Source organism: Ornithorhynchus anatinus, chromosome 9 (genome assembly GCF_004115215.2).
Source record: "Ornithorhynchus anatinus isolate Pmale09 chromosome 9, mOrnAna1.pri.v4, whole genome shotgun sequence".
In the NCBI taxonomy this organism is placed as follows: Eukaryota; Metazoa; Chordata; class Mammalia; order Monotremata; family Ornithorhynchidae; genus Ornithorhynchus; species Ornithorhynchus anatinus.
This window is the reverse complement of record NC_041736.1, coordinates 54,231,057-54,303,145: the sequence shown is the minus strand read 5'-3', so window position 1 is coordinate 54,303,145 and position 72,089 is coordinate 54,231,057. Positions and strand designations below refer to the sequence as shown.

Genomic DNA, 72,089 nt, shown 5'->3' with positions numbered 1-72,089 from the left:
AGTGGGAAGAGGAAAGAGAAAAAAATGAACAACCTCTAAGGAGGGGGCAGAGTGCCTCAAACTTACTGCATAAAGTAAGTGCTCGATAAATACCACTGACTGAATACCAAAATTATCGTTATTTTATCATTTGATCAATATGTGATCATCATTATTGAGTGCTTACTGCATGCAGAGCACTGGTACTAAGCGTTTGGGAAAGTACAATACAACAGAGTTAGATGTGTGACATATGTATTGCCTATGCATCAGGCTATTTTGTAAGTAAGCTCAGGGGGCAAATCAGTTAAGTGAGTGTTCTGAACGATGCTCAGCACGTGGGCAACAATACTCTCCTACCAGACGGAGACTCAGGCTGGCAACAAGCTACAAGCTGCATGGATTCAAGGGCCCAGGCAGGAAATCAGGACTTTAAGGGTGAAATTGAGCCCTTCTCAGCTGATCATCTTGTGAAAATAGCCAAACATGAAAGAAACCCTTATTTACTTTGGCTCTTAGATATAAAGACAATGTTGTCTATTAGGAGACCAACTCCTGGGACATCACTTTTTATTTCTCCACAAGAGAACACAACAAAAGATGAAGGATCAGGAGTTAAGGAGGGGCTTTTCTCAGTGCTGTCTCCCTACTACCAAGTTTTTGCCCTTCAAATCTCCTTTCCTGAGTCTCCTCTGTATCCACATCAGAGATCTTAGCTCTTCAGGAACCGATGTACTCCTCTTCCTCCTGCAGCCCTAAGAATCTGGCAGAACCAGCTCCCTCCGCTGCAGGATTCCCCTCTGGAAGGATAGATATCTTGCCAAGGTTGGAAGCCCTTCACTATCTCTTTCTGGATCTGTATCCAGATCAATCCTTCAGGGCCAGAAACTGCCCATCTTCACATGGGATTAGCTGCCATGCTGGGCCCGACCCTGTTGTGGACAGGGAATGTCTCTGTTTATTGCTATATTGTACTCTCCCAAGCACCTAGTATAGTGCTTGGCCCCCAGTAAGTGCTCAATAAATACAATAGACCACATGAAAGATGAGTTCCCCCATTTTCTAGGCCTGAAGCCCTCTGGGGCCCCCATAGGCTGAATGGAGAGACGGATCTCAACTATGCAAAAAAGTGAAGCCACCCAACGGTTTCTCTTCCCATCGATGCAAAGAAGTGAAGCTACTCAACAGTTTCTCCTCCGCTTCATTTTCCATGGGCAGAGCCCACCCCGACCGCATCCCGATTAAGAGGTGTGATAGTGTGACCCCCCAAAGTGGCCAAGGCTAGTGGTGCCAGCAGATGCTATCAAATCCAAGCTCAGGCCCATGGTAACCCTGGCTCTTCACTTCTGGGGAAGTTTGGGATGCACAATGATTACCATTTTGGGAGCCTGCTAAAAAAGGCTGCATGAATGCGGTGCATAGGTGAAGAGGGAAAGGGAGAAAATGAGGGCAAAGGGCTGAGCTGAACAATGTAAGCTTGTCGTGGGAAGGAAATGTGTCTGCTAACTCTCTTATACTGTGTTCTCCCAAACATTTAGTACAGTAATCTGTATATAGTAAGTGCTCAATAAATACCATTGAATGATTGATTTCTTCCTCTCTGACTGCTCCTTCCAACATCCCCATGCTGGGCTCTTTGCCTTCCCTCCCCCTTTAACTGTGGGGATTTAGCAAGGCTCTGGTTAAGATCCTCTTCTGTCCTCACTCTACAGTTATTCTCTGAGGGAGCTCATCCCCTCAGCTGATTTCAGTTACTACCTTGATGTGGATGACTCCTAAATCTATATTTCCAGCCCTGTGTTCACACCTGCTCTGCATCTCCTCCTGATGAACCACCAACACCTTCAATTCCATTCAGTGTAAAGCAAACTAATCTTCCCTCCTGAAATATCTCCTAAACCTGATTTTCCCTCACTTCTGACAACAGCTCCATCCTGCTAATAATAATGGTATTCACTAAGCCTTCTATCCCCAAACCTCCCAATCTTGTGTCACCTTTAAGAAGCAGCATGGTCTAATGGATAGAACATGGGCCTGGGTGTCAGAAGGACCTGGGTTCTAAACCTGGCTCCGCCCCTTTTCTGCTGTGTGACCTTGGGCAAGCCACTTCTCTGTACCTCAGTTACCTCATCTGTAAAATGGAGTTTCACACTGTGAGCCCCACAGGAGACACAGACTCTGACCAACCTGATTTCCCCCCCACCCCCCACAAGTTCTCTCCTGTTCAGTCTATCCTCCAAACAGTTGCAAAAATCATATTCTTAAAATGCTGTTCTGCATGGATCACCTGCTCTTCTTAAACTCCCACTTCTATTCATTTCTTCTGGCATAAATAAAGTCCCAACCAGTGGCTTCAAGGCTCTCCACCCATTCTCTCTTTCTTTCCTATTTATGCCCTTCTCCTGCTAACTTCAGCTGACATTCATTACTCCTCCCAAGTTACCCTCCCAACTTCACCTGTTTCGTGACTTTCCTGTCTCTGCTTCTGCTCCTCCCCCTGTATGGAGCTCCCTCCCTGCCTGAATCCACCAAACCACATCCTGCCCCACCATCATCTAAAATGCCACCTCTGCCAAGAGGCATTTTGCACATGAATCACCTTCCTTCCTGGATAGGCCTCCAACTGTCCTCTTAAGCATTTGTATGTATATCTGTTTATTATTTAGTTTCTTTTTTTCATCAGTATACATGCTTTTATCCTTTTACCTACTGAATATTTGGCAAATTACGGCTGCTTGACTTCTCCCACATTAGGGCCTATTATTCCTCTTATATATTCCAAAGAGCCTAGTACAAGGCTTAGCATACAGTGGATCCTCAATAAATGCTATTGGTGATTGATGATAGGGATTCACCATGTTCTATATCGAAGCCTTGTTCTCAAAACCCAAGAGACCCTAAAAGACACTCTAGTTTGGAAATGTGAAGAGTTTCTGAGTTTCCTAGACTCGGAAACTTGTTTTGTGCTGTTTATCAGGGTAAATGCCAGAAACTTTCTAAATTTCTAGTTTAAGACCATACAAGTAAACTCATTCTATTTCCTATTCCCCTAACCTTTCAAATTAGCATCCACTTGGCTTTTATAGAGAGGTTTTCTTCTCAGACAAATCAACAGAAAAATAATGAGCCCTAAAATACATGAACAACTAAACCAGAATTTTTTTTCAGAATCAAACTATGTGCTTAAACTTTCTGCATCATATTTTATCCAACAAAGACTACATTTTTTTTTCCACATCAGTGCTGCCTCACTGCAATGTAACCATTGCACTAACTCAGAAAATATTTTGGTTCCTCCCTTATTAAGCATTTCATTTAGTTTGGATCCTGGTGCCTAATTTCCCTAATATTATAATTGCTTCATTTGCCCTTAACATGTTTATACAGAACCTATACCAAGGAGTTGGACACTTCATGCGAAGGAGAAACATTTGGTTCCTGCCCTAGTTCCATCATTCCTAATTTTTCCAGTTCATTTAACTCCTTTTCTACTGTTTTATGCATATTGAACACCAATCTCATCTCAGATGTGCCACCCCCTATTAAGGATGTCTGCCTTGATGTGCATGTTTCAAACTTAAAGTCTATTATTTACCTAGCTCTTCCCTACAGGTTTGGAATTTTAGCCAGACTGTTCTATTCTCAAAGAATGAGCATTGTTCTCTCTTATTGATCTCTGGTCCCCAAATTTAGAAATATACTTTATCTCGACACCCCTCTGCTGCAAAATCATTCCATTGTCCCCAAGGATTTTGACAAATTCTCCTTCTAGTGCTAATTTTTGCTGCTGCTGCTACACTACAATCTGTCTTTTGACAGCTCTTAAATCCTTCCATTTCAGTGGAGGTACTGTGGATGTGATTATCATTACATAAGGTTTGGTGGTAAGAAATACATTTTGTCTAAAACATGGATTCTAAATGCATCTTTGATCACAGCCAATTCAAATCTGCTGCTAGATCTCGCTAACTTTAGTAACCGATTCTGCTTCTTCTGGCAGAGTGTGACAGATGTCACATATGTGTCTGTCAGTGCAGCCTTCTCAATAACTGGTTTTCTTTTGGATGTTCATACACTTAATCTATCCTAAGGACTAATTGTGTCTCCCTTCTAGAACATCTTAAGATATTTTTAATGTCACCCACTGTATGAACAGTCATACATGGATTACTATTTTATGATTAGAAGAAAAGCTTCTCCAAACTTTAAATACGCTGCTGAAAATGGTTAGGTCGGGAATTATATCTTCACCTCTTCCTTAAGAAAGCCTTTCTCTTGAATCTCCAATCCATAACAGGAATACAAATTTAAATCCATCCCACCAAGATGGCCTTGAATTTACCTTTCACACCTCAGAAACATCACTCTCTGACATGATAGCTGCAGCATGTCTTTTTTTTAATGATACTTGCTAAGGGGCTTACTCTGACCAGGCACTGTATTCTGCGCTGGGTTAGATACAAGCTAATCAGGTTAGATACAGTTCTTGTTCCACATGGGACTCACAGTCTAAATTGGAGGAAGGAGCATTTAATCCCCACTTTACAGATGAGGGAATTGAGGCACAGAGAAGTTAAGTGACTTGACCAGGGTCACACAGCAAACAATTGGCAGAGATGGGACTGGAACCCAGGCCCTCTGACTCCCAGGCCTGTGCTCTTTCTACTAGACCACACTGCTTCCCATTCTTTGCTTCCACTCAGTCCTTCTTGAGGCTTCCTTGGAGGTAGAGTTAAAAAGTAAAGGCTACAGTAGGCAGACTCTTCTCAGGCATAAAGCCCTTTACTCAATCAATACTATTTACTGAGCACTTTCTGTATGCAGATCACTATCCAAAGTGTTTAGGAAAGTCTAGTAGAATTACTAGACTTGATCCCTGCCCTCGAGGAGTTTATAATCTATGTTAAGTAATAGAACAGCTGATTTGAGCTAATCCTCAAATCAGCATCTACTAGACTATATTGGGGCACTCCTTTTATAGAGACAACTCTGCACAACCATATGAGGAGAAGCAGCATGGCATAGTGGAAAATGCACAGACCTGAGAGTCAGAGGACCTGGGTTCTAGCTCCAACTCGGCCAATGGCTTGCTGTGGGACCTTAAGCAAGATACTTAACGTCTCTGGGCCTCAGGTACATCATCTGAAAAATGGGGATTTAATCCTCCTCCCTCCAGTTTAGACCATGAGCTCCTTGAGTGAGAGTGGCTGTGTCCAACCTGATCAATTTGTATCTACTATCTATCCCAGCACTTAGCACTGTGCTTGACACATAGTAAGTACTTAACAAATATCACCGGAAAAAAAACCCAAAAACCCACCACCCTGAATCTCAGAAAAATATCACCTTCCTAGGATGATGGAGAAAAGAAAGAGGTCAGAGAAATATATTCCACTCAGACTGCCTATTCCGTGTTTTCTTTTCTTTCCTGACCTCAGGAATGGGGTGGACACTGAGCCTGGTATTCCCAGTGGAATTTTTGAAACTGATGGGTGTTCCAGATTGTTCTAAGGAGAGGCTGCTGGGTTTCAAGCTTTGGTCCTTGGCACGAATGTGGAACCCCTGGTAACATTACCACAAGCCAGCAACAACAGGACCAGCCTCACCTTGACTGCGGTAAAAGTGACTCAACCCGGATGAGTTGAGAACCCTTCTGACATCAAGGACAGGTTTTCAAGCTTAGAGCCCCCAGAAATCTCACTCCTACCACTGACCCACAGGCACCTTTTAAAGCAACAGGTATTCTCAGGAAATGGATTCCTTCTCTTTCAGATGCATTCATGCTCCCCTCAAAGAATGGACTGATGCCCCAGAAATACTGATTTCTCCCCGTCTTTAAATTGAACTTTTTCTTAGAAATGATCAAGAAGTGGGGAGGAGATGGCCCTAATTGACATCAGTAAATAAATTCAGGTCACCAAACTCAAGCCAAAGAGGGGTGGGAAGATTTGGAATTGCTTCAACTGTGACCAAAAACAATCTCTCATTCCTGCCTCTAAATATAATTCCGATGAAGACACAGGAATAAAGCATTAGGTGGGGGGCAGTATGGGGGAGACAGAAAACTTTATTCTCTCAATGTTGACCTATTTTGTTCAGGTCTAACAACTCAAAAGCTGCAGATTCATTGAAACACGGATTGTAAAACTATAACACTCCTCAATTACTTCTTGTTGGCCAGACAAGCAAACCTATTATTTGACAATGCATCACGATCCAAGATAGTAAACTTTATCATACAAGGGTCATGAGAAAATGGCCACAGGTACAGTTTGCTAACCTTCGCAAGATAATTTTTCACAGTTATCATCCTAGCCCTGTAAAAGCACAAAGATATGTTATCTTTGTGTTCAGTTTATTATAACGTGTAGGTGAAACTCCCTATAAAACCACTTACTAGGTAACTGTTGCGTGTTCTCCTGCACAGAAAGTCAAATCAGTAAAACATTTTTTGACAGTTTATTTTTTTTTAAGTCAGAAATAAAGGGACAGCTCTCAAAGGAGAGGCAGGACTATTTATTGTTCCTCCCTCTTTTCATATACAAGCCGCTACACCCACACCTAAAAATTCCAAAGAGCTTCTTCACTGCTTTTTCATTTCTTTATTCCTTGGGTAATTCATAGCAGAATTGTCCCCAAACAGACCTCTAGATAGAATAACCTCAAGGTACTGAATGCTTTCGAGATAATAAGTGCTCTTGATGGTACTTTCTTGGGAGATAACATATGGAGTAGAAACCAGGAGCAAAAAGAAAAAGAAAGACGATAATGGATACACCTGCAAAACACTCTCGAGAGCCGGGGATTTTAGTAGCGGCGCCTGCGCGATACTGAAGCCGTTTAAACCCTCATTTCCCGAGAGAGTACTAAACAGTTTATTTTTACCTAGGAACCTTCACCACAGCTGGGATAGCCCAGAGGGTCTCACAGTCCTTACATCTGAATTCAAATAGTAGTAAGTAGTAGTAGTGCTAGAAATAATACTATTTTTTGAGTGCCCACTGTACTAGGTGTTTAGAAAGTACAAAACAAGCAAGGGACACATCCCCTCCCCATAACGGAGCCTACGTAACGGGGGAGCCACTGATAAAAGTATTTACAAAAACAGTAATGAAAATAAATAATCGAATGCACAATGGAAATACTCAAGTGCTGAGGGTGGGTGTAAGTGAGTAGAGGGTTTGAGCATCAACCAGTGAAAGATGGTTTGCTCGTTAGGGCCCCTCTCCCTCCAGTGGACCTGCTGGGATGACTGGTCATGGGGCTGAGGCCCAGCCAAGTAGGCTGGTGGGCTCTCTAAGTCAATCCTTCTCCAAATCAGAGTCCAGGCCCTTTTGGGGAATTGAGGGCTAAGGGTAAAATTGGCCCTTAAAAAGCTTCTAAGCTTGTACCCAGGTAGCCCAATTCCTCCAGCTGAAAGAGTGTACTAAGTACTATCAAGTACTCATATTTATGGAACGCCTGCTAAGTGTTGGGAGAGTACACTATAACAGAGTTGGTAGACTCAGCATGGCTTAGTGGCATGAGCTCGGGCTTGGGAGTCAGAGGGTGTGGGTTATAATCCCGGCTCCACCACTTCTCTGCCATGAGACCTTGGGCGAGTCGCTTAATTTTTCTGTGTCTCAGTTACCTCATCTGAAAAATAGGGATTAAGACCGTGAGCCCCATGTGTCCAATGTGGGACAGAGACTGTGTCCAATGTGATTACCTTGTATCTACCCTAGGGCTTAGAACAGTGCTTGGCACATAGTAAACACTTAACAAGTGCCATAATCATTATTATTATTAGACACATTCCTTGACCACAGTGAGCTTACAGCCTAGAGCAAGGAGACTGACTTAATATGAATAAATAAATTACAGATTTCTACATAACTGCTGTGGGGTTGAAGGAGGGGTGCAAGGGTGACGTAGAAGAGTGTGGGCAAAGTACTCAGGAAAATGCTCTGCACACAGTAAGCCCTCAGTAAACACCACTGATTGATTGACGGAAGAATGTAGGGCTCTGAAGGCAGAGGCACAGGGGAAGGTGAAAAACATGGTGTACGGCCACAACCCCCAGGGGAAGTAGGGTTCTTCCCTCCCAGAAGGTAACTTTGACCAAAGCCCCCTGCTTTAGGGGCTAGAGACAGAAAATTAAACAGAACAACGGCCAAGGTGGAAACGAGGTTCTTTATCCAAGCCTTTCCTTCCATCCCCAGGCAAGATCTCAATAATAATAATAATAATGATAGCTATTATTATTATTATTATAACTGTGGTATTTGTTAAGCCCTTGCTACATGCCAAGCACTGTTCTAAACACTGTGGTAGATACAAAGTAATCAGGTTGGACACAATCCCTGTCTCACATGGGGCGCACAGTCTTAATCCCCATTTTACAGATGAGGTAACTGAGGCACAGAGAAGTGAAGTGACTCACCTGAGGTGACACAGCAGACATGTGGTGGTGCCGGGATTAGAACCCACGTCTTCTGACACTCAAGCCTGTGCTCTTTCCACTAGGCCACCCTGCTTCTGAGATCCTGGAGGCTAGTTGCCGAATTCAGCTATAGCCAAGACCTCTAGGACACCAATCCCTGTGACTGTATGGGCTTGCAGTTTGTTTGTTTTTTTTCCTTTAAATTATCTGTACTGATTAAAGTCATATTAGTGCAGTATGATGTCCTAATGTGACATTCTAAATGGAGAGCCTCTAATAGACTTTGGTGAGTTATACAGCTAAGAGGAAATACAGCCTCCCCACTGCCTTCTAATAGACAAACAAAACTCTTGTAGAGTTTATTCTCAGGCCCCAAGGGACCAGCTAGCTTTTCTCTGAGAGACAAAATTAGCACAATAAGTTTCAGTGCCACAAAAATGAAATTAGGAAGTTGCCAGTGAAATATTCTGGGGACCGTACTGAGTTTTCCAGCAAACCCCTCGGTATTGGTAGCTGTCCCTTCTCAACGAAATGCATATTACACCACTACAGCAGCTACGCCCAACAAAAGATTTTCTACTTTTTGCAAAACCAAGATACAAACAATACCAGGCTTGGTGGTAGCAATTTCAAAGTCTATTCCCACCTGGGTTCACTCTCCGGGCCCCAGTTTAAAGCTGTTTCTAATACTCTTCACCTCTCACTGTAAAGCTTGAGATTTAAGAAAATTAAAACCTCACTTGTGTTTTTTCCTCTTAGGCAGCACTCAGCATCCTTATTAATCATCTCCTCGTCTCCAAGGTTTCATGGCACCTCAGGATCCTGCACAGCTGGGGGTAGCAGTGTAGTTTGCTAATGGAATTTTTTTTTTGAGGTTTTTGGACTGATGGCTTTTCCAAAGGTTGCAGGAGGACAGAATTTCACCTGCTAGAAAATACACTGAGGCCAACTCAACCCATTTCACTTTGACAACATAAACAATTACTACTAATGACATCATTCCAACATTATTGCCTATAATTCGAGATGGAAAGTATCCTTCTATATATTCCATATTGACCACCATGCCCCCAAAAAGCAAGTTTGAGAGCAAAATGGGTTTTTTTCGGGAGAGAGGCATAGGGGTGGGGGTGGGGGATGTCAAGGAGGAGTACAAGGTGGTTCCTTCCTTCCTCTAGAAGCTCGTAAACTAGTTATAGGCAGGGAGCGTGTCAGCTGATTCTGTTGTATGCTCACAAGTGCTTAGTACAGTGCTCTGCACATAGTAAGCACTCAAATGCCACTGATGGATGGATTCTTTCCAAAAACAATTCCCACAACTACCACCAAGGGGATCTCTGATATCACAATGAAAAGATGATTTGCAAATACTTCTGTTGTTGGACATGATTAATTACTCCCCTTAGCAAGGACACTATGCTTGAACCAGAGAGGACACTTGGAAAATATCATTCGAGGTAACTTTATCAGTGATATGCAAAGTCTTCCCAAAATGGCACTAGGAATAGGCCACTGATATCTGTGAGAGCTTTCTTCCAGTAAGGGGAGATGGAAGGAATTTGATTCCCCTCCCACTTTCTAACACCCTGTCTCCTGGTTCCAGGAAATACTTCTGACAGTGCAGAACCACTTGAGGTCAGGGTGGGGGTGAATGCTACATGGTGGTGGCATTCAGGTGTTTCAGCCAGCTTCGATTAGAGGCACAGGGAAATGGCAGGGAAACATGGCACTATGACCTTCACCTCCCATTGCCCCCTCTATCCATCAGTCGGTGATATTTTTTGAATGCTTACTCTGTGCAGAGCCCTATACTAAGTGCTTGGGAGAGTGGGACACAATAGAGTTGGTAGACATGCTCCCATCCCACAAGAAACTTAGAGTCTGGAGCCCAGAACTGGATAAAGATTCTATTAATGGGTCTCAAAATGATACTGTATATTCCTTCCACAGAAATAACTATTATTGCGATAGTTTCCATATGGAGTCTCTCCTATTTTGAAGGAGTGATAGCTACTATTCAGCTGAATTACCAAGCTCAGAGTGTGATTTAAATGCTTCTTTCCAACCCAGGACAAAGCCTTTAAACTTACAAGTCCTCCAAGACTGCAAATGCTTCTGTGGCCTTGGGCCGGTGCTGCGATAAAGGGATTAAAGTCAGAAAGACAACTGAGCTGGTGTCCAGGCTTTTTATTTGTGTTAACAGAACAATTACAACCTGCCCACAGATCCCTTTACGAGCAGGTGAAGAAGGCTTTAGGGGATTCCCTTCCTACCTGGACCCAGAATTTGCATTGCTCATTGCTAAAATGACTTGAATTTATGGGCTTCCCCTCTGTAAAAAATTCTAGCTTTAATAGGAGCTGTGCAATCTTCCAATTCCACCCAGATCAAATAGGAGTGAATTTCTGATACAAGTTGCATCTAAAGACAGATGAGACATAAAACCTAGGAATAGTAAATAATCGTGCGTCCTAAGGATACATACCTATTGATTTTCAATAAGGCCAAATTACCCTTGAACCACACACCTGGGCACCATCCGACCCTCCCCCTTCCTCCCCTCCCGTGCCCCCAAGTGGCAATCTCTAAATTTATATTCAGCCGCAGTGTGCCATCTGGCACAGCGAGTACAGAATAGCCAAGAAATGGAGACTGCTATTTTTATAAGGCAACTATGGGTAATTTTGAAAACAATTATCCTATGAGGAAAAAAAACGGTCCACTGGCCCCCAGCTCTGCTTTCCTGAGCACCGTCCCTTCTGACGCATGCCATGTGTGTGCCTTCCTTCCCGGCTGCTTCGTTCTTGGGTGTGAGGAATTAGCCTTTAAGGACTAAGCTGAGAGCAGAGAAATATTTTTTCTCTCCACCTGTACCTCTAGAAAACTCGATTACGGGCATTAAAAAGATGACTAGAGGCTGATGCGGCATATGTTTCTGCGTACCCCGTTCTTGGCGCTCCCACCTCTGACCCTTTGCTCACACTCTTCCTCTAGCTCAGAACTCCGTCACCCCAAAATCCGCCACTGCTCAGCCTTCTCACTTTCGAAGCCCTCCTAAAACCTCCCACCTCTTTCAATAAGTCTACACCACTTAATTGTCCACATCCCGAGTCATAGCATCACTAGCACTTGGGCATTTATTTGAACCCATCCTCAGCACTTATGTGTATATGTATATATAATTAGATTAAACATTCAGTGTATTCATTTTGATGCTACCGCTTGCAAATCTCTTTATGCCTTTTCCCCCCATTAGAGTGTATTCTCCTTGTGGTCAGGGATTGTGACTTGTATTTCTGTGCTGTCTTTTATAGGCTTAGTAAAGCCCATCATACTCAGTAGGCATTCAGACCTAAAACCTCCCACCTCTTTCAATAAGTCTACACCACTTAATTGTCCACATCCCGAGTCATAGCATCACTAGCACTTGGGCATTTATTTGAACCCATCCTCAGCACTTATGTGTATATGTATATATAATTAGATTAAACATTCAGTGTATTCATTTTGATGCTACCGCTTGCAAATCTCTTTATGCCTTTTCCCCCCATTAGAGTGTATTCTCCTTGTGGTCAGGGATTGTGACTTGTATTTCTGTGCTGTCTTTTATAGGCTTAGTAAAGCCCATCATACTCAGTAGGCATTCAGACTACTAGTATTAATGATATGTGCCCGTGATAAAGATGAGCAAATGACACCAAACACAAAGGATTACTACTTTCTTTTTCCCTTCTTGACGGTGCCAATTTCCAGTCTTTCATTAGCACTCCTTTTGCTTTATTTCTGCTCTTGACTTAGCTTCTCCTCCTTTACTAAAAAATCCCCAAACCTTGTTTTTCTTAACATCTTCATCTATTCTTATCTTCTTGTTTTCATTTTGTTCTCCGAATCTATTTGTTCCTGTCAAACCTCTGCTGCATTTCATACTATTTCTCACTCTGCTGCACCTAATAACGCTTTAAAGTGTAAACAACAACAGAATCTGGTAAGTGGGAAAAAAAAATGACAACCAGACCTGGTCCTGAATGGAAATAAAGGTTCCTCATTAACAAAGGAATCTTTTTGAAACCACCTCACCTCTTGCCAACTTCTCCAGCCTCTGGATTCTCTCCACTCCTTCTCTGGTCCACAGCAGAGCTACTTGTAATTATTCAGTTTTCAATCTTTCTCCACAAACAGTCCCTGCTCCCCCATTCCCTGGATTCACTGACTGGCCCACGGCCTTCTCAGTATCTTTCTCCCCAAAAGAAAGTATTGAACACCATCTTTGCAACTAGCACATGGAGACATGCACAGATAAGCCAACTCAGGAAAGAGCATGGCCTAGTGGAAGGAACATGGGCCTGGGAGTCAGAGAACCTAGGTTTTATTTATTTTTTATTTTTTACTTTGTGTTGCTATCATCTGCCCTTTCTCTAGCCTGTGGCCCTCCCTTATTGGGACCACTAAAACCACAAGGACAGGGAGGGTTGGACCAGACAGGGATGGCCTCGATCTCGGTGATCGCAGCTTCCCCTCAGGCCTCGTCTCCTGCCTGACCTTAACTGACCCATCCCCAACCCCTGCAGGACCCCATTCACCAGAAAAGGGGTTGGTGATGCGGGTGGGACAAATTAATAAAAGCCAGGATCAGTCAGGGGGGCTGGGCTAGGGGAAGGATAATGTCAGGTTACGGTGGAGGTGTAGGGGGCTGTGAGAAGGGAAGCTGCGAGAAGGAAGAGAGTTGGGGGGAGGGGATTGTCTCTACCTGTTCCTGAATTATATTTTCCAAGCGCTTAGTACAGTGCTATGCACACAGTATGTGCTCAATAAATATGAATGAATGAATGAATGAATGAATGAATGAATGAATGAATGAATGAGGAGGAAGGGGTAAGAGAGCTGCATGGAGCTTTCAGGGATCCGGAAGGGCTGAAGGATTTAAACCCGAAGCTGAAGATGTATCTGACACCAGGAAATCCAGTTCTCAGTTCTCCATCAGGAAGTGAGATTCACCTTCCTGCAGGGGCATCTGCCCCCACCGGCAGGGAGGGCGGGGGTGCTTTAATACCAGCCCGCTGCTCTGGCTGAAAAACACTGTTCACGTTATGCTAAAAGCAAATATCACACCTAAGTCCCTTCCCTCTTTCCTTTTATTTCTGACCCCAAATAATGAAATGGATAAAAGGAACACGGCTTTATCGGAGACAAGTGCGCCCTTCCTTCTTTACACAAGATAAGTCTTGCCCGGCCCTTCCTTCGCTTTCTGCTTCCCATTTTCTAAAGGGTTATTAAAGTTTGGAGATCAAAATAGACACATCACAAGTCGAAGGAGAAGAGGTAGTAAGTGAAAGTCAGTGAAGTCCAGACTCGGCTCAAAAGGCAGTCAGACCGTGGAAAACAGATCTGAAGAAGACTACTGTTCGGCCTTCCTGTCTTTCAACTTAGAAACAATGGTTTTGTGGGTCAGAGTCCCTGTATTCAGCAGAAAGAAAGAATGGGCTAGGTTTTCCCCTCCAGAACATGGCCAGAGCCTGTTTATGGCTGTTGAGGCTACATGGACGGACCACGTGTTCATAAAAAACTCACAAATCTTAAAATGGGATTTTGGCTTCAAACTACAGAGCCTCTCTCTCTCTCTGTTCTGTTAAAGTAAAAGTATAAGGAGCAGCCACAGCTGCAATGCCATAGGAAGAGAGAAGTATGAGGGGCAAAGAGGAGGTTCCTGGGAAAGAATGGCCTGGTCGGGCAAATAATAGTAATAATAATGATAACAATAATTATAATAATAATTATAGGAGTGGTATCCGTTAAGTGCTTACTATGTGTCAAGCACTGTATTAAGCACTAGGGTAGATGATCGGGTCCCACGTTGGGGTTCACAGTTTAATTATGCAGTACAAGTATTTAACCCCCATTTTGCATATTAGGGAACTGAAGTACAAGGAAATTTGAATCCAAGATCACACAGCAGCCAACTGGTAGAGTCAGCATTAGAACACAGGTCCTCTGACTCCCAGGCCTGTGTTCTTTCCAGGAGGCCACATTGCTTGGGCAGTGAGGGTCACCATCTCCCCAAAGAATCTGCACAGTGTAGGGTGAAGCTAATATGCTGGGGGAGGGTGAAGCTAATGGCCATGCTCTCACAGCTCTGTTGGCAGATTGGGCAGCTTAACTGGCTCACCCACCTTGAAAGTCCTACAGAGTTTAAAGTATCTGTGGGCAAGAATATCACTCAATTTTTTCTTAATGGTATTTGTTAAGCATTTACTCTGTGCTAGGTACAATACAAGCAAATCAGGTTAGACACAGTCCATGTCCCACATGGTGCTCACAGTCTTAATCCCCATTTTACTTATGAGGTAACTGAGGCACACAGTAGTTAAATGACTTGCCCAAGGTCACACAGCAGACAAGTGGCTTCTATTGTTTTCCAAGGAGCTTAGTTCAGAGCATTTAATAGCATTAATAGCAATAGAATGAATAAAATTATAGCATTACTATTAATGCTATTACAGAGAAGCAGCATGCCCTAGTGGATAGAGCATGGGTCTGGGAATCAGAGGGACTTGGGTTCTAATCCCAGCTTTGCCACTTATCTGATGTGAGACCTTAGGCAAGTCACTTCACTTCTCTGTGCCTCAGTCACCTCATTTGTAAAATGAGGATTAAGACTGTGAGCCCCATGTGGGACGGGGACTGTGTCCTACCTGATTACTTGGTATCTACCCCAGTGCTTAGCACAGCGCCTGGTACATAGTAAGCACTTCACAAATAACACAATTATTATATTACTTTTACTACTACAACTACTAGAGCTGGTAGGGGCCAGAAACAAAAGCAAGATGGAGGTTTTCCTTTTTGCCCCCTGTTGGTACACTGCAGCTCCCTGACCTGGTTCAGATATCTGGAGGGGAGGGAGTTTCTGTACCTGTCAAAGTGGAATAAAAACATATAACTCTAGGTTTCCTCTCCAAACTCTCCAGGCCCACGTGGGATCTACCTAGGGAAGAACCTTGATAAAGCCAATGCTGGAGGTAAGATGTTCCACAGAAACCTAATATTATTTTCCTCAGGTCCTTTTCGATACCCCTTTGCTAATACTTATTGAAGGTTCTGTAATAATAGTTGATTTCAGCAACAGAAGGGAATGATTATGTGCTGGAGAGATCCTGGCTTTTCTGAGCAGGTTCAGAAGCCTCTGGAAATTTTTTTTCACTCCAGGTAAGTTTGACCTTGAACATAACTCAAACTTATAATTAAAGAAGACCTTTGTAACTCAAAATCTTCCTCCTTTCAATGCCAAAGGAGCCTCAGTTCCTCTTTTAAGAAACGTGGCTCCAAAAGAAGATTCCTACCTCCAATCCATCCCAATTCTTGAAAAAAAATTATATTGGCAGAAGTGGAATAAAGCACTGGAGAAAACTGTGTTCTGCACTCAAATATATGACTGTAGTTTAATTGATGGGGTAATGCAAAAAAAAAAAAAAAAAAGCACCCGCATCTGACTGCTGCCGATTCATTGACTTCCCCTAGAGAATTCTCTTGCTTGTCCTTTAAGTTTTCTTTTCTTGTCAACCTTGCAGGTGCAGATAAATGGCAGAATCTTATTTCAATCAGAAAGTGCCGAGAACAAGAAAGGAACCCGAGAAGATGGAGAATCTTGATTGTCATAAGGACAGAGACTCAAGCAGCTGGAGGCCCTTCAATTCTCTTTTGCCTCTATCCTTCTAAGAAAAATGATATTAAGGAGGTCTCTCCATTTGCACGGTGGTGGCACCTTGCAAGAAGAAAGTCAGACTGAAATTAAGAATTGTGCTTTTGGAATAACTTTGACCCAGATCAATCCGGATGGGGGAAGAAGGACTCAACCTTCCATGAAAAGTTGCTTACCCAGCTGAGGGGACACGAGAAAGGAAACAGGTCAGTGGGCTGGCTCTCCCCTTCTGGACTCTCAGACAACTCCTGAGGCTAAAGAAATCACAAGTCTAGAAGACACGTTCTGGACCAATGAGAGATTTTCTTGCACTGGCAAAGAACTACATATCTATAAAGCGCCTCTTCATATCTGTAGATGACACACACTGCCGGTGAAATTCACCTATGGGTGCATGTGAGACCAGAGGCCATATCGTGCCCCACAAAGCCTGTTTCTTGTTGTGTCACCATGCTGTGGGTCTTCTGTTGCATGGGCTTCCCCCGCCCAAAAACACTATTGTCTGTCTGCTGCCAAATAGATATTCTGCACAGATCCTGCTAGGAATCCTTTTAACATCTCAGCCTGAAGTCCACTTCCCCTTCACCTCCTCCTGCCTGCTCCTCTTGTGTGTACTAGTATCTCAAAGGGCACCAGGGATTCATTGGTCCTCCTCCCCTTCCTGTGTTGCTCCTAGCTTTGAGGCAGCCAGGTAGAACAGTTTGTCTCATGTGGACCTGGAATTCTATCCTGTCCCAGGGCAAGGGAGCCTGGTCAGTGCCAAAATAATTATTATGGTATTTGGTAAGTGCTTACTATGTGTCAAGCACTGTTCTAAGCGCTGGGGTAGAGGCTAGTTAAATCGGATTGGACCCAATCCCTGTCCCACATGGGACTTACAGTCTAAGTAGGAGGGAGAATAGGTATTTAACCCCTATTTTGCCAGGATTAGAACCCAGGTTCTCTGCCTCCCAGGCTAGTGCTCTTTCCATTAGGACCTGTTGCTTCTCAAGTGCATGCCACCACTTACTTTCCTTTGAATAAGGCTTCCTCTTCCCTTAAGACTCAGCTCTAGGGCCCAGTTTTTCAACTAAAGGCACCTACTTCACTTCCCAGAAAATGTGACCCACAGTTTGCTTGACTAAAGAAAGATGAGAGTGTTCTGAGGTTGACGTATTTGCTTCCAAGCATGCTTTAATGGCAAATTGTTTTCTAATGCCAAGGAACTTTTTCAAAACTATTAAAGTTTGCTGGCTACTTATGTCATTTTAGTTCTTTATTCTGGGCCTAGTAACTCCTCTCCTCTCCTGCACAGCACCTCAGCTGAGAGCAAAGGAGCAGGAGACTGTCATGCTTTTGGATTCGAAGTACAGGGCTATGGGGGAGGTGTGGACTTGTCAGAGAAAAGAGGGATTTTTTGGAGAACGATTTCCAGAGAAGGGAAGGCATATCAGTGGCAGGTGTCTCTGCCCCAGGCAGGATGGAGTCAGTTGCCAGTAAGAGCAGTGTGGCTTAGTGGAAAGAGCATGGACTTGGGAGTCAGAGGTCATGGGTTCTAATCCCAGCTTTGCCACTTATTAGCTGTGTGACTTTGGGCTAGTCACTTAACTTCTCTGTGCCTCAGTTACTTCATCTGTAAAATGAGGATTATGACTGTGAGCCCCACGTGGGACAACCTGATTACTTTTATCTACCCCAGTGCACAGAACAGTGCTTGGCACATAGTAAGCATTTAACAGATATCATTATTATTATTATTATTAAGATACCGTGTAACACCTGATGTTCTGTGAAAACCAGTAGCTGAAAAGCCCCACTCCAGAGAAGGCTCTCTCCATTCCAAGTCTGGAGGTGCTCCCACAAAAACCTAGTGGGTTTGGTGACTCCTCCTCACTCTACTTTCGGTCCTACCTCACCATCAAGAGAAGGGGGAAGACAAGGGAGATTGTTTGGGAAGCAAGTTAGGAGGTGAGGATGCTGGAGAAAGCGTGTTGTTTTTCATCAGGGATCCTCAGTTCCCTACAGGAGACTCAGGGTAGCTAGTGGTCAGAGAACTGAAGTCAACACCCACCCGGAGAGAGATGATATCATCTGTGTTGAGATTCTTCAGCATTCCATCTGTTCTGTTTGCAGTTGCTGCTGTGGGTCCTAAGTGAGGAGCAGAAAAGTTATCATTATTTCCAGGATCTGTCTTTCAGTTGTCTGGAAAAGCAAGGATGCCCCCTTTTGACAGCTCTAAATGTTTCCCATAAAATGCCAGGAGAGGGAGCAGTAGGTTCGATTTCCTCAAAGCATAGTGTTATTTGCTTAACAAGCATTCTTTCTGCTTCACAGATGACTCTTTAAGCCCTAGGTTTTAAGACCACAGAGCGAAGTTGGCCAATTAGGCCGTATATACCAAGGAGAATGTTTGAAATTACTCCAGGCTGCTATCAAAGACTGTGCACTTTGTAAAGATAATCCTTAGGAGGAAACCATTATCAGCACACTGGGAACTTGGTTCACTGGGAAGATGGCTTCCTTTGTGGAATACTAGGGTTCTACAGTTCCTTAAATTTCCTGTCCTCCTTAATTTCTTAACTCTTTCCTGTTTTTACCCTCTGCCTGGAGAGAGTGAAGATGATGTCCTTATTGCTGTCAAATTTGGAGAAAGTCTCCCTGCATCCTTGCCAGATGCTAATGGCAACCAACATTTTCTGCTGTTTCTTAGTAGGTGTCTGTGGCATTGTGGGTTAGCTTAAACTAGAAATACACCTGAAAATAGTTTTTCCCCCTTGTGGTGCACCTGAATTCAGCTAAGAGTTCCCCCAAAAGATCATACAGTTGCAGGGTAACTGATGTGATTACTTCACTGGATCCTGTGTGCTCATTATAGGGTCCCACGTTTGTTTTTTCCTCTTAAACGCATAAAACTTGACATACACCTAACAGATGAAAAATACCCAGCTCTCCATCACCAGCTTAATTTCAGCACGCTGCCTCTCCAACTGCATTTCTCCCATCCGTCTACATATTGGTTATCCTGGTGGGTTCTTCCTGAAACAAACAATTGATCAAGCCCAGCTAAGCTGCTTTCCATCCTCACCTGAAATTTTCTAAAAGCTCTGCTGGTATTTAGTCAGAGAACCCCCACTAAACTCAAATTTTCCTAGATGAGAGATTCACTGGGTGCCTAATTACCTGTGCAGTTCTGGAAAAAGAAAATTAAACCTGCATTCACATTTCAGGCTTTCTTTCTCCATTAATGTAACTGGAGAATGATCCATTCTTGGGCACCACCCTCGAGCACTGTTTCTGTGAGCTGCTATTTCCAAGAGGCATATTAGTTTATCTTTCTCTATTAGCACCGAGCTAAACAATCTGGAAGGTATGCCTCCCTCTCTATTACATATAAGCCTTTTCCTAAGCCAGAAACAAAACAAAAACAATAGCAGGATTCCATATCCCAGCTGTCACTTTTCTGGGGAGAGGGCCATTCCTATCCTCTAGGCTGTAAGCTCCTTGTGGGTAGGGAATATGGCTGTTTATTGTACTCTCCCAAGTGCTTAGTACAGTGCTCTGCATACTGTAAGTGCTCAATAAATATGATTGACTGACTTCAACCCCATCCTGTACCCTAGGTCCCCTGTAAACAGGCTGCACCCATGCAACTCTCTAAGGTCATTCATAGAGAGAAAGCCCAATTCAATCCTTCCCAAGGCATGTTCAAGGATTGGGATGAAAGGGAGCCCCAGCTTGTTTCACTGAGAAAGGGCTCAGGCACCATTCTGGGAGCTGCCTTGTCTAGTGATTCCCCCCAGAGAATCATTATTCCTCACTGAAAAACATTTGCAAATTACCAGATTTTTAATTTCTGATATGAGTTTATCAAAATGAGTTTCTCCATTTTCAGGGCTTCCTGTCATAAACACAAGGGTGCAGAAAGGGACCTAACTTCAAGTTTCAGTTGGGATGTGGAGCTGGTGAAGTAGTTTTCTTAAATATCAGAGACTCTGCAGGATATGATTAACCATCTACCAACCTCTAACTGCTTTGCTCTTCCCTGAGGGACAGGGACCATGTCTAATTCCCAACTGTGCATTTTTTCCCAGTGCTTAGCATAGTAATCTGCACACAGTAAGTGCTTAATAAAGACCATTAGTACTACTAGGACTACATAGCCCTCTCTGTCTAGTCGTAACATTCAAAAGGATAATCTGACATCATATGATCCTGCAGCAACTTGTTATAAATTAAGGAATGTGTGTGTTGGGGGGGAGGTGAACCTCAACCTTTCTTGTACTTGCCCCATTTTCAAAAAGCAATCCCCTTTATAGATATTGGAGTGGTGTGGATGTGTACCTATCCTTAGTGCTTAAAGATGGCATTTATGATCGTGTTCTCATCCAAAGAAATGAATGGGTTGAAAGGAAAAAAAAACATCTAGTGGATAGTTAGTGCCTTCCACATTGGGTAAGTGTAAAGACTGTCCTTTGGCTTGAGGCTATTGTCAGCACTGGCAGTATCTAGTAATATTTTTAACTGTCTTTTACAGTACTCAAAAGCAGCCTGGAGTTTGCTGCTCAAAAAGAATTACACCAGTCTTGATTTCTGCTCCCTGGCTTGGACTGTAAACACCTGTTGCTTCCATATAGTCCCAGTTTTGCCTGTTGTTGAAGTTGTATTTCCCTATATGATTAAATTACATCTTCTGTTCTCATTGCTTGTGGTTATCCCCTTCAATTCACCATCAAGGACAGGTAAACTTTAAACAATTCCCTCCTAAACTTCCTGGAGTTTAACCAATAGCCTCACTCTCAATAGGCAACTGATGTATTCTCCCAATCTAATGCCTTGCCTAGGGCTATCCTAAAAGACTTGTTCATTCATTCATTCAGTCATATTTATTGAGTGCTTACTGTGTGCAAAGCACTGTACTGAGCACTTGGGAGAGTACAATATAATAACAGACACATTTCTGCCCACAACAAGTTCGCAGTATAGAGGGGAAGATGGACATTAATATAAATGAATTACAGATATATAAATAGGTGCTGTGGTGATGGGATGGGGAATGAATGTAGGAGCAAGTAAAAGTGGGGCAGAAGGGAATGGGAGAAGAGGAGGGAGTAGTCAGGGAAGGCTTCTCGGAGGAGATGTGCCTTGTTTTCCATGGGTTGAGGCAACTTTATTTTCCAACCAATAGGATGCTGAAGGGGTTGGACAGGTCAGGACCCCAAATCCAGGTGACCTTAGCCCAAATGTGGAGATCCTAATTGATCATTTAGTATCGCTCTGCCTACTTCCTTTTCCTTTGAGACTCAGCTTTTCCTTTTTAATCACTGAGTCATCAGATCATTCTCAATTACCCTTAACTATTTCCAACTGAATTCCACTCCCTACCCCAAACGGGGGAAGGAGGAAAGGTTGTTTTACTAAATCAAGCCATGGAGAATTATCTGTCAGGAGAACATTTATCTAAATAACCCCTGGGACTGTGTTCGCCTGCACCTGAACTCCAAGAAGAGACATTTCCTTCAGCCTTAAGTAATGCTAAATGAGATCTAGAAAAGAAGGCGGCTTTTATTTAAGAGTTACAAACTAGGTGTCAAAGTGCCCAAGGAATTAAACATTGTCCTTGCCTTGTGTTGTCTAGACTTTAAATTCTAGGCTCTTTGATTGCAAATCCAGATACAATAAATAAGTACAAATCTTGATTCAGAGTTCATGACCTAGTACAGAATACTTTCTGAAGTAACCAATTGATAGTTTTGCTACTGGAAAAACAATAGTTATTATTCTCTGGTCTATTCCCTTTTTTTCACTTCTGTCACTTAATCCTAGTGATGTATATACATAAATATATGAATCTCTCTCTATATATATATATATTAGAGATTATTTCCTCTCCCTTCCATTGGAAGTTTTCCACTTTCCATTTAGAATACACCATTTTCAAGGTAGGTGAGGAGTACTGAAGGAAGAGTTTTATTTTGAGAATATATTACAGGTGAAGCTTGAAGAAAACGAGTGAAAAGAACTTTTTTGCCCAAAGGGTGGTGAGTTCTGGTGTTTTCCCCAGTGCCAAGAATGTCGGCAGCTTAACCACTATGCCTGGAACTTTCATTATTAAGAAGCTTAGGGATAAGATTACTCTTTGACTTAGAGAATATTTTATTGGCAGCAAGTTCCAAAGAGATCCTTTCCTCAAATATTCACTGTGTTCAGCATTTTCTATCAACTGTAGGATTTACTGTGGACCTGGGGAAAGTTTGTTTGCATTCTTGGGCAAAGGTTAGACATTCTACATTTTTTCTTTCTATAAACACAAAGAATCAGTCCCTAGAAATCCCTTTATCGAAAAGGAGACCATTTTCCTGTGAGAAGGAGCCGTTTACGGTCATCATCCTAATTCTCCATCATAGCTCTTTGGAGATAAAGGGTTCAACAAGCATTTCGACTCCTGCTGTTCTGAGAGACCCCCTCCCTCAAAAATCTGCCCTCCTGCAATACCCCTGGGGAGCTCTGTTTCCCCCTCCAGTCCTTACAGGAAACCATTGTGGGAAGGAAATGTGTCCATTTATTGTTGTACTGTACTGTACTAAGTGCTTAGTACATGGCTCTGCACACAGTAAGTGCCAATAAATACAATTCAATTGAATGAATGGGGACTTCTTTTTCTCTTTCTCCCCTTTCACTTTATGCCTTTCTTTTCTCCCACTGCACCTCTCTCTTGTCAGCCCCCTGCATTAAGTACCACTGTAAGTACACTAAGGCAGGGCAGTAAGTGAGAATGGGGCAGTCAGTTTGGACTTTTTCCTCCTGGCAAGCCAAATTCCCATGAAACCAACCCACTGGGTGGAGCTAGCAGGGGATTGGTCTCTAGGGATGTGACTTCCAGGGATTGGTGATGTCGTTCAGAATGTGTGTGCAGCAGGGTTGAATTTTGCATCAACCAAAGAAGCTAATTCATTTTTGAAGTGGAAATAGGTGGAAAGAAAAGCCTGGCAGAATCCAATAATCCTGGCGATTTACGGTATCGGTTGACAAGATGCTGTTGGATCGCCTTGAGCTCTGTAGAGCACCCTAAGTCTGTGTGTTCATATTTGGATTTGTGTGAAAGACAGGTTGAATTTTGGGGTTGAAATCTTGCTTTAGAACAACTCCAGAGTAGTTTAGCTATAGCCACACCAGATATTTATAAAGCATTCTTCCTATTCTTCCTCCTCCTCCCCACCCCCATTTAACCCTTCAAGTATTATTTTTCTTCCACTATCAACACTGAATTAAAGGTGAAAAGTACTTTTGCAGCACCCAGCTTTTGTTTTTCTTCCCTCCAAAATTATGACACATGGAGGTACCTTGACACTTCATTTCCCATCAGCATTTGTTCCTATGGAGATCTTCTCTAATGTCCCAGCTGTGCTTTCAAAAGGAGGAACATACATTATGGGTACCTTTAGAGCTGGCCTTGGAATTAAACCAAGTTAAAGCTCTCCAAACTCTCCTTCCCCTGAAACATTTGTGAGGGCAATCTGGATCTTAATTTCACCTTCATTGTGAAATTATCCTGGACTGGGAAGAATAGAGGATGAATTACAGCAGAATACTGAAGAAGCAGCTGGATGGAGAGAGGAAGTGGGGTGTCTGCAAATATGATGACTAGAAAAAATGCTTTATATACTTCAAAATGAAGAACTTCTGGGTGACAACAGCAGAAGACTAACCGGCATGGCATACAACATGAAATGGGATAAAGAACATCCAGGATCTCTGTTTTTGTAGAGAAATTTTTTACTCCTTTGGAAAGCCTGGAAGATTATAAAACAAAGTAAATTTTATATTAAATGTTGACTTTCTCTTTCTTTACAAATCTAAGCCACGGAGATCTATGCTACTTCCCCAACTATAAATATACACCTCATATTTACATGCATAAACACAATAAGTGCTCAAAAATACCATTGCCTGCTGCATTATTAGGCCCACTGACATGGAAAACGGAGCAGAGGAAAACAGAGAGGAATCAGGAGCAGGAAAGATATATATATATAAAATAGTAATGATGTTATTTGTTAAGTGCTTACTATGTGCCAAGCACTGTTCGAAGTGCTATATGTGTATATATATATATATATATATATATATATATATATATATATATATAATTGTATTTGTTAAGCATTTACCAAGTGCCAGGCACTATATTAAGCGCTGGGGTGAATAAAAACAAATCAGGTTGGACATAGTCCCGGTCCCACATGGGGCTCAGTTTCAGCCCTCATTTTACAGATGAGGTAACTGAGACACAGAGAAGTGAAGTGCCTTGCCCAAGGTCACACAGCGGACAAGTGGCAGAGCTGGGATTAGAAACTTCTGACTTCCAGGCCCATGCTCTATCCACTATGCCATGCTGCTTGTCACAAAGTATATGCAAGTAAATATAAGAGGTAAATTTGGGTATACGTAGCCAGAGTAATTAATCAAACTTTCATTAAACGGAGAGTAAACCTGGTTTTCTCTCTGTTTATGGAAAGTTCTATCAGTGACTTTGGCTAAGATTTTTCTGGATCGTGGAGATGTGATATCGGTATGCTTCTAGCCTGCATCTGGGGAATTATGGGCTCAAACAAAAGATACCGAGAATTCCAGCCTGGTCTAGCAGAAGGAAGTGAAGATAATAGGTTGGGATCCAGGCTCTGAGCTAAGAATTTCAGCAGCTCCGATTGTGACTCTAACGCTTCAGCAAAATGACCAGCAGAGGGCGATGGGTCCAAATTCACTTCCAGTTCGATTCTATTCCCTAAACATCTTGCCCAGCATACCTGGAAATACTTGTAAATAAGTAAAATTTACAAAATAATAATAATAAGGGTGGTATTTGTTAAGCGCTTACTATGTTCAAAGCACTGTTCTAAGCACTGGGGGGATACAAGGTCATCAGGTTATCCCACATGGGGCTCACAGTTTTCATCCCCATTTTACAGATGAGGGAACTGAGGCACAGAGAAGTTAAGTGACTTGCCCAAAGGCACATAGCTGGCAAGCGGCAAAGTCGGGATTCGAATCCATGACCTCTGAGTCCCAAGCCCAGGCCCTTTACACTGAGCCATGCTGCTTCTCTAGAAAAGTGCAGTGCAGAAACACCATGGAACCAATCATCATGTCTGTGACACCAAAATCTGTCATCGTGAGAGTGATGATATTGGGGGATTCGAAAACTGAAAAAGTTTTAGAAGCTTATAAAATAAATGGTGGTATTTGTTAAGGCGCACCGTTCTAAGCGCTGGGCGGGGGCAATAAAAGGTGATCAGGTTGTCCCACGTGGGGCTCACAGTTTTCATCCCCATTTTACAGATGAGGGAACTGAGGCACAGAGAAGTTAAGTGACTTGCCCAAAGTCACACAGCTGGCAAGCGGCGGAGCTGGGATTAGAACCCACGACCTCTGACTCCACTGAGCCATGCTGCTGCTTATACCTTGACTGGGGTTTTCAATTAATCAAATGGCTTATATTACAACAGTTATATTACTATTAGAAATGTGGTATTTTTTAAATGCTTACTGTGTGCCAAGCACTGAGGGAAGATCCAAGATAATCAGGTTGGTCATAGTGTCTGCTCCACAGGGAGCTCACACTCTGAGTAGGAAGGAGTTCAGGTATTAAATACCCATTTTACAAATGAGAAACAGAGGAACAGAGAAGTGAAGTGACTTGCCCAAGGTCACACAGCAGTCAAGTGGCAGAGCCAGGATTAGAACCAGGTCCTCTGACTCCCAGGACCAAGCTCTTTCTACTAGGCCACACTGCTTCCCTCATAAAAAAATAACAAACTTAAGCTGCTTCATTTAACCTTATGAATGCATCTAGCCAAATACTAGTTAAAAATATCATTTAAAATGAGCAGTTTGTTAAAATGAGAGTTCACTGTCTTAGCATAGACCCTCATATCTGGCTGACTAATGAGCTGGAGATTGTTGAGGCCAAGAAGGCAAATATGGACTTAGGAGAAATGTTCAACCTGAATTTAGCATTAACGCCGGCAGATTCAGTCAGTGGGGACACCTCACAGATTCAATTCATCCACAAGACACTGAGAAAACTCTTTTCATAAGCCTCTTCTCTCAAAATTAGATCCCAGAGAACTCACCACCTGTTAATGTGCAAGACACTTTACTTCTTTGTGACTCAGTTTCCTTATCTTTAAAATGAGGATTCAATACCTATTCTCTCTCCTACTTGAGAATGTGAACGCCAGCTGGAACAGGGACTGTGGCTCATCTGAATACCTTGTATTAGTGCTAGTAATACCCAGTGCTCCAATATACCCAATATATTACCCAATATACCCAATACCCAATATAGTCATTGGCCACATAGCAAATGCTTAACAAATACCACAGTCATCACTGTCTTCTTGTCAAGATGGTCAGACAAGAAAGAGTGGGACCCCACCTTCCTGTTTCTGATTTGCTAGGTGATCGTAAATCACTCAGCTCCTCTGTTGCTCTATTTTCCATCAAAGTGGGCCTTATGATGCTTCAATCAACAGTATTTTTTGAGCATTTACTGTGTGCAGAGCACTGTACTAGGGGCTTGGGAGAGTACAATTAAATGGCACAGAGTAAGCACATAACAAATACCATAATTTTTCTTATTATTGTTATTTTAGCTTGAGAGAGAACACCATGTAGAAATGAATTAATTAATCCAGGCTTTTTATCAAGTGCTTACTGTGAACAGAGACATTGGAGATGATCCTTTCCTTTCTGGCCATAACAAGCTTAAAGTCTAAAGGGGGTGATAGATATTAATATAGATAATAGATTGTTATAGATATGTACATAAGTGCTATGAGGCTGAGGAAGGGGTGAATAAGAGGTGAAAATCCTAGTGCAAGGGCAACACAGCAGGGAGTGGGATAAGAGGAAATGAGGGGTTAGTTGGGGAAGGCCTCCCGGAGGAGACGCGATTTTAAAAAGCTTTTAAGGTGGGGAGAGTCGACATTTGTTGGATATGAAGAGAAAGGGAGTTCCAGGCCAAAGGGAGGGTATGGGCAAGAGGTCAGAGGCGAGATAGGTGAGATTGAGGTACAGTGAATAAATTGGCATTAGAGGAGTGAAGTGTGTGGGCTGGGTTGTAGTAGGAAATCAGGGAAGTAAGGTCATAATAATTATGGTATTTTTTAAGTGCTTACTATATACCAAGCACTATTCTAAGCACTGGGGTAGATACAAGATAGGTTGTTCCACGTGGGACTCACAGTCTTAATCCCCATTTTACAGATGAGGTAACTGAGGACAGAGAAGTTAAGTGGCTTGCCCAAGGTCACACAGCAGACAAGTGGTAGAGGCGGAATTAGAACCCACGTCCTCTGACTCCCAAGCCCATACTCTTTCCACTATGCTGAAGGGACCAAGCGATTGAGTGCATTAAAGTCCATTGTAAGGAGATTCTGTTGGATGTGGAGATGGACGGGCAACCAGTGAAGGTTCTTGAGATATGGGGGAAAAATAGCCTGAACATTTTTTAGAAAAATAATCCAGGCAGCAGAGTGAGGTGCTCTTTGTAAGTGTTTCTTGTAAATTCCTCAGAAGGGAGTCATTATATACAGGCAATTAATAACTTGCAATTTGTCATACACTTAAAGCTATTTGATATTTTCCATCGACAAAAAAGCATTTCCCTAAATAGTTTCCTGTCCGTGCCTATTATAAGACTCGTCTTTGATTCTTGTTATTCTGAGGTAGCTTTGAAAAATGGGAGACAACTAGAGCTTACTTTAGAAGAATGCTATCACTTAAAATTAACCACCAAATATTCAGATTTAACAAAGCCTTAACAGGAGGGTGTTTGACATGAAAAACAGCCCCTTCTCACCTAGAGCCCAAGTTTCAATAATTATTGGTATCCATTCTTGTCTTTAAGATTTAACTGCAAGCAGCAGACAGAATTATATACAATCCCAGCTTGAAACTAATAAATTCATGACAAAGAATACTACTAGATGTGATAAAAGACACTGCATAGGGGGTATTAGTGTCAGGCTTTAATGCGGAAGACTAGACTTGGGGCCATGTCTGAATCTAAATGGAAGTGACAGTCAAGGTAGTAGAGCTGCTAGGTAAAAATAATGACCAAACAAGAAGTCTTTGTTTCAGCATTTGAAAATGCCTTCAAAATAGTAGTAGGAATAGCATTTTCTAAGTGTGTGTTGTGTGCAGAGCACTGTTCTAAGCGACTGGGAAAGACTACATAGGCGGAAATTAGACACAGTCCCTGTGACTTGTGGGGGGTGAGGAGACTCTGTCTCACAGTTCCTTATATATGGAAATACTGGGAAAGATGACTTGGAAAAGAAGGGGGTGGGGAGACACTATGTTTTTACCAGGTCTGCTCATAGAGGAACAAATAACTAAAATAAAATATTTTTAAGATGCTATTTTGCCCTTTTTATTTTAAATGCAGTTCTATGTTTCCAATAGACAAATCCATAAAATAAGGAGTCACAAAACTTAAAAATAAACCTATAGAAGTAGAAAAAGAAGGAAGACACAACTTAACCACTCCCTTTCCTGAATGAAACAACTTCCCTACACTAATTCTCCACCATTTTAGAAGATCCTTGCTGGCAAGGATTGTTGTCTACCAGCTTTACTGTGCTCTCCCAAATGCTTAGTACGATACTCAACACAGTAAGCACTTAACAAATACTAATACTAAATACTAGGACTTGAGAGAGTTTATCCTTTTCAGCAGCCCATTAAGGTTTAAAATGGGAAATAAAAAAAGTTCAGATGGGAGATTTCATTATTACCAACAGTTCAGGGCAGACCAGTTACTAACTACAAAAACATCTCAAAATGTTTCAGATTTAAACCTAATCACCTTGTGTCTTAACTCAAAAACATAATTAATTTCAAGCCCTACTCACACTCATTGCCTGAGATAATTTCAAATCAATCTGTGGTTTTTATTGAGTGCTTACAGTGTGCAGAGCACTGTACTAAGCGCTTGGGAGAGTACAATAGAGCGGGTAGACATGATCCCTGCCTTCTAGGAGCTTACAGCTGTAGGCCATGCTAAGTTCCATTCTAAGTTCTTCAAATGGGACAGAAAACACAGTTAAAGTGATCGGGCATCCCACATTAGGAATGATTATCCTGAATTTCTCCCTCCAGATCCTACCACCTATCAAATCTGGGGGTAAGGCTGGCTGGGTTAAAAAATGAGAGAACAGAGTGGACAGTGGCTTCTTTCTTGCACCTGTGCCCACAAATTTCAGAAAAGAAAGGATCACCTCCAATGTCTCTGTTCACAGTAAGTACTCAATAAAAAGCCTGGATTAATTTATTCATTTCTATATGGTTTTCTCTCTCAAGCTAAAATAACAATAATAATCATAATAATTATATTTGTTAAGCATATACTCTGTGCCAGGCACTTTACTAAGCACTGGGGTGAATATAAGCAAATCGGGTTGGACACAGTCCCGGTCCCATTTGGGGCTCACAGTCTCAATTCCCATTTTACAGATGAGGTAACTGAAGCACAGAGAAGTGAAGTGACTTGCCCAAGGTCACATAGCAGAAAGTGGAAGAGCTGGGACCTATGACCTTCTGACTTTCAGGCCCTTGCTCTATCTACTAGGCCATGTTGCTTCTCTGCAATGACCGTGAGCCATCTCACTTAGCAAGGTGTGTGGGCAGAAGAGGAGGATTAATGGAGTCACTGACCCCCACAGACTTCCAGCTGCTGGGAGAACTCACAGTTTTCACTTCTTGGCTTTCTGAGCTGAACTTCCAGCTTCTTTCTGAATTTCCAAGAGCTGAGTGTAGGGACCAAAAAAAAAAAAATGAAGGTTTCCAAGCAGCCATAAAAAGACTCAAAAGTTAGTCTCTCTGATTTTCTAGTTCTTCAGTGTCTGCTACCCCAAACTTCAGCCACTAGCTCACCCACCAAATGCCCACCCCCATTCGGTCCCATTCAAAAGTCAAAGACTGTGTTCAATCTGATTAACTTGTATTTACCCCAGCTCTTAGTACAGTACCTGGCACATAGTAAGTACTTAGAAAAGAATTTTTTTTTTAGAATTCGCTCCCTCTGTTCTTTCCCTTGTACAACATGCATTGAACTTCTTGATCCTTTCTTCATGCCTAATCCTGCCATAGACAGAGAAGTGGTTTGTAAATGCATTTTAAGTTCTGATTCTTGAATTTGTAATTCAGAAAACTATTTCTTCATAATAGCAATAATAATAATAATATTTGTGGCATTTGTTAAGTACCTACTATGTACCAAGCACTGTACTAAGAGCTGGGGTAGATACAGAATGATCAGATCAGAAACTGCCCCTGTGCCTCATGGGGTTCGCAATCTAAGCGGTAAGGAGAATAATTATTTAATCTCCATTTTGCAGATGGGGAAACTGAGGCACAGAAAAGTTCTGATTTGCCCAAGGTCACAAGAGGCAAGTGAAGGATCCAGGATTAGGACTGGGGTCCTCTGACTCCCAGGCCCATGCTCTTTCCATTAGGCCACACTACCTCGATTAACAACCCAACTCCATTTGTAAATCACAACAATCTTTCAAGAAACTCAAAGAGCAAAAACAGGTGACAATTTCCATCTCTTCATTCAATTTACATGGGTTCTTGAGTGAAGCAAACCTCAGTTGTCATACCTGAAAAATGGGTGGTAAACAGATAAAGATTTGATTTACTAAAAATTCCAAGACTAGATGCACGATAACATTGTCTATGGCATGAAAGTATTACCATAACAATATGAAAAATTTCAGTGATTGGGCAATGGGGTCACTTGACTGGACTTTCATTTTTACCCCATGATTGGGTAGATGGGATCAAATGTCTAATTGACTCAGAGAATCAAAGAAATAAATCCACCAGGGATATTATTGCCAAGTGATAGAAATGCAAGAAAAAGGGCTGAAAATTTAAACACTGGTTTTACTCATTAATCTCCAACAGCTAAAGACAAACAAAAAGCAAAATTAACATGATTATAAACTAAGCACTTGTGTCCTGTGGCTACCTTTTTGGCCTGCTGAGCCAGAATGAGCTGATCAAAGAGAGTGGCCTCATGGAAAACAGGGAGATTAGTGCTGCCTCGCTGAGTACAGAGTTTATATTTCCCAACCTGCTTTAGGAACAGGTGAACACCGTAATTAATCTTGGCTTCAATTTGGAGTGAAATAGAAACTGACCTGACTAATCCACTGGGCATGTAAACTGGACCCCTGGGCTCTGTGCAAGAACTGTTAAAACTGGCATAAAGATTCTTCTGCAGAAAAAGTGGAGAATAAATCAGAATGGCCAAGGAAGCTGTAGGTGGACTCACAAGATGTAAAAAATGGATCAGGAATGCTGTTTATTGTCTCTGCCTTTGAAGACTGCTTCATCACATCTAGGTGCCAAAACTGAAGTTCTATCCACTAAGCCCACCATACTGTCAAATGCAAGTAACTGCAAAAGGAGGGGGGGAAGAATGAATGAACTTGACCCAACAGCAATAAACAGAATCCACTTTGAAAACAGAATACTGTACATTTCGTTTGTCCAGAACACATGCTTTCACTACACATTTTGATTAGAACATTGTTGGGGAATTAGGGAATGTTCTCTCAACAACACACACCTGTCATCAAACAAAAACACCTCATAATAGGTTTCCTGGCTCTCCACCACCTGGCCCCCACCTTACGTATCTGTTCATCCAATCGTATCTATTGAGCGTGTACTGTGTGCAGAGCACTGTACTAAGAGCTTGGAATGTACAAGTCAGCAACAGAGACAATACCTGCCCAACAATGGGCTCACACTGTAAAAGGGGGAGACAGACAGCAAAACAAGTAGTCAGGCATCAATACCATCAAATGTGATGGGATGAGGAAATCAGGTAGTATGAAAAGAGTAGCAGAAGTGAAGGACAAGAGTTTTTCTGACTAGACCGAAGTAAACTCCATCCATCCATCCATACTGTTCTTTTCACCCCCTCTTCCCCAAATCACTGTCTTGGTTTATTCCAAGCCAACCTTCTAGCTATACTCACTCTCAACTCTCCCAGGTCTGTCCCTTCATTCACATTGTTCCTCCATCTTGGAACTCCACCTTTCCCTATTATCAATCCACAATCTTCTCACATTCAAATCCCTCCTAAACTCCTCCTCCAACAAATTTTACCCAAGCTTGTTGTGGGCAGGCAACGTTGCTGCCCAATCCATTGTATTGTTATATTGTACTCTTCCAAGCACTTAGTACAGTGTTCTGCACACAGTAAGCATTAATAAGTACTATTATGACTACTAAAGCACCTGCTATAGTCACCACACCAAATAGATGCTCAAAAAATTAATCGGTGGTATTTCTTGAGCACCTACTGTGTGCAAAGCACTACTCTAACTGCTTAAGTGAGTACAAAACAACAGAATTGGTAGGCACATTCCCTCCCCACAAGGAGCTTAGTCTATAAATGCTATTTCAGCAACAGCTGTCTGGGTATAGCATGGTACCAGAAGAAACATACTCTTCTCAGGGTGGCATCTGGAGAGTTTCCAGTACTCTACCAGTCCCGACTACTGGAGGGAGAGTCAAGAAGAGGCCTTCCATTCCATTCCTAGCTTGGACAGTGGCTGGAGAGTGGAAGGCCATCTGCTACAAGTCAAAACTTCCCTGTGCTGAGCAGCAGCAGTACGGGAGAGAGTCGGGGGCATAGACTCAAGTCGACTGTGCGGAAGGAGGCAATGGTAAACCTCTTTTATATTTTTTACCAAGAAAACTCTATGGATATGCTACCAGACAACTGCAGATGGAGGTGAGGCATTCTGGGAGCAATGTGCCCGTGGTGTTGCTGTGGGTCAAAGACGACTCGACAACAAAATACAAGAAGAAGAAACATATTCATCCCCTGTGATACTACAAAATGAGTTTTCCTTAGTGCAGAATTCTGCCACCTCCTGCATTATATGAGAACTGGGAGTTGTTGGTTTATCCAAAAATGTGCCTTCTTCCTGAGGCAACCTACTCTACCGTCTCTAACCGTGTGCCATGATAACCCAGAGCATTCATTTAAGTGATTTCAAAATGTCCTTTATTTCACTAAGTAGACCAACCCATAGTGATTTGGCCAGTAAACATGGCATATGTATATTTTAATTTGGATTTATCATTTATATATATTTCATTACTTATTCTACTTTCCACCCTGGTATAGTTTAACTACTTCCTGTTATACCTCCTACCACTGGTAAATATTTTGGGCCTGTCTTTCTACCCCATTAAGTTCTGAGCTCCATAAAGGCAGCAACTTCGGGTCTTCTTTTGTAGTCACCCAAACACTTAGTATAGTGCATCTCGCTCAGTAAAGGCTGGACAAAAAATCACTCATAACTTGAGGATGGATTGATTTGGCAGAACCAGAGAGTTCTGACCCACCCGTGGATTGGAGAGGGTAGAGACTGGAGGCAGAGATATCAGTGAGGAATCAAGCTGGGAAATATGACAGGGAAATATGCTCTATGGCCATATGAAAGGGGAGGAAGAGGCAGATCCTAGAAATGTTGAGGAGGCAAAAAGGATCAGATTTGGCTAAAGAACAAGCTGCCAAGAGAGGATAAGTGAACAGCAGCACTAATAGCAGCCAGCAGGAGAAGGCACAACCTACCTCCCCGAATGACCTTTCCGGCATTGGACCTTTAGCTCAAACCACATCCACCTTGGAATGGCTCCACTGGCCTGGCTCCTGACTGTCTACAACTCATCATGCCCCTTGGAAAATCAAAGATCACTTACTGCCTGAAGTCAAACACAAAGTTTTCTTGTAAATAAAAATTCCCGAGGAAATATAGAGAAAAGGTGACAGAAAGGAGAATCAGATTTTTCCATTTACTTCTAAGCCGGCTGCTTGATTTCTTTCAAACCCTGGGCACGTGGTTATGTGCTAATTTCCATGGCTGATTTAACACACATTTACATTAATATGTTAATTTCAAAACCTGTGAAATGCTGTTCAATGTCACACTGCTAACTAAATCCCCTGCCAAACCATAGAGTTTTGACAACTTTATTAAAGTAATCATCTCCAGTCTTCCCTTCCCAAGTTCAGAAAGGACTATCATCATCATCTCAACTGGGTATCCGCCCTACAAAGGAGGTGAAAAATGCTGAGGGGAGCTACAAGTACTGTATTGACATGATCGCTGTTCTCGAGGAATTTACAATTCAAGGAAGAAACCCACATGTAGGAACACTAAACCCCTTCAAAATAAAGAATTTCAATGGTCAGTAATCACGACAACCCAAAACAAGAGCTGCCAGGGTGTATCTTGGCTGCTGGTTCCAAGGTAACACTGAATGTATTTTAAAGTTTTTGTAATGTTCATTTGAAATTTGAGTACAGTTGTAAGGGTGGTTCGCCATGCAAATACAGACTTCTGCCTGAACTAATTCTTCTGGGAATGAGGTTTCTTCATCTCAGTGTTGGGAGGCAATCAGAACAAAACTGTCCCTTTTGAAATCAACCTGTCCAGCTCTCCTTTGGGACTATTCCCAGACCTAAACAAGTGAGCACTTCCAACATGCATTTTCCAGACTATTTCTCAGTGAGAGCTGTGCCCATTGGGACCAAACCTGAAAATAACTATTACTAGTTGTTGTTTTCCTTAGTACCCAAGAAAAGGAGCCTTATCAGCCCCTGCCTAAAACTCACAGAATTCAGAGATCTAATAGGGAGATCAAGCAGTCTTTCGGTCTGGCTCTCTGCTTTTAGGCAGTATGACAACTAAATCATCTGGGACAAGATAATTCTTTTTCTTCCTCATCAACAATTATTTCTATTTATGGAGCAGCCATTAGAGACATGGCACTGAAGTATATAAGTCTAATTTTTAGTACTGAAGTAACACCACAGACTGCACGGTCACCATCAGACATGATATCACAGAAACTTCCCTCACAAGGAGCAGTGTGAGAGCAGGGACTTCTAATACCAAAGTTCTCTACTCTTTGCTCTACCTGAATCAGCTCTTAAACAGTGTTGGCTCAACTTAGTTTATCCTCCTGAGAATGAAATCCTTACCAACTTCAAAAATTGATACAATTGGCAAAAAAATAAATCAACTCTTACTAACCAGGTCAGGTGATCCAGTTTATAGATTAACGATGCCCTTTGCTGCTTCTCCACTGGTTTTTTAGCCAGTTAACTTGCTTGATGAATGTATTTTAGAAAAAAGGAATCTCAAATAGCTCAATTTTGTGTGTCAGCTCTTGCGATGGGGGAGATGATTAAAACTCTAGATGAAATGGAGGTTTATGGATTTCCTTTGGGTTCCATTTATCCATCCTAACCTGTGGCCCCTTTAGCCTGGATAAACTTGACAGAATTAGTATTCAGTTGGCCAGCTCATGAAGAACTGATTTGTGGGTTCTTACATCAGGTTGGTGGTAGGTTTTCTTCACAGTGAAGCAAAGGACTCCCTGATCAACCCTCAAATTTGAAAGGCAGTTGTTACAGAGGAGTTTCACTGAAGTTCACGTAAGTTAGTGGACATCCCCTGAGCAGCGGCCAAGTAGAAAAGGGAGGAGGAAAGAGAGTAGCCCCTAGCATCTCAACCTCCTCCTTGACACTTTCCCATAGTCATAAACATTTTCAATACTTGCACATAAACAATTTCAATATTTGTACCTTGTCAATTTGCTCACTGTGGTCTCAGGCCTCTCCCCTGTGGGTCTGGTCACCTTCCAGGCTTTCACACTTTGTTGCCGTTCTAGACACCACACCACCAGTCTTTCACAATCTGAAACTCCACTTCAATCCTGGGAGCAGCCCTGAGGCTTTCATCAGGCCAGAGTGTTGAGGTATGGATCTCCTTCCATACCCTGCAGCAAGATGAGATAGAAGATTGAGTCATCAGCTTCCTAGTGACTCTCAAACTCCCAGGGTTCAAGAAAGGCCTATAAGGTCTTCCACAGGAACTAACGGAGACTTTTCTGCGTGATGATGTCCAGTTTGGGGCTCTTCATAGGGTCATCACAATCTATCTTCTTTTCGTGTATCATCAAGGACAATTCACATTCACACTAATTCCACTTAGCACTCACCTTTATGTGTGTGGATTCAATTATTTATTAGCCATCCTTTCATTCATTCATTCATTCATTCATTCATTCAATAGTATTTATTGAGCGCTTACTATGTGCAGAGCACTGTACTAAGCGCTTGGGATGAACAAGTCGGCAACAGATAGAGACAGTCCCTGCCGTTTGACGGGCTAACAGTCTAATCGGGGGAGATGGACAGACAAGAACAATGGCAATAAATAGAGTCAAGGGGAAGAACATCTCGTAAAAACAATGGCAACTAAATAGAATCGAGGCGATGTACAATTCATTAACAAAATAAATAGGGTAATGGAAATATATACAGTTGAGCGGACGAGTACAGTGCTGTGGGGATGGGAAGGGAGAGGTGGAGGAGCAGAGGGAAAAGGGGAAAAAGAGGGTTTAGCTGCAGAGAGGTGAAGGGGGGGTGGCAGAGGGAGTAGAGGGAGAAGAGGAGCTCAGTCTGGGAAGGCCTCTTGGAGGAGGTGAGTTTTAAGTAGGGTTTTGAAGAGGGGAAGAGAATCAGTTTGGCGGAGGTGAGGAGGGAGGGCGTTCCGGGACCGCGGGAGGACGTGGCCCAGGGGTCGACGGCGGGATAGGCGAGACCGAGGGACGGTGAGGAGGTGGGCGGCAGAGGAGCGGAGCATGCGGGGTGGGTGGTAGAAAGAGAGAAGGGAGGAGAGGTAGGAAGGGGCAAGGTGATGTAGAGCCTTGAAGCCTAGAGTGAGGAGTGAGGAGTGAGAACACACAAACAATCCTAGTGTTTGTGTGTGTGTGTGTGTGTGTTTTCTGGTATTTGTTGAGCACTTCCTTGGTGCCTAAGCTCTAGGAGAGATACAGGCTAGTCAAATTGGTTATGTCCCTGTCCCAAATGGGGCTCACAATATTAATGCCCATTTTACAGATAAGGTAACTGAGGAATGATCAATCAATCAATGGTATTTATTGAGCATTTACTCTGTGCACAGCACTGTTAGTTAAATGACTTGCCCAGGGTCACACAGCAGACAAGTGGCAGAGCAGGGACTTAAACCCAGGACCTTCTGATTCCTAGGCCCATTCTCTATCCCATAGGCCACTCTGCTTCTCTAGTTATAAATTTGTTTTTGTCTCCTCTTTTTGCACTCCATGTGGGCAGATACCATGTCATTTCTTCACACTGTGCTTCTCAAGTCCCAAGTACAGTGCACTGAGCAAAGTGGACACTCAATAAATGCTACTACCATTCACAGCCACTCGTATACCTAACCTCCATGGAGGCAAGCTATAGGAAAGTTTTAAGTTTGACAAAAGAAATTTGCCAGGACAAATTAGTAAAGGAGTCTCCAGAACCTTCTTACCGCTAGGTCTTTAAGCATAGACAATTCTCAGTTCACTTTAGTTTAGGCTTCTCTGCTTGGAGGCAGAGAAAGGAACAGAGGTGATGAAAGACCCGGGAGCAGTAAGCAAGAGGGCCAGGAGACACCCATTATGGCAAATTACTTACTGGTGTCAACCTACCAATCAATTAGTCAATCAACCTACTAGGTTGACTCATTTAGTCTCCCACAGGTAAATTGCACAGTACAATTAATGACTCGGAGAAATGACTGAGATGAGAAAATTAAAATCCTTTTAGAAATGGGGAATCAATGAGGCCAATATTCTTAGACTCCTGCATATGCTTTCCCTGTTTCAAAACAGCCTTCTCACTTTTCTTCCTCAGAAGTTTTGCTCCTGAAGCATGAGTTGCTCAGGTCTTCCTTTGAGAACGGAAGGTAGGAACCTACCGTTTCAACGATAGAACTTACACACAGCTAGCAACTTCTCCTTCCCATTTTCTTTCATGGAAACTTCACAGGAAACTTCTTTACCTCACTACCACGAGATGCAATTACTCCAGCTGTTCTAATGTATGACATTTTACAGTAATCTCTGTTATACTCTAAGTGCTTAGTATAATGTTCTGTACACAGTAAGTGCTCAATAAATTCATTGATTCAATTCAATCATATTTATTGAGCACTTAGTCTGTGCAGAGCACTGTAGTAAGTGCTTGGAAAGAACAATTAGAGACAATCCCTACCCAACAACGGGCTCACAGTCTAGAAGAGGAAGACAGAACCCAACAAAACAAGTAGACAGGCATCAACAGCATCAAAATATGATTGATGATCTAGACTCTAAGTTCATTGGGGGCAGGAAACATGTCTGTAGTGTACTCTCCCAAGTGCTTAGTACAGTGTTCTGCACATAGTAAGTGCTCAAATACCACTAACTGATTAATTCTGGCTCAGTCTCTTTGAACAAGCCTTCTCTAATTCTAATGAACCCAACAACCACCTTTAGCAATTATGTATAAATGTAAATGCATCTGAGTCACAAGTGTATAATTTAGCTTATATACTGTTCATTCAATAGTTAATAGAGAAGTAGCATGGACTATGAGAAGAGCACAGGTCTGGGAGTCAGAGGACTTGGGTTCTAATCCTGGTTCTGTCACATAATAATTATGGTATTTGTTAAGCGCTTACTATGTGTCAAGCACTGTTCTAAGCGCTGAGGTAGATACAGGGTAATCAGGTTGTCCCACGTAGGGTTCATGCTTTTAATCCTCATTTTACAGATGAGGCAACTGAGGCACAGAGAAGTTAAGTGACTTGCCCAAGGTCACACAGCAGACAAGTGGCAGAGGCAGGTTTAGAACCCACGTCCTCTGATTCCCAAGCCCATGCTCTTGCCTGCTGGGTGATCTTGGGCAGTTCACTTAGCTTCTCTGCCTCAGTTACCTCATTGGAAAAATGGGGATTCAATACCTGTTCTCCCTTCTAATCAAATGTATTTAATGAGTGCTTATTATGTTCAGAGAACTATACTAAGTGCTTGGGAGAGTACAATACTGTATGCTCTGCAGTAAGCCCTCAATAAATTCTATTGAATGAACAACAGACAATTTCCCCGCCCACAGTGAGCTTATGGACTAGAAGGGGAGGCAAACATTAATATAAATAAATGACATATGTACATTACATGAACATTACATGTATATTAGTGCTTGTGGGGCTGTGAGGGGGGATGAATAAAGGGAGCAAGTCAGGTCGACTTGATTACCTACCCCAGTGCTTAGAACATAGTAAGTACTTAAATACCACAATTATTCATTCAATATAGTCAATTGACTATACAGTCGCTCTGTATATATCTGTAATGTATTTATTTATTTTAACGTCTATCTCCCCCTCTAGACTGTGCACTCGTCTTGGGCAGGGAATGTGCCTATTGTTATAGTGTACTCTCCCAAGCGATTAGTACAGTGCTTTGCACACAGTAAGCGCTCAGTACGATTAATCATAATAATGATAATAATGATAATTGACACACTTGTTTCTACTTCTACTCCTCAACGAGCAGCCTTTTTTTTTTTGATCCTCCCTGATGGGTTATCTTAGTTTGGGAGACAAAAGTTGTTCAAGTGTGAAAAGGAGCACATTGACAAGTCGGTTTCCAAGAATGGAATTCTAAAGCATGAGAGAACCCCCAGAGTTCCGACACTCCCCTATGGAAAGGTGGTGATTTTAAATAGGTAAAGCGGTGAGGAAGGGGAGGGTTCCCCGACAGCAGGGTCAAGGCCTGGGCTTCCAGGAAGAGAAGTGGCCACCTGCCTCCAGGTTGAGGGAGAAGTCCACCGTCACCCGCTCCAACTCGAGGCAGGCTGGGGCGGCCTGCCTGTGAAAAGCCTTATTCAGATGTGTATATATCTCTGATTCTATTTATCTTGATGATATTTACACCAAACGACTTGTTTTATTTTGTTGCCTGTCTCCCCCGTTTAGACTGTGAGCCCGTTGGTGGGCAGGGATGAGAAGCAGCGTGGCTGAATGGAAAGAGGCCGGGCTTGGGAGTCAGAAGTCATGGATTCCAATCCCCCTTCTGCCACTTGTCAGCTGTGTGACTGTGAGCAAGTCACTTAACTTCTCTGTGCCTCAGTTACCTCATCTGTAAAATGGGGATTAACTGTGAGCACCACGGGGGACAACCTGATTACCCTGTATCTACCCCCAGCACTTAGAACAGTGCTCTGCACATAGTAAGTGCTTAACAAATACCAACATTATTATTATTGTCTCTGTTGCCGAATTGTCCATTGCAAGCGCTTAGTCCAGTGCTCTGCACATAGTAAGCGCTTAACAAACACCAACATTATTATTATTATTGTCTGTGTTGCCGACTTGTCCATTGCAAGCGCTTAGTCCAGTGTTCTGCACATAGTAAGCGCTTAACAAACACCAACATTATTATTATTATTGTCTCTGTGGCCGAATTGTCCATTGCAAGCACTTAGTCCAGTGCTCTACACATAGTAAGTGCTTAACAAACACCAACATTATTATTATTATTCTCTCTGTTGCCGAGTTGTCCATTGCAAGTGCTTAGTCCAGTGCCTTGCACATAGCAAGCACTTAACAAATACCAACATTATTATTATTATTGTCTCTGTTGCCGACGTGTCCATTGCAAGCGCTTAGTCCAGTGCTCTGCACATAGTAAGCACTTAACAAACACCAACATTATTATTATTATTGTCTCTGTGGCCGAATTGTCCATTGCAAGTGCTTAGCCCAGTGCTCTGCACATAGTAAGCACTTAACAAATAGCAACATTATTATTATTATTGTCTCTGTGGCCGAATTGTCCATTGCAAGTGCTTAGCCCAGTGCTCTGCACACAGTAAGCACTTACCAAATAGCAACATTATTATTATTATTGTCTCTGTTGTCGACTTGACCATTGCAAGCGTTTAGTCCAGTGCTCTGCACATAGTAAGCGCTTAACAAGTACCAACATTATTATTATTACTGTCTCTGTGGCCGACTTGTCCATTGCAGGCGCTTAGTCCATTGCTCTGCACATAGTAAGCACTTAACAAACACCAACATTATTATTATTATTGTCTCTGTGGCCGAGTTGTCCATTGCAAGCACTTAGTCCAGTGCTCTGCACATAGTAAGCACTTAACAAGTACCAACATTATTATTATTGTCTCTGTGGCCGAGTTGTCCATTGCAAGCGCTTAGTCCAATGCTCTGCACCTAGTAAGTGCTTAGCAAATGCCAACATTATTATTATTGTCTCTGTGGCTGAAATGTCCATTGCAAGCACTTAGTCCAGTGCTCTGCACCTAGTGAGCGCTTAACGAATGCCAACATTATTGTCTCTGTTGCAGAATTGTCCAGTGCTCTGCACATAGTAAGCGCTTAACAAACACCAGCATTATTATTATTGTCTCTGTTGCCGACTTGTCCATTGCAGGCACTTAGTCCAGTGCTCTGCACCTAGTAAGCGCTTAGCAAATGCCAACTTATTATTATTGTCTCTGTTGCCGACTTGTCCATTGCAATCGCTTAGTCCAGTGCTCTGCACCTAATAAGCGCTTAGCAAATGCCAACATTATTATTATTGTCTCTGTGGCCGAATTGTCCATTGCAAGCACTTAGTCCAGTGCTCTGCACCTAGTAAGCGCTTAACGAATGCCAACATTATTATTATTGTCTCTCTTGCAGAATTGTCCAGTGCTCTGCACATAGTAAGCGCTTAATAAGTACGACTGAGTGAGTGAAATAGGGGTCACTGCGGGGGAGAACGAGGGGTGTGAGGAGGCGAGGCGAGTCTAGGCCAGGCCAGGCCAGGCCAGGCCAGGCCAGGCGAGGCGGTGCCTGAGGCGGCCAATGGGCGGGCCGAGGGCGGGCGGGAGGGCCAAAGGCCCGCGCGGAGGCTGCCGGGAAGCGGCGCCATGTTGGCGGCCGCCCGCCCGCGCCGGACAGTATTGTCATAAATAGGGCCCGGCCGGGACCGGCCCGCGGGATTCGGTTGGATGTTTCGGCCGCGGTGAGCGAGCGAGAGAGAGAGAGAGAGAGAGAGATTGAACGAACGAACGAAAGGAAGGACGGGCTGACGGGAGAGGGAGGAGGACGGTGGTGGTGAAGTAGTAGGGAAGCGGTTGCCGGAGGAGGCTTCGGCGGCGGAAGCGATGAAAGAAATGTCAACGTAGGTGCCGGCTCGGAGAGGTGCCTGGGCCTCTAAGGCCTCCCCGCTCCCCTCACTCACTCCCTCCCTTCCTCCCTCCTTGATGCCTGGCCCGCCACTGCTGTCGGGCCTCCCGGGCGCCTTTTCCTCCCCGGCGGCCCGGGCTTCCCCCCGGGCCCCGCCATGTGGGCGCCGAAACGTGCGGCGGCTTCCAGCTGATCGCCGGCCCGGCCTCAGGACCAGCTCGCCACATCGCTTCCCCCAGCCACCGTTCGCCTCCCGCTCCCTTCTGCCTCCCCCTTCTCTTCTTTAGCCGCCCTTCACCCCCGTCCCCGAATAATGTTGGTATTTGTTAAGCGCTTACTATGTGCAGAGCACTGTTCTGGAGGAGATACAGGGTCATCAGGTTAACCCACGTGAGGCTCGCAGTTAATCCCCATTTTACAGGTGAGGTAACTGAGGCCCAGAGAAGTGACTTGCCCACAGTCACACGGCTGACAAGTGGCAGAGCCGGGAGTCGAACCCATGACTTCTGACTCAGAAGCCCAGGCTCTTTCCACTGAGCCACGCTGCTTCCCGAAGCGACGAGGGTTCCTTTCCTCCTGTTGTGGGCTGCCCCTCAATGCACACGTATCATAATGGTGGTATTTGTTAAGCTCTTAGTATGTGCCAAGCGCTGGGGTAGATAGAAGGTAATGAGGGTGTCCCACGTGGGGTTCACAGTCCTGGCTCTGCCACTTGTCAGCTGTGTGACAGTGGGCAAGTCACTTAACTTCTCTGAGCCGCAGTTACCTCATCTGCAAAATGGGGATTAACTGTGAGCCTCACATGGGACGACCTGATTACCCTTTATCTACCCCAGTGCTTAGAACAGTGCTCTGCACATAATAAGTGCTTAACAAATACCAACTTTATTACAATCCCCATTTTGCAGATGAGGTTACTGAGGCACGAGAAGTTAAGTGACTTTCTCTAAGTCTCACACACACTATAGGCACTCACTATAGACACCCACCCTCTCACACTTTTCTCCCTCCTTAATCTTTGCAGTTGCTCCTTCCCCAGCTAAAACATCAGGCCCTGGTGAAATCTGAACGAGTCCAAGAGGGTGATTATTAGCCCTCTTTAAAAAAAAAAAAAAAAAAAAAAAGTAAAGGAGAGAGGGATAGCAATCAAACTAATTTGAGTGCTTACTGGATGCAGAGCACTGTAGTAAGCGCATGGGAAAGTACAGACTAACAGAGTTGGTTGACGTGTTTCCTGCCCACAGGGATGTCCTGGTTAAAAATGCTTGTAAGAGGTAGGCAAGAATAGTGACTTGCATCTGCATCAGTCAGTATTTATGGCATGCTTATTATGTACTAAGTGCTTGCACCGTGAGCCCTGTGTGGGACTGGGCTGCATCAGAACTGTGCTCTAGTACAGTGTTTGGCACATAGTAAGTGCCTTCCATCTACCACAATTATTGTAATAGAGTTGATAGACATGATCCCTGCCCTCAGGAGCTTACAGTCTAGTGGATAACTTCCTCTGTCCAGTAATAGCATTTTACGAGATCCTTAAGGCATATGTATTTAGTGATTCCTTGACACTTTTGCTTTATGTTCCCTTTTTTTTTTATTGTTGCTTTCCACCAGGGAACTCTTAATGGTTTGCTTATTCCTTGGCTTTATGACATGAAGTTATAAGTAATCTGTTAAATGCAAATTAAGTTATTAGAATTTCAGTGGAGTGAAAAGTATATTGTATGAATTCACTTTGTCCTGCTGTGGCTTGCACTGTTGCCCATTTTAGAATGAATGTTGCTACCTGAGTCTCTGCCATTCATCTGTTATGTGGTGTCAGGTCCAGTTTTGTAGTTGAGGACCTTTGATATTATTGTAAGTAGAGTTGAAGCTCTAGAGATAGTCCAACAGACCAAAGATGGGGATAATCAAATATGTGAGTGGGTTAGGGGTAGCCCAGAAGGGATAAGTACTGACCTACTTTTTTCTCACCAAATTTTTGAGGGGAAAGTATTGGCCCTAAGTGGGAGTGAGGAGAGGTAGAAATGGGTGGAGGCCAAAAGGAGTGGGGGTGGGAGGATGTTGACCTGGGCTGGAAAGGCACAGGAGAAGGACCTAAATTCAGTTGTGTAAGAACAGAACAGCTGTTTGGCTGAATTCAGTTCCTAGGCCAGTCGGGATTTTAATCGAACTCTTCTCTCTCCTGTCGAGCTGTGCAGCCTTGTGATTTTGTAACTTTCAGCAAGAGCCACTGGCCCAGTTAGGGTGCAAAATGGAATTTTGGTACTTCTTGGCAGTCATCTTCCTCAACTGGAGAAAAACAGCTGTTGGGTAGTGTAGAGGCTAGCAAGGGCAGTTGACTTTTTCCACAGGCAGGCAGCTCTTGCTTTGGAAAAACCAAGAGGCCAGTTCTAGCCCACACCTCCAGCATTTAGTGGGTTTTTTAATGAAATTTGGTCAGTGCTTACTATGTCAGGCACCGTATTAAGTGCTGGGGTGGCTACAAACTAATCTGGTTGGCCACAGTCCATGTCCCACATGAGAGTCACATTATTAATCTCCATTTTACAGAGGCCCTTAACTGAGGCCCAGAGAAATTGTGACTTGCCCAAGGTCACACAGCTGACAGGTGGCAGAGCTGGGATTAGAACCCAGGTCCTTCTGACTTCCAGGCCCATGCTCTATCCACTAGGCCACATGTCTTCTCAGTTGCAGTTTGTGCTTGCCAAGGTCTGTGATTTATGGGGCTCATTTTGGTAAGGAAACCAAGCAACTATATTAGAAATTATTTAAGGTAACAGATTATCTGGGCTGATGATTTCCTGGGTTATATTGTGATTTCTTGATTAAATTAATCAAATTCTGGCAAGTGAAGTTTGGAGAACAGGATAATGTACATGGTCATGTTCAAATAAAGTCTCCCAATAGAAACTAAAGCACTTAGAACAGTGTTCTGCACACAGTAAACACTCAGTAAATACCATTAATTGCAGTGCAAGTATAGAAGCTCAAAGTTGAGGCTGTATACATTCATGTGTTCACTTTAGAGTTGCTGAATTATGTTTGGATATTCTTCTATTAGGACTCATCCACTGAAATGTAAACAGCAGAAATTGAGCCTTCTAGTGCAGTAGTTCTCAAAATTTTTAGCCCAAGAACCACCTGAGTGGGGGAGGGTCTTTTTCCTACAGGGTGTGAATTTTAGAATGGGTGCAGATGACACTGGACCCAATGGAAAAGTAGTAGTAATGCTAAGATGTGCCCCCACTCTCCCCGCAAGAGTGCAAGTGGTGAATTGAGGCAAAAGTCTGGGTGCTGCACTTGAATGGCTATGTAGACCACTTGGAAATCTCCCAAGAACTACTTTTTGAGAAATACTGTCCTAAAGCAAGTGTGAGACCCAAAAATGATTTGAGAGAAAAATGGAGGCATTTTAGTCTTTCTCAAATGCTTCTGGGGTCTTCAATAAGCATTCTGTAACTTCTCCCTGGAGCTGGTAATCTGTTCAGTTGATTGTGAACCTTATTGGTTCAAAATAGTTCTAAAATGCATTTAGCCTGTGGACTGTAGGGTCTGGGCCACACCTGCCTGGCTGCCTACCATGCCAGAATGTGTTGCCTTGGCCTTGAACTTCCCAGTTGAACTCTGGGTACAGCGTGTTTGCTGCCTCGTAATTGGCCCGATCCGTTTTGCCACAGATGAAATGGTGCTGACCACAACTTAATATAGAACATTGGTATTTAGCTTTTAAAATACTGTTGAAATTGGATCTTTAATTAGGGTGCCCTGTTGCTGTCGCATGAATGACCTATCTCTTAAAAGCAATAACGAAGTCCAAATTAAACAAATTAAACTGGGGCTCCTCTCCCTGCCCCACCCCACCTCTGACTGGATGTTAATACAGGTTGCCCAGAACGGGTTGGGGTTTCTTCAATTTTTTGCCATCTTTTGGCATAATTCCTTTTCACTTACTAAAATTATTATGAACTATATTAAAGTCTATCTCCCCCTCTAGACTGTGTGCTCATTGTGGGCAGAGAACATGTTTGCTAATTCTGTTGTGTTGTACTCTCCCAAGTGCTTAGTATAGTGCTTTGTTCAGAGTAAGCACTCAAAAAATACCATTGATTAAGGATATATATATTTTATATATATATATTTTGTTTTATGCAAGTGCTTGTAGTACAGTACTCAGCAAACGGTAAGCCCAATAAATACCTTTGATTAATATAAATCGGGGGGAAATAAGCAGCTTAATAGAAACTGGATATTGATAACCTGATTTAGAGGTACTAAATTTTGAGTTCCGCTTTGGCATTCCTTGTTCGCTAAATTATTCACTTGGGTCTCATATGATTTCTTTGGGGGGGATTGTTTATTAATATTCAGTTTCATTTTAACTTTAAATCTGATTTTTGAAATGCTCAGAGACCACTGAATAAATTAGCCAAACCAGAGCCCAGTAAAAACATGGCCCAGTAAAAACGTGTAGCATGTGTCAGGCCTTAGTATAATTGATCATAACTTATTAGACTTGGTTCTCATCCTTCATCCCCCTTCTTAATCTTCCCTTTTTCCTCTTCAAGCAGAAGTGCTGTGCTGGAGACCCAGCGTCCAAAGCACTATGGAATCACATCTCCAATTAGTTTGGCTGCTCCTAAAGAAATAGATCATATTTACACACAAAAGTTAATTGAGGCCATGAAACCATTTGGGGTATTTGAAGATGAAGAGGAATTGAATCATAGGTATGTCAAAAAAAAATAACTAATACTGAAAGAGTTAAAATTCATTTTTTTCCCCAAACTAAAGCCTAGTATTTCTCTTTTCAGACTTGTTGTTCTTGGAAAATTGAATAACTTAGTAAAAGAATGGATTTCAGAACTCAGTGAAAGTAAGGTAAGGATCATTAAACACCAAGTAAATACCATTTGGAAATTGAAAGCTATTAAGTGAGCTAAAGATTACTTAACTTTAAATTGTATGTGACAGTAGGTGGAAAATAGTGAGGTGGGTTTAAAAAAAAAAAGCCAACTTCATTTTATAAGTTAAAAAGAGGTTATCCTGCACTTAACCATATTTCCAGTGCTTCTAACAGTTTACAAAACACATTTTTGGAGGTTTTTATCTCCACCCACTTCTGGCCAAGGTAACTCATAGTGGAAATGTTAATGAGTGGTGAAATAAAAAGGAAAGGAGTTGAAGTAGAAGCAAGTGACCTAGATAATTTAGAGTCTAATTTATTAATAGTTGGCTATACTCTATGCCATGGATTCAAGTGTATGTCTCACTAAAAAGTAGAAAATCAGTCTCTTATTCACAGGGATTACATCTGCAGACTTCACCACAAACCTCCAAACTGCAAGTGGCATTTGTAAACTATAAAGTTAGGTCCCTGCTGTTGCAGTGTTCAGAATCTGGTAAGGGAACTCAGGATAGAGTGAGAACCTAACAATATTGCAGAAACAATTTTGTTGTCTGTCATCCTCTGCCAGTTAATCAAGTAAACCAGTTATCTAAGAGTAAGGGCTGCCTAGCAGGAGACTAATTTAATTAGCAAATACCCCAGGGGAGTTGCAAAGCAGTTGAGGACTCCAACATTGAAAATTCTTTCTCCATAAGGAATCACATGCAGAATTTGCCCACAGTAGGTGTGGGTTTCCAGAATTTAACAGGCTATAAAGCGCCAGGTAATAAACTAGTACTATATTATATTAGGGTTCAAATGCCTTGCCATTCATTGTTCTTGTGGATGGCTCTTGTCACCAATTTCAAAAAGGTGAACACAAAGATCACATCACTGGGCAAATCGTAGTAACTAAAGAGCCTGGATTCTAGATACTTTCTGTGTAACTGTGGGCAAAGTGCTTAACCCTTCTGTGTCCAAGTCCTCATTCTTGAAATACTGAATGCATTTTATCCAGCTAACATTCTTCTGAAGCAGGGTTAGGTAGTATCATTCCTTCTTGACATCCGCCAAACTCTCTTCCCCTCTTCAAAGCCTTACTGAGAGCCCACCTCCTCCAGGAGGCCTTCCCAGACTGAGCTCTCCCTTTCCTTCCCTTCTCCTGCCCTCTGCTCTTCCCCCCCTCACAGCACTGTGCATATTTGTATATATTTATTACTCTATTTATCTTATTAATGTGTATATATCTATGATTCTATTTATCTTGATGATATTTACACCAGACTACTTGTTTTGTTTTGTTGCCTGTCTCCCCTGTTTAGACAGTGAGCCTGTTGTTGGGCAGAGATTGTCTCTATCTGTTGCCAAATTGTACATTCCAAGCGCTTAGTACAGTGCTCTGCACATAGTAAGCGCTCAATAAATACGAATGAATGAATGGGGAAAATGAGGCACAATGGGTTGAAGCAGTTTTCCCAAGGTTAAGTAATTCATTGGTAAATCCAGTGTTCTGTGTCATTGGGAGACAGTATGACTTATGATCAAATCCACTTGAGAAAGTGGGTATTTATGATTGAAGTATATACACCTTTTATTTCTGCTTGGATAAAACTTAATCTACACTGTGATGTATAATAGTAGAAACTCAACCTTGGGTGGTCTGTTGAATCAAGATAGTTGCTATTAGCAGTTTTTTATTGTGCATCATTCTAGGATTATTAGATCCAATTAACACTCTGCTTGATGGTTTTTGTTTTTTTTTAGAATCTCCCACCTTCAGTTGTGGTGAATGTTGGTGGTAAGATATTCACATTTGGTTCTTACAGACTCGGAGTACACACTAAAGGTATGAACTTGGAAGTTTTCTAGCCTTGATACATTTTGGATTTGACCTCTCTCTAAAGGAATATGTGCTTGGATTTATAGGTGCTGATATAGATGCCCTTTGTGTTGCACCCAGACATGTGGAAAGATCTGATTTCTTTCAGTCCTTTTTTGAAAAGCTTAAACATCAGGATGGAATTAGGAATTTGAGAGTAAGTACTGATTTGACCAAGAGATGCTTATGAATTTGAACTCAGTGATGGTGTTGTAGTATCCCATTATGGGCAGGGAACATGTCTGCTAATTCTGTCTTATTGTATTAGTACTTAGTACAGTGTTCTGTAAATTAATCATCACTCAAGTGCTTAATACAGTACCCTGCACTGTATACTATAGTGCTGTAAAATATCATTTGTGAGGTGGGGCATTAAAAAAGGGAATGTTTTGCTCATTGAAGTTCAAAAGTAAGGTGGTAAAACACATCTGTGCAATAAGTTTGATTCTTCCTTTTTTTTTTAATAGGCAGTGGAAGATGCATATGTTCCAGTTGTTAAATTTGAATTTGATGGTATTGAGGTAAGAATTTTCCTAGTTGCTTGGTGTGAAAACTTGAATTCTCTTCGCCATTGTCCTTTTAGAAGATTTTCTTGTACTTCTGTCAGCATTTTATAAAAGGTCGCAATTTGTTCGGGTGAACACCATTAACTAGAAAAATATTTACAAGTGAGGGTTTTTCTATGGCTTTTTTTTTTTTTTGGAAAGTCAAGAGAGCTTCAAAAATACTGTAAATGGAATTACTAACCTCAAAATTTTGGTTGTTACAAATGAAAAACAATGCCTCAGATGGAGTAAGAGGTATAAGTTTCTTCAGTAATGGGACCATGCAACCATATTAATCAGTTTAGCCAAGTCAACCCTACTGTCTCCACTTGACAATTTGCAAGTTTTCTAACCCAGCCTAAAATATCTCTAAAGCTTGGAACAGCGCTTGAATGCCCAGAAATGTCCCTGAGGTCAAAAAAGCCTTCTGTTTTTTCCTTTCCAAGAAAGGGATGGCATTTAAGTGTCATTATTCTGTCAACCTACTGCCATACTAGATGAGTACCCACCCCTCAACAGTAAAGAAATCATCTGGGTCCTGCCTGCACCTCAAGGATGGGTCACTAGACCTCAGAAAACTGTCTTTTTATTATTATTATTATTTGCTCTGCCCTGCAGTAGTCTTTCACCCTGGTCATACAAACTCTTAAGGTTATGGATTGTAACTTGCTTTTAATTAAGAATTTAATTCTGGTCACAGCTTTGCCTGTGAACTCCAGGTACTCAAACCCATGCCCTGAGTCATTCCCTCAGGATCCGCAGATGGATACCAAACTCCCCAAGTCTCGTTCTTTTGGACATTTCGTCCCAACTACAGTTTAAAATGGCCATGAAGCTTCTTCCTTGTTCACTTTGCTCCCTCCTCCTTTTTCTTACTCCTCCTTGATGATTGGCTTTGTTCTGAGTGGAGCCAAAAGTTAAGCAATGGGAATTTATGCAGGTTAGCTTTCCCTTTGGAAGAGGGTACCTAGGAATGCATAATCATTTATTCCAGGAAATTCTGAACTATTTCCCACCCCAACGCCGAACTCTATGTATGGATCTTGCCTAACTCAGCCGTTGCACTGCTTAAAGTATTTTTCTCCCCTCTCTGTCCTTCCAAGATTGACCTTGTGTTTGCTAGATTGGCAATACAGACTGTTTCAGATAATTTGGACCTTCGAGATGATTCACGCCTGAGAAGCCTTGATATAAGATGTATTCGAAGTTTAAATGGTAAGCTTCTGAAAAAATTTGGGAAATTCACTATATAAGAATAATCTTGTCTGCAAAACTATTATTGATATCTTTAAAAATCAAATGAAGCCATTTATGCTGTACCTGCAGTGCAAGTTTTAGCACAGATGACATGGCTGGCTTCAGATTGCCTTACATTCATTTGTTTGGACAGTGACCCAAATATATAATAATGTTGGTATTTGTTCAGCGCTTACTATGTGCCGAGCACTGTTCTAAGCGCTGGGGTAGACATAGGGGAATCAGGTTGTCCCACGTGGGGCTCACAGTCTTAATCCCCATTTTACAGATGAGGGAACTGAGGCACCAACAAGTTAAGTGACTTGCCCACAGTCACACAGCCGACAAGTGGCAGAGCTGGGATTCGAACTCATGAGCCCTGACTCCAAAGCCCGTGCTCTTTCCACTGAGCCACGCTGCTTCTCAAACACAAAAATATATGTGTTTTGGGTTTTTTCACTTTTGATTTTTTGTTTTGTTTTTAATATTTGGTAGTTATTCCTGCAGTTGCAAAAGTAAACTAGTGTCCTCAGTCGTTTTGTTCAACTAAATCTGCATAGTGAATGGAATTCATAGATAAACTTGTATTTTAAAACTAGTAATTTATAAGCATGATGAAAGAAGCTCTCAGAATGGACCTTTTAAATGATACTCCTGTAGTCTCCAGTACAAATCAGCATCCCACAGGAAGTCAGTGTTTTCTTGGCAGATTTTATCTAAGTCATGTCTTCTATAACTCGTTTTCATTATGGGATTTTGATAGAGTAGGATGGCAGAATAGGAGAATGTGCTTACCTCAAGGTGGCAGTGACAGTTAATGATGGGGCCCTGCCAGGAATGCTACAGATCTAGGATCTTGAAGAGCTCCTGTTTTCTGTATTAGCTGAGGAAGCCAATTGCAAATGTTGAAAAATTGTTGGATTTAAGGAGTGCTAATTTATTCTCTGTAAGGTGTTAATGATCACCAGTAAGTGGCAGAAAGCTGTCTGCACAGGTGAAGTACAATAGTTTTACAAGTTCTTTCCCTATGTAGCTGTCTCAGACACGTGTGGCTATTTAGTCTAGTCACCTAAAGCTTGAAGGGCAATTCTGTTTTCTGCAACTTTTTTGAATTTCATCTGTGTAAGAGAAGAGAAGCCCTTTACTGCCTCAATTATCAACTGCTTTTGAACTATCGTCTCACAAGCCCCTTATTATTGAAATAACTGACACAACACAATTTCTGGATAATTTGAGGTTTGCAGGAATGCAGCTACTGTTTGTAAGACAAATGCCTGTATTTAGGTTTTGAGAGACTGGCAAGTTTATGCAGTAACTGAGTAATGAACAGGCCACATGATGTCATTTGATAAACAATGAAGTCTTCTCTTTATCTTCCAGGTTGCAGAGTCACTGATGAGATTTTGCATTTAGTGCCAAATAAAGAAACTTTTAGGCTCACTCTCAGAGCAGTTAAACTGTGGGCAAAAAGTACGTACCTATGGTTTCAAAATGTATTTGCACTTGACCATTCATGTCCAGATTTTCAGCCCCCAAATGCCTTGTTCAGCCAAGTCTTTTGAAAGTAGTTTTCTGATGTTCTGAAATAGGCTGATGCTCAGCAGTTAGATTGCAGAAGAGTTATCTGGGGAAGAATCCACTTAGCTGGTATCGTGTTCCTTTGGGCCTTGGCATTCAAAACAAGTTGTTGATTGTGGCCTTAGTTTTCATTTGGCCTTGGAAACAAACTTCCAAAAATGAGTAATTCTGTTGCCTGTCTGCCCCAGTACCTCATTCCACTTTATCATACAGGAAAGCCCCTCCAGAATGGATGGGGGGAAAGGGGGAGCATGGAAAAAATTATAAGCTTCTTGAGAGCAGGGCTCATGCCTATGTATTGCACTCTCTCAAGTGTTTAGTCCAGTGCTCAGCTGACCTCTCCCTCCCTCTTTTTTCTCTTTTTTCCTGCCTCCGCCAACCCCCAGTGCATACTTCACTCTGCTGTTGAATCCTTTTTTCTGGGAGGTGGGGGGAAAGCTCTGCGCGCATCTCCCCCTTCCTCACAAGCCTTCAGTGGTTAGCCGTCCATCTCAGCATCAAACAAAAATTCCTTTTCATGGACTTCGAGGCACTTGACCGGCTCTTCCCCTCCCTAACCTCACTCTTTTCCCAATACAACTCAGCCCACATATATTGCTCCTCTAATGTCCTACTCACTGTACTTTGTTCTCATCTCTTGCTGTGGATCCCTTTTCACGTCCACCTTTCGCTTTGTACTCCCTCCTTCATATCCGACAGACCACCACTCTCCTTTCCTACAATCCCTCATTTTCCCCATCTATTTGCTCTCCCTCCAGCATCACCTATGCCCTTGGATGAGTGTGTATCCCGTAAGTCCTTTGATACTTGCCTCATGGCATTTAGGTACATATCCTTGGGCTTCCCCTGTCTGTAATGTATCGTAATGTCTGTTTCCCTCTATCAATTAATAATTATTGAGCGCTTTGTGTATGCAGAGCTCTCTGCTAAGCGCTTAGGAGAGTGCACTGCTGTAGAGTAGGTAGGCATCCCTGCCCACAAGGAGCTTTTACAGTCTAGAGGGCGAGACAGGCATTAAAATAAATTGCACATAGGGGAAATAGATAAGTGTTGTGGGAAGCCAAACTTTAGATAAGGGAGAGCAGTAGCTGAGGAAGAAAGTGCTGTCCTTGAGAAGCAGGATGGCTCAGTGGGGCAAGGGGGTTGGGGGGAACCATCTGTGACACTGTGAGTCCCATGAAAGACGGGCCATGTCCTACCCAACTCTTTCATCCATCCCAGCACAGTACTTGCATTAGATTTGTAAGCTCCTTGAGAACAGGAATCATGTCTACCAACTCTGCTGTATTGCACTTTCCCAAGCTCAGCACAGTGCTCTGCATCCGTAAACACTCAGTAAACATCACTGATTGACTTGGCACATCTTCTGTTATATTTCTGGTCTGATGACTTCATTTCTGAAACTTTAAAATCCCTTTTAGTACTCAAAGTTAAGTTTTTCATTTAAAATGTGCAAGTACCTTAAGCTCCAGTGGTTTAAACTAAGCAAATTTAGCATTGAGAAGCCACTATCATCTCTGGAAAGAGGCTCAAATGTAATGGGAGCAGGGGAGTAAACTAGTGAGAAAAAGAACAACCATCACTTTCTCCTCTAGGTAGTCAGTGTGATTTTTACTAATTGGTATGTGGGCAACTGGTGGAGCATTGACTTCAGATCACTTTGGCAAACCCCAGTGGTGGTTCACATTCTTTTGGTGCTCTCTTATTGGCATTAAAATAGATTTTATCTTCTGAAAGTGAGGTCCTAGAGATTTCACGGTTGTCATGCACTAAACAGCAACCAGGATATGATTTTAATCCTTAATCTAGCTTTAAAAGAAAGTCATATTGAGATACTTTTCCTTTTCATCAATTCTTTCTAGGACGTGGCATTTATTCCAACATGTTGGGATTTCTTGGTGGTGTCTCTTGGGCGATGTTGGTTGCAAGAACTTGTCAGTTGTATCCAAATGCAGCAGCATCTACTCTGGTACATAAATTCTTCTTAGTATTTTCCAAGTGGTAAGTATTCCTTTGTATAATTCACATTACAGCTGACTGAATTTTGTCCAAATATAGGGCATTTTAAAACCCGCTTTCCAATTCATTTATTTTGTTAAGATTCTTTCTGCTGTCTTAGGAGCTCTTTAGTCCTAGTGTAGTTTTCAGTTGAATATAATTGCCCCATATTTGTCTCAGGATATAATTAACTTGTTTCTAGGGAATGGCCAAACCCAGTGTTACTGAAGCAGCCTGAAGATAGCAATTTGAATTTACCTGTCTGGGATCCCAGGGTATGTAGAAGACTTATTAAATTTTTTCAATCCTTCTAACAAATTGTTGTGTCCTGGGAGAAAATTGAGTTGTGCAACTTTATAAATCATTTCAACCCTCTCGTGTGTGTGGAAAATATGATATTTGGGGAGACCCTTGTAAATAAACTGTAATTGTTCTTTTCCATTCCTGATTCCATAGGTAAATCCATCTGATAGATATCATCTCATGCCCATAATCACTCCCGCCTATCCACAGCAGAATTCTACATACAATGTCTCAACTTCAACTCGCACAGTAATGGTTGAAGAATTCAAACAAGGTATGTGTATTTGGGGGCTCAATAAAGGAACCTACATAGATTCACCCACAGCAGTTTAATAGTTAATAGGGAGGTAGAGGGAGTAAAGGAAAGCATTTCCAAACAAGCCAATTGAGAATTGGAAGGTTCTAAGAGGGAAGGGTAGGTTGGGCAAGATGACCTAATGGTTATTTCAAAGTCTCAATTTCTAGGGCAGCGTTTCTCAAACTGGGGTCTTTGGATCCCAGGGGTCTGTGGATCATGTTCAATTTTTTAAAAATTGTAATATTGATTTTTTGGTTTTTTAATTTTTTTTTTAATAAATCTTATCGTCTGTATACACTCACGTGAAATCTGCCACTGTGCTGTCACTACTGGAGACTTTCAGACTGTGGGGGTTGGATTGGGAAAGGAATCTCAGGTGTGTGTGCGTGTCTGTGTATGTGTGTGTCTGTATGTGTGTGTATACACACACAAGCGTGCCTGCATAGATGTATGCATGCTTGGCTTGGTCCTGCCACTCAGGAAAAGTATGAGAAGCAGCTGCTGAAACCTCTTTCTCCCGGGCTGCTCTTTCCCTTCCCCTGCAGCAGAGCGGAGCCCCTCGGTCTCAGCAGCTCTGGCTTCTGCTGGGAGGAGCCCAAAGGAGTTCAGGTTTTACAGGTTTGTAAATTTACTGATAATAAAAATAAAGAACAGTTCAATGTCCAATTATAGTTATGTACTTATACCTAACAGTAATTTTAAAAAATTTATTTTCAGAAAGATTTTTAAAGCCCAAAATGTATTTTTTTTTTTATGCGTGGTGGGGGAGGGAAGTGAGATGGGTGCCAAGAGTTTTAACTAAAAAGGGGTCGTTGGTTTACTAAAGTTTGAGAACCGCTGTTCTAGGGTTCGTTGTTTATTATAGCCAGTCACTCAAATCATGCTACAATGTTGATATTGTAGCACAACAAATAAATTGACCGATCCAGTATATTCAGATTTGCCTTTGTGTTACGTTTGGGAAGGAACAGAGTGTTGAATTGCACTTATTCTAGAGTTGGTTTATATCAAGTAGTGCAAATTAAATGTGATAAGACTTTTTTGATCCATTTGTCTTTCAATGTAGGTCTTGCAGTCACAGATGAAATTCTTCAAGGAAAATCAGACTGGTCCAAACTCCTGGAGCCACCAAATTTTTTTCAAAAGTACAGGTATGTATGGGAAGCGTGTTTTGATTTTTTTGGTTTTTTTTCCCCTCCTTAAATAGTTTAATTTTTTGGATAGTAATTGGTATATATCAAACTTAATTTCATTTGGGTATTTATGACAGCTGTTACATTTCAATAATGTGATAGTAAATATAAAATTAAAAGGTTGGCTACCACTTAAGCTAAATGCTGCTTAATTTTAATTAAATTTGCATAAAGTTTTCTTTAACTTTATCCTGTTAAAAAGCATAATTGAAGACCTACAGGAAATGTGTGTGTTTGGCCCAATAGGATGGAGCAAGATGAGATGCTCCTAATCTGTTTCTGGTACAATATGTATATTTGCCTTTTCTAACTGCTAAACTTCTTTTCAGGCATTACATAGTGCTCACTGCCAGTGCATCTACAGAAGAAAATCATTTAGAATGGTAAGTCTCACTTTTTTTTTTTAACCTTCCTTTCTTTCCAGCAAGTGAGGGAGACAGGAGGAGAGGCCTTAACTTAGTTAATAATAATTAATAGTAATTGTGGTATTAAGTTCTTACTATGTCCTGGGCACTGTACTAAGAGCTGGGGTAGATACAGGGTAATTGGGTTGGACACAGTCCTTGTCCCACATTGGGCTCACTGTCTTAATTCCCATTTTATAGATGAGGTGACTGAGGCACAGAGAAGTGAACTGACTTGCCCAAGGTCACACAGAAGACATGTAGCAGAACTGGGATTAGAACCCAGGTCCTCCTGACTCCCAGGCCTGTGCTCTATCGACTAGGCCTTGCTGCTTCCATTGTGCCTAGTTATTCAGGAGCAGCTTTTAAGTGCATTGGTAATACAGGTTTAACTGTAAATGTTAACTCCACACCAGCATTGTTCAGATTTGGGTTAGGGGATAGAGAATGTTGCTAAGTTAATGTGACTACTTTTCTGTAACATGGTACAAACATGGCTGTGTGTGTGCTGGAGATTAGATGCTTTGACAAGGGGGTCAGGGCCAGATGAGTTTGAATATTTAGAGGTATTTAAAGAAAATGGTCATCTAAGGGTCTGCTCAATTTGTTCTCACGGGTTCCCAGGCTGAATAATTAGGCTGAATTAAAGCACGGAAACCCTCTGACTCCGTTTCCCCCATCATACACAGATGGGGGATTACTGTGTGACTGCTTCCAACTGTGTATCCCCAGAGAGGGACTTTTGAGGCGGAGCAAATAGCGACTGGCGTTCAAAGAGCAGTTCTGTTCGGTTAGTGGCCAACAGGCGGACAGCCAGGTCTGCAGTAATGTAGCCCTTTTGCTAGTGATGGGGGAGATGTCAGCCTGAAGAGAGAGACTGGAGGAAAGAAGCAGGGTTGTGCAGAGAGAGGTCTTTTCCACTCTGCACCTGTTCAAGTGGGTTGTTAACTTCTTCCTTCCTGGTTTCTGAGGGGACAGTATAAGAATTTTTCAAAGAATGATTAATAACTATAGTATTTGAAGTAGTAACTAGGTGCCAAAAATGTCCTAAGCATTCAAGTAAACATAGGGTAGTCAGACCAGACACACTTCCTGTCCTAAAGGGAGCTCACTGTAGGATTCTTCTTTTTGGGATTTTACTTTGGTACTTAGAGGTTAGGGGGCGGGGGGGGGCAGCGGGGAGAGGAAGGCGGAGGGGTTGCTTGTGTTTTGTTTTTACTCTAATAGGACAAACATGATCATTCCTACTATCTCTGTGCTTAGCTGCTCAAGAGTACAACTGCTATGATATGCCACAACCAGCCACACTTAACTCCGAGACCAAACCAACAAAATCATATCATTTTTTTCTTTTTAGGGTTGGCCTTGTAGAGTCTAAAATACGGGTACTTGTTGGAAACTTGGAGCGAAATGAATTTATTACTCTTGCCCATGTGAATCCCCAGTCATTCCCTGGGAACACAGAACAATACAAGGAGTAAGTAAAAAAAAAAAAAAAAAAAAAAATCTCAGTAACTACTATAATTGCTTTTACAATATTGCATCATGCTCCTCCTAAACAAGAATTGTAGGAGACTTGATTGATAATGTAATCTAACCCATCTGCACCCTTATCCTTCAGAGTGAAAAAAATTACATTAGCCTTATAGACTCTTATCAAGCATCAGTAGTCCTTGTTTTTCAATTTAACAAACTGGTAATTTGTGTTTCTAGGAGTGACTATGTGTCTATGTGGTTCCTTGGAATCATTTTTAGAAGAGTAGAAAATGCAGAAAGTGTCAACATAGACTTAACATATGATATACAGTCATTTACTGATACAGGTAAGATTTTTCAAATACTAAAATTGACTTGCTTATGGGAAACCATGAATAAACATCATTAACTTTGTATTAGAAGATAACACAACTTACCAGGCCAGTGTGACATGGAAGGCTGATGGGACAAGTTTAAACCACACTACGCATATAGACAATATACCTTGTTTATGGACATGTTTGCAATTTGCAGTGTTTTAGTGTTAGAATTTAAGAACATCAATGTCATGTGTAGATGAAACCATGAATCTATCCAGGCCAGTAGATGAGTCCCACCATGACAATAGAACATTTGGAGGGACTGTTCAATGGTCGCCCTCCTTGACATCCATCCTAATGTGTAATGTTTAGCCATTTAACTTGTCTAACCTCATTCTCCTCTGTCTCAACTTTTTTTCTGGAAACCCCATTATGGACCATTATCTCCTAAGCTCTTTAAGAGCAGCAAGTGTGTATCTTGCTACTGTTATACTTTCCCAAGCACTTTGTATAGTACTTGTCACTTGGTAGGTACTCAGTAAATACCACTGTTTGGTTTGTGATTCTTTCATAAATTTATCAAAATCCCCTTTGCAATTCCTGATATTTTCAGCCCACATACAGAGAGAGAGAGAGAGTGTGTGTGTGTGTGTACATGCGTATGTGCGTGCACAAGTGTACATGTGCCCGCCCGCCCATTGGGTGACGAAGTGCTTTCTAGCTGTTGCGAGATTTAGGGGTGATTCCATTTTGCCCTGACCACACCATGTGTAATCTTATCAACTTGACTTACAAAGTAGCTCATCCTTTATCTTTCCAGCCTTTTTTTTTTAATCTACCCTCATTTGGAAGCTTCTTTATCCCCCTAATCATTTTGGTTGCCCTTCTCTGCCTTGTCATATCCTTCCTGGGACATGAGTGTGCCAACTGTATACTCATTTTTACCCTTTGACTCATAGTCCTCTCGGAAAGAACCACTTTTCTTGATTTGCGGCATGCCAGACTGATTTGTCTGCTTAGTTGGCCTCCATTCTTCAAGGCTGTGCTTTGGTGCATCCTTTACATATTGTTTCCAGTCATTCCATTTTCAGCTCTCATTGCAGCTATCTTTGTATCCTCCAGTCTCATCCACTCCCACCTGGCAGGGTTGAGAAGAACAACTGCCTTTGTTTTGGAACCTTGTTCTTGTCTTACTAATCAATACCGAGTCGTGTACGTAGGATACTCTGATGTGTGGTAAGCGTTGTCCTCAGCCATATTGAATCAATGCTATTTCAGCACTTTACTGTGTGCAGAGCATTGTACTAGTGCTTGTGAGAATATGGTGCAACTCAGGTGATATAAAGGTTCCCTGCCCCCAGTGAGTTTTCAGTCTAGAGGGGGAGACAGGCATTAACATAAATAATTTAAGGATATAATCACTTACGGATATCGAAGGCTTAACCGAACTCTAACTCTTTGGACCTTCTAGTTTTGGCCTGATGCCGTAACATCACCACACTGATAACAGTGTATATTTGGAGATATTTTTCTTGATATGGTTTCCTACATATCCCTGGACAGGCTCTATCTAGGTAACAGAATGCTGAGGTGGTTGTTTTTTTCTATGGCCTTTAAGTGCTCACATGTGCCAGGCACTGTACTAAGCACTGGGGTAGATAGAAGATAATCAGTTCTGGCACAGTCCCTGTCCCACATAGGGCTCACTTTTTTAATCCCCATTTTACAGATAAGGTAACAGGCACAGAGAATGTAAGTGAATTGCTCGAGGTCAGAAAAAAACCCAACAGTCACGTGGCAGAACCAGGGTAGAACCCAGGTCTTCTGACTCCTTGGCCCATGCTCTTTCCACTAGACCACACTGAGATAGTAATGCAGTTCCATTTTCTTTGTTAGCTGAATAGGGATTTTCAGTAGCCTACATACATAATGTCAGTTTTCTTCAGGTTTCTTCTAGCATTCTGAAGTGCGGGGGGGTTCATCAAGAACATAATCTCAATATTATGAGACATGCATGACATATATTGAGGCATATGAGGCCTTCCTTGATGAAATCCTCTTTTTCCCCAGCTCCTTCTCCTTTCTGTGTCATCTCTGCACTTGTACTACACCCTTTGGGCATTTAGTATTCACCCCACCCCTAGTTCCATAGCACTTATGTACCTATCTGTAAATTATATTATTGTCTGTCTCCTCTTCCAGACTCTAAGTTCCTTGTGGTTAGGGAATGCATCTACCAACTCCATTGTACTGTATTCTCCCAAGTGCTTAGTTAAGTGCTCAATAAATACCATTGATTGAAGAAATGTTTGTGTAAGTGCTTAAGGGATAGATTTCCTCTGTGTTTGTTTATCTTAACAAGGAATGCCATTTAGTCTGGATATGTTTCCATTTTCTGTTGTAATTTCCCATTATCCAACAACAAGAGCTGTGTATGTCTGTCTCCCCATGTTGAACAATCCTAGAAAACAAAGGCAGCCCAAGGTGAGGTTTTATTGAGGAAGAGGCTGCCGTGCCATTTAGTAACACCTCTGGTGCGTAGCAGGGCTCTCCTCAAATGTCAAGGGAACAGAAAAAGTTGCGCAAGAGAGATTCTTTCAGCCACACTCATATTCAAGAATGCAGTGGCAGAGTCATCTTCAAACTAAATCACAGATACTCTGCGTTCTCTGTGATTTATAGAGACAGTAAGTGAAGCCGAGGTGAAGAGGCAGCTTCCAGCAGGGAACCTCTCCGTACATTTGAAGGTTTCATCGACAAAGTGGCAACCTGAGTGGTATTATAGCCTGCTATGCAAGTAATACACTAGCAGTGCAGTGGAAGATAATAAGTAGAAAATCAAATCAAGTCCAGCATATCCTTTTAGGCTGACAGTGTGGCCGCAGTGTGGTACCGGGCTTTGGGCCAGACTGAAGGTTGTAGAAGTAGAGTGTTGTCAATCCTAAGTGTTGTCATCACTTTCATGTATGGGCCATATATAATCTTAAGCATCAGGATGAGATCACAAATGACGAAGTTCTGGAATAATATCAACCTAGCAGTATCACCTAACTCATGGGGTGGGGCAGATAAGTCTGGATCCCCAAACAGTTGTTGAATGGTGACGGAAATAAAGCAGCGAAGAACTAGGAGGGCAGGGAAAACCCTTTAAAGATGCAGTCAAGCACTGCCTCTGACTGTCTGGCGTCCTAGTCAGAATCTGGTAAACAACTGGCAAAAAGATCAGCTTGGGGCAGAGCAGTTAAAAAAGCGAGACTCTATAATAGAAGCCTATAAATCACTGTGAGAGGCAAAAGTGAAATCTGTACCCGGCAGTGCAAACGTGATCCATGGCGGTTGAATGACTGATTGATCTTTGTGTGAGCACAATGCAGCCTGGACTTGTCAGTCCTATGTTGGCTTTTCAGCCACACTCCCGTCTCACAGGTGAACTTCACCAATGCTGTGTCCTCTCTCTGTCTCTCTCCCGCCCCTCTAGTTCTATAGCTGTTTTACTAATGTTTAGAAGTCCTTGATTTGGCTTTTTGGGCAGCCCTGGGTTTCTCCCACTATTTGGCACATTTCTTAATTTGATTTGCATGTTGAAGTGCAGCTTTCTATAAGCTTTTCATCAGCATCATGTAGTGCTTCAGGGGTTTTTTAGAAGCATTTCTTTCATTGCAAGTGGTTCTTGGATCTGAGTTGCTTTTAATAAAGCATCCTTGGGGATATTAACCAGGCTTTGTAACTGGAGAAGTGCTGGCTCTTTGGAAAATATTATCATGGGGAGTCTCATTTTCCTACTATATTGCGTGATTGGAAGATGATTTATAAAGTTTGTGCAATCAGGAACTAAGTTTAGTATTTTAGTCAATATTGGAAAAAGCAATCCATCCTTTCCCATATAGGCAAAGTTAAAAAAAAAAAAATGCTTGAAATTATCTCACTAATCCATAATGCAGATTTTAGTCTAAATATAACTGGGTCAGCCTTGACATTACTATTCTTGTAATTTTTACTGCAGCTGTTTGTCAGGCATCTGTGACTAAGTTGAATGAAGAATTTTGCGCTCAGAGTATACTAGCCAAAGCCATCTCTTGGAAAATGACATAGAGTGCCCTTGAACATTGCCAGTATTCCAAGGAGAATGCGCTGTCATCAATAACCAGTGTGACTGAGTGGCCAAGATAAAGGACTTGTGGGCTAGCTAAGCCAAAAATGGAAAGACTTGATGTTTGAGAAACATTTGTGATTCCCCAACCCCCCCTCAGTCCTTTGGATTATTTTTAGTGTTTGGCTAAATAGACATTGAGCCCCATTCTCCTGGTGGAGCTAGTAATACTCCCTTCGAAACTGGAGAGAAGAACTACCTCCATTAGGCTCCATTTGAAGCTTGCTTCACACCTGTGTCAGACTGAATTACTGCCTGTCAGTGGGTCCTTGCTGATCACTTTCCTCCATGCTCTATCAGCAGGGAGGTTCCCCAAGGTGGTTAGAGAAGGTGTCTGAGTGCGGTGGAGCAGTAACACTAATGTGGATGGCAGAATTGCCAGTAGTGGCCAGGTATCATGTCCCCAGATGACTGATTGTGGGCAGAGACCGTGTCTGTCAGCTCTGTCGTACTTTCCCAGGCGCTTACAGTGCTCTGCACATAGTAAGCCCTCAGTAAATACCACTGATGGTTGACACTTGGCTTGCCCATATACCACTTTCTGGGCCTAAGTTGAATGGGCCCTTCCTTCTTTCCCCTCTTCTTTCCTTCCCCTCTGCTGATTTTCAGCTCTCTGCTCTCCTCCCCCAAAGAAGAAGGTCAGTAGTGTATTTTCACATCACACGTTGGATGTTAGCTATGTGGTTGGGATAGGTCAGAACGTAAGTCTCAGACTTTCTGCTTAATATATTCTTACAGTATACAGGCAAGCAAATAATATAAACATGCTTAAGGAAGGAATGAAGATTGAAGCCACTCATGTAAAGAAAAAGCAACTGCATCATTATCTACCAGCAGAAATCCTGCAGAAAAAAAAAAAGGCAAGCATGAAGCTCTTGGGTTTTTTTTTTTTACCTCTGTTAATGGCCATCTCTGGTCAGGGTGCCAGCTTTCATTGGCATTCCAGGGAAGGAGTGGAGCTTTGGGGAGAGGAAGAGTGGAGGGAACGGAGCAAAAGAGGAAGATGAGAGGAGGAGGAGGAAGGAAAAGGAACTGATTTGTGCAGCTCCTCCACTGTCATTTTGCTGGTCCTCCTCCAGATCCCAGAGTTAGACATGAAAGGTTCTTCTCTCCTCCATCCTAAAGCTTAGTAAGGAGGAACTGTCAGCCCATTTCACCGCTTTCCAGTTGGCTCAGACAACTTGGAAGTTCCCTGGGGATGAGATGGGAGTCAGGGCCCTGGAGCCCCCATGAGGGTGGGCACCCTGTGGGGACTTGGAAGCAGTGCACAGTTCCAGAGCAGGGGACCTGAGGCGGCCACTGCTGCTAAAGTCATCCAGCGCCAGTGTCACAGCCAGGGATCCTGGCTCGAAAGCGTTGTGGTGCACCCATGGCCCCATGGGCACCACCACCACCAGGGTGGGGCAGGCTAGCTCTGGGCCTAAAAAGACCAGTTTTGTGCCCTACATGCCAGGTCATCTTCAGCCCACAGAGGTAGGTAGCATCTAGGCACCCATTCTTAATATGACCATTGAAATTTTCCCTTTCAGCAAAGCCTGCCAGACATCAATCGAAGTGCCAGCGGTCTTCAGTCGAAAAGATCATCTCTGGAGGGCAATTGCTTGGATAGTTCCAGGGACACTGATAATGGAACCCCTTTTAACTCCCCTGTGGCATTAAATAAACTCTCTAAACCTGAGAGTCCTCCTCCTACGGCAGAAATGGAAAGGTGTGTATATAGTAGTTAATATTTGTGCCTAAGTTTTGAGGAGTTTTAAGTTCTTGCTTAAACTGAAAAATGTAAAGAGAAGTTTCTGCAAAAGCAGTATTAGTTGTTTGTGCCTTCAAAGCTGAAGAATGATATATGAGGGTTAAATGTCAGCCACTTAACGAGATGTTTCGAAATTAATTTAACAGAGATGATCTAGAACCAGATAGACCTTCCCAGCCCACCACTCCAGAGAAACCATTGGACGTTCTGCCTTCATCTCCAGTTCAAGGACTGTCCATTCCAGTTATTGGTTCAAGTACGTATCTGAACCAGGGGACTGGGGAATGCGGGATGGGAGAGAGAGAGAGAGAGAAGCACCCAGGGGATGCTCAGTAAAGAGAGTTGTTACTTCTTGCAGTTTAAAGGAATTCTTGTTTCTTCCAGAAACTGATTCTACAGTACAAGCCATGCCTCTCCCCTCTGGCTGCACCATTCCTACAGTACTAGGGCGAAATGTGATTCCTCGGATCATAGCACCTCATAACCCTGCCCAAGGACAACAGCATCTAAATGGAGCAACCAATCTGATGTCTAAGAATCCCATCCCAAAGAGACCTCATTCACCATCCTTGGATGGGTCTCCCAAGAGACTGAAAGATAATGAAGCAGTAAGGGCACTTTTTTCGTTACTGTAGCTTTTTGTCTATGAAAAACAACTTTTATAGTAGGAACTCAGATTTTAGGAACTTATTGCTTCTAACATCACAGTGCTCAGGTTATTTTAGCCTGAGCTTTGGTTTTATGGCCTTTTAAACTTGCACAGCTTTAGCTACACAGAATATCATCTTTAAGAAGGAAGAAAATTGGAAGAGTGCCACTTAGGGGTCACATTCCTAAACCCTGATACTAACTAAATTTTTCAACTTTTTAAATGGGTAATATGACATTATTTTACCGTAAGATTTGGCCTTAGTAATAATTATATTTGTTAAACGCATACTATGTGCTAGGCATCATACTAAGTACTGGGGTGGATCCAAGCAAATCGGGTCGGACACAGTCCCTGTCCCACATGGGGCTCTCAGTCTCAATCCCCATCGTACAGATGAGGTAACTGATGCACAGCGAAGTGAAGTGACTTGCCCAAGGTCACATAGCAGACAGATGGTGGAGCAGGGACCTTCTGACTCCCAGGCCCATGCTCAATGCACTACTTCATGCTGCTTCCCGTGCTAGAAGATAATCATTCTTCTAGGAGCTTTTGACTTTGAGTATCTGCTAGGTTACCCTGGTTGGGGTGAATGGCAGGGACTAATCCCTTTTGTCACCAGTAGGTGGTAGTGTGTGTGTGTAATATGTATTTATATATATATTTTTTATATATATTACCTTCAGCCATCTAACTTAATATATAGTAAGGTGTTTATTGCAACTGAATGGTAAATACTGAACAATGGGTCTAATGCTTTTTGTTGCAGATCATTGGTCTTGATTCAGTATTCAAAGAGTCTTGTGCCCCAGAAGATGGGAAGAGAAAATCCATGGTAAATATAAACTGAATTAATGGTTCGAGATTGGTTCAGAATAACTCTTTTTTTAAAAGGCTCTGGATCACATTTTCAAATGATTTTGGAATACAGTTATTTGAAGTTTGAACTCGATACAGTCCCTTAGTTTTTTGTTTTGATACTTATCTGAATTGCTTAGACCAGTATTCTTGCACAATGAATGCCAGAGCCTCATTTGCATAAACTTGTTTGTCTTTAGGACGAAGGCCTGGTAGGAAGTGAGCCAATGCCAATTCCAACGATTGACACATCAAGATTACAGGTAATGTCTTCAAAACTTATTCATGAGCCTGGACAATTTATAGCCAGGATTTTCCCATTTCTTTCCTAGAGTAATGTTTTTTTGGACTATAAGCGTCTTCCTCAGTAATTTGATTTTGAGACAGAACCTGATAATGGTGGTTGATTTTCAGGCCAGTAGTGTTAAGTTTCCACTTAGTATTCAGGTGTCAGCAGAGTGTTGGTGACAGAAGGCACCACACTTGAGTCACAGTGTAGAAAACCAGTTAATGGTCTCACTAAGTTCCTCACCGTATTGGGAGTTCAGGAACAGTAGGAAGAATTAAATGGTTCTCAGCTATGAAGGGTTTGTAGCTTTCTATATGTTTAAGACTCTAAGCTCGTTGGGGTCAGGGATCTGTGGTATTCTCCCAAGTGCTTAGGACAGTGCTCTGCACGTAGTAAGCCCTTAGTAAATACCACTGATGATGCTGATTGAAGAAAAAGTGATGGCCAGGATGATTTAAATAAAAAGATCAAAGGCAAAGAGCAAGAATCTGCTTGAGGTTTATTTGGTTGCAGTGGCAAATGTAACACCACCAAATTTCCCTGTGAAAAGCTTTCATTACAAACTTTTTTACTTTCTCTTTATCTTGTGTTAAATTGACTTGCTTGAACTTTATTTGAATGAAAATAATCCTGTGATGTCATCAGAATCCCCACACAGCTGTTCCCAGACCTCACACACTCTTCAAAAATGAGGGTGTCTAGCTCTGAAGACCAGCTTTGCCCCTTGGCAGTTTACAGTGCATTCTACAAAAAAGTCAAATGTAGGGGAAGAAAAAAAAAATGGTTCCATCATCAGTATTTATTGAGTCCTTGCTAAATGCAGACCACTGTACTAGTTACTTGAGAACATAGAAATTAAATAAGGTCCCTGCCCTTGATGAATTTACAATCTAATGGGGAAATTGGCAGGCACAAATTAAATATGTAAATTATCAACAAGAGTTTCCTTTTTCGCCTTCCAAAGGCCGTAGTCAGTTTTGCTCTTGACAACCCCTCAGTTTTTGTTTTGTTTTTTTTTGTTTCTGTCACCCGCTCACCTCGTTCCCAGCAACATTGACTGGCTCCTGGGGGATACAATGGTGTTCCTCCTCAGTGGGAAAATTAGCTTGCCAGTATAAAGAGAGATTTTGAGGGAGAAACTCCTTTCTTCCACCTCCTTTACCGCTGAATAGCTTTAAATGAAATGTCTATAATGAGAAACAGTATATTCTTTAGTGATCGTTCTTAAGGGCCAAAAAGGGAGTTGAGGGAAAGATGCCATATCTGTTTTGTCTGAATTACTGTTCATTTAAAATGCTTCATCTTTTTCCTTAGAGACTACCCAGTAAAGAACTACCAGATTCTTCATCTCCTGTACCAACGAATAACATCCGTGTCATTAAAAATTCCATCAGACTGACCCTTAACCGGTAAAGGTAGTGCCTCACCACACAGAAAGAGAATATGCAATTGTGTAGTGGCTCCCGGTAGCTACTTCCTCTCCTCCCCAGTTATCTGTCCTATATAAAATATGAGTTATTGTTCTGGAACTTGCGATCCAATTTTTGAGTTTTTATGTCTATTTTGACCTTCAGGTGCTGCAGGATACTCCCCTGACTGTGAGTAACTTTCCCATGATCGCCCGCTGTCAGTTCATCATCTACAATAATCTGGCTTTAGTCTTTTGAATTTTATTGCCTTAACTTTCAGTGCTTGCTTCCTCTGTTGTGGAAGCATTTTGAACTCATGAAACAGCAGTTTCTCCCTAAGTTCTATGTTGTAATCATTGGTCAAAGCTGAAATCTGAAATCAAAAAAAATTTCCTGTGTAAGCAACTTTCTAAATCTCAGTATATTTTCTTTAGTCATTGAAGCCACATTGTGAACTTAAGATCTATGATGTGATGTTTGGTTTCTGCTTTCCCAATTTGTGTATATACGTAAAATTGCCTGTTCTATTCTCTGTTGATTTAAATTATATATATTCTATTTTTTTTTTTCAGTTTAGTACATAGAATATTTAAGATTTTTGTGTGCATTTCTGCCATAATGGTGCTCAATTTAGACAGTATCGTATCAGTACAGGGATAAGTGCAAGAACGAAGCACCATACCACCTTCGTAACTTGCCTCCTATGGAGGCCTTGAAATGCGACTTTTATTAGAGATCAAATTAGAACCAGGATCCTGAATGCCAGTATGTGAATAGCAGAAATACCATGTCTCTCCTCTCTCTTGCCATCCTTTAACTGACTTTGTTTTTGCAGCTTTTCAGAGCAGCAAAACTTAACATCCCAGCATCAATAAACATTGACACCCTAAACAACTGGAAATCTGCTTTTTTGAAGTGTAATATTACCTGGCATGATAGTTCCTGTCCATGGCTTATTTTACATCTTAAACCGTTCTTCATTGGGTAGGCATGCAGAAACAAGCAGTACATTATAGTAAACCTAAGGGTATTTTTTGAATGACCATTGTTACAGACCATTAAGTGGCTCAGGGCCTTTGTAATCTTCATTTGACAACCAAACTTACAGTTTTGTGGGCTTTTTTTAAGCAAACCTCTTTCTCAGTGTTTCAGTGGGAGGTTTTGTTTCATGAAAGCATGCACAAGAGTTTATAAAACAATCCATAACCATGTAATTCCTCTTGTAATATGTTTAATTCAATGTTTTGTAAATTAAGTCATATGTATTTTCAGAGTATTTTTGTATGTACTGTAAATGACCATCTTTTCAAAGAGAAAACTTTAAAATCTTTTCTGTCTCTCTCTAGTCTTAATTATTTTACACAAAATATGCTAAAAGACCTTATCCTTAAAAGCATTTGAAGTCAATGCCCAGATCACATTACCATCACCACTTCTCAGTTTGCAATAGTAGATTGCACCAAATTAAAATTGAACCATTAATAATTCTTTTAATTTCTGAATAGGAGTAAACCATCTTTGGTGGCATGTAAACACTGGTTGAACAGCAGGAACACTGTGACAGAAATAGAGGAGCATATGAGGGAACAGTAGTTATTGTTCTTCCGGAACCCTTGCCTCCTGACATGAATCCGACACTTAAATTTTCAAGTCTTCAGCTGTTCCAACCCTGTAACGTAGAGATAAGCCACCACATTTTGATTCTCCTCCCCACCCAGGATAAAGAGAAAATTCCCTTATTTAGCTCTTCTTTTAAGTGAAGCCGTGGCATATTTTGTACTGATGTGGAAGATCAGGAGGAAGTAGGAAAGACCTAGTATCCGTTCTTTATGAGCTTGGCACTAGCCAACAAAGTGAGTTAATATTGGCCTGGCAGGTTTTACCTTTAAGCCTGGGTCTTGGTCTCATTCAAAACACTAGTGTACATTCCACCCATCAACCAATCAGTGGTATTTATTGATTCAATCATTTTCATTAAGCTCTTTCTGTGGGCTGAGCACTGTACTAAGTGCTTGGGAGAGAACAGTACAAGAGACACATTGCCTGCGCACGCCAAGCTTGCAGTCTAGAGGTGGGGAGACAGACATCATTACAACTAAATCACAGATATTGAGAACTTACTGTCTCTAGTATATATTTCCCCAAATCTGTACATCAGGTACCAGAAACTTCTGTAGTTGAATAGCTGTCTGGTAGGGAGGAGTGGATGAAAAGCGTGGGACTGAAAAATGATTTTGAGGTTTGAAATACCTTTTCCTTCCCTTAACTTGAAGGCAGGCCTGGTATCCAGCGGTTTTGTTCCTCATCCTCCTTCCCACCCTCACCCCTTGCATCTATGCAGAAAAAAAAATCCCATCTTCCCTCAAAGAAGAAAAAGAAAGCTCCACTTCAAAACTAGCTGCCTCCTAAAACAAATTTATTTTCATAAAATGAAACCTGTATTTTCCATATGCTCTGACCCAGTCACAACCTCTGCCTCTACCCAGTTAATGTGCCACATTTATTAAGTGTTTACTGTGTGCCAAGCATTGTTCTAAGTGCTAGGGTAGACATAAGTTAATCAGGTTGGACAGAGTCCTTACCTCAAATAGGGCTCACAGACTAGGAGGGAATAAGATTTAATCCCCCATTTTTCAGGTGAGGTAACAAGCCCAGAGAAGTTAAGTGACTTCCCCAAGGTCACACCTCAGAGTCAGAATTAGAACCTAGGTTCTCTGACTCCCAGGTCCCAGCTCTTTCCATGAGGCCACATAGCCCATTCTGTGCTATCAAAGGTGAAAGTAAAACTGTTTCAACTTCCTTGAGCCTCTACAGAGCTTTCATGACTAATCCTGGACTATCATTGAAGAGAGATAAAGCAAAATTCCTAAGGCTGTAGTGTAGCTTAGTAATTGATTTTTCTGCTCGTCAGTATTGGTTAAGATTGAATAATAATTGGTGTTTAGCACACATTTTCTGACCTAGATATAAATGAGCTTTTCAAATCTGTTGCTGATTTGCCCATGGTCTCGCAGCAGACAAGTGTCAGACTTGAGATTAGAACCCAGGTTCTCTGACTCACAGACCTGTGGTTTTTCCACTAGACCATGCTGCTTCTCTCCTGTGGAAAGTGTCTCCTCTGTAATGAAGACTCATCTGAGAATTGACTGACAATATTGATGTAGTAGAAATCTAAGATTTGGGATAATGATTTTTTTCAGAAAAAAGTTTGTGTGAGATCCATCTTTCATGTATGTGTTGCATGAGAGTGTAGTTATGCTCTGAAACTTACACAGAGCAACATCAGTCCAATTTAAACTAGTAAATTTTTTGTTACCTTGGCATGAAATACTCCTTTTTTCTAGTTAGAGAAAATATTGCCAAAACCAAAAAAAGTCAGCAGTCCACTTTCCGTCACTGTCATGCTATCTCGCTCAGTCACACTTGATCAGAAGGGGTAAGATGAGCCATATGTCAAAGCGGCTAGCCACGGATGCAGGTAGCCACTTTCCAGCATGCAGAGGCTCCGAGAATGGTGGATTATGGAGGTTACTGATTGGGTTTGTGCCTGACCCAGCCAAATAGTGGCCACTGTAGGTCAGCAGCAGATACAAAATCCCCGCTTGCTCCTGCTTTCGCTCAGCGGATCTTTTGGCCCAAAGCGGTGTTAGTGGCCCACAGGGTTCCTCTAGCCCTAACAACTCCCCATCTTTGACTCAACTGATACATAAAAGGATGCTCTGAAAGTATAGAGAGAATATTGTATTTCCTAAAAAGAAATTTCAAAGCAGTCCCAGTCTATTTCCCTATCTGTAGTTTTTTTGGAGGTTTTTTACTCCCCTTTCAAACCTAAGTTCTTCCTAAAACCCTCCCTTGCTTTTTACAATTTCATCTGTTGTCAAGGAACAGAAGCTATGCATGTACTGTTAATGGCAGTCAGGGGCAAGTAACTGGTTTGGCTCAGGTTTGTAAGGCACTTTATGAATCTATGAGATAAATGGTGCTACATATCTATGCATCATTTCTCACAATAAACTGCTTTTTCTTCCTGTTTTCATTTTGCCTTTTGGATGTCTTTTTTTGTACAAAGATGCTGTCTAGAATAAACTGATAAAATAAATTTTCTTTTGCTACTGAGTATCAATAGTATAGATTTATTTGGTGGGCTCTTTCTAGAGTCATGTGTGTTCAGTTGTACATAGTAGCTAGGGCAGCAAGTAGTGTTAGCATTATTTCCTGTCTCAGGCATGTTGCTCATGTGACACCTACCCACCCAATCAGCCCTAGAAATCAAGGGTCTTTGCAAGTGCCTTTTCACTTTTAAGTGCTTCTTAAAATCGGCTCACTGAGGGAAAGTAAGTTCAGGCCAGGAAGGTAGAAGTCAGCAGGATAAGCAACTAGTGAATTCAGCTGAGTCTACAAAATGTTTTCCTTTTCCCTGGCTTTGATCATTTTTCCCATGTTTCTCAAAGTATAAATACACTTAATTTGGGGGGATTTTTTTTTTTCTTTTGGGCTGAAAGTCTGTAAGAAAGAGAGGAATTAGGTAAGGGCAAGAATGACCCTGTAGTAGGGTTAACTGGGGTCATTCTCCCAGGGCCCCTATTCTTGGGGGAAACCCTCCTCTTCCGCCAGCATACTCATAATAGTAACAGTAGCGTTTGTTAAGGGCTTACAATGTGCCTTGT

At 42.1% G+C, this 72,089-nt stretch overlaps 1 protein-coding gene and 1 non-coding gene across 8 annotated transcripts; both read left to right on the top strand.

The window, feature by feature from the left end:
- Positions 1-32,600: 32,600 nt before the first annotated feature.
- Positions 32,601-32,737, top strand: LOC114814411. The gene has a single exon (XR_003762209.1). It is a non-coding gene; the product is annotated as a small nucleolar RNA SNORA7 (small nucleolar RNA).
- Positions 32,738-41,939: 9,202 nt separating this feature from the next.
- PAPOLG (poly(A) polymerase gamma) lies at positions 41,940-68,752 on the top strand. Of its 7 annotated transcripts, none has more exons than XM_039913044.1 (24): positions 41,960-42,197; positions 46,771-46,929; positions 47,014-47,080; positions 48,852-48,933; positions 49,014-49,123; positions 49,434-49,487; positions 50,615-50,726; positions 52,128-52,217; positions 54,188-54,326; positions 54,526-54,598; positions 54,780-54,900; positions 55,991-56,075; positions 56,447-56,500; positions 57,879-57,998; positions 58,235-58,344; positions 63,206-63,327; positions 63,997-64,175; positions 64,364-64,473; positions 64,602-64,825; positions 65,636-65,701; positions 65,925-65,987; positions 67,328-67,422; positions 67,588-67,611; positions 68,258-68,752. In XM_039913044.1, exons 1-23 carry the CDS (start codon positions 42,181-42,183, stop codon positions 67,607-67,609), a joined length of 2,274 nt encoding a protein of 757 aa, XP_039768978.1. In that variant the 5' UTR covers positions 41,960-42,180; the 3' UTR covers positions 67,610-67,611; positions 68,258-68,752. The 7 variants fall into 7 exon arrangements, 5 of the variants coding, with proteins under 5 accessions (XP_028927716.1, XP_039768978.1, XP_039768980.1 ...); XM_039913046.1 differs by having other exon boundaries at positions 67,328-67,428; XM_029071883.2 differs by having other exon boundaries at positions 41,940-42,038; positions 67,588-68,752.
- The last annotated feature ends 3,337 nt before the right edge of the window (positions 68,753-72,089 follow it).

Coding starts and splice junctions, on each gene's coding strand:
- PAPOLG (XM_039913044.1), top strand. Junction 47,081..48,851: donor CAGAACTCAGTGAAAGTAAG/GTAAGGATCATT, acceptor GTTTTTTTTTAG/AATCTCCCACCTTCAGTTGT. Junction 54,599..54,779: donor TACCTGTCTGGGATCCCAGG/GTATGTAGAAGA, acceptor CTGATTCCATAG/GTAAATCCATCTGATAGATA.